At 43.8% G+C, this 60,948-nt stretch overlaps 2 protein-coding genes across 6 annotated transcripts; one reads left to right on the forward strand and one right to left on the reverse strand.

The window, feature by feature from the left end:
* The first annotated feature begins 1,717 nt into the window (after positions 1–1,717).
* jph3b (junctophilin 3b) lies at positions 1,718–41,067 on the forward strand. Of its 5 annotated transcripts, XM_028959008.1 has the most exons (6): positions 1,719–2,030; positions 2,414–3,312; positions 21,484–22,285; positions 31,963–32,087; positions 34,817–35,724; positions 39,348–41,067. In XM_028959008.1, exons 2-6 carry the CDS (start codon positions 2,931–2,933, stop codon positions 39,426–39,428), a joined length of 2,298 nt encoding a protein of 765 aa, XP_028814841.1. In that variant the 5' UTR covers positions 1,719–2,030; positions 2,414–2,930; the 3' UTR covers positions 39,429–41,067. The 5 variants fall into 5 exon arrangements, with proteins under 5 accessions (XP_028814842.1, XP_028814843.1, XP_028814844.1 ...); XM_028959006.1 differs by having other exon boundaries at positions 1,719–3,312; XM_028959009.1 differs by lacking the exons at positions 21,484–22,285; positions 31,963–32,087; positions 34,817–35,724; positions 39,348–41,067 and adding an exon at positions 14,172–15,520 and having other exon boundaries at positions 1,718–3,312.
* Positions 41,068–42,137: 1,070 nt separating this feature from the next.
* klhdc4 (kelch domain containing 4) lies at positions 42,138–56,008 on the reverse strand. Its single transcript, XM_028959012.1, has 13 exons — positions 55,677–56,008; positions 54,346–54,540; positions 54,047–54,138; positions 53,494–53,572; positions 52,899–52,997; positions 52,579–52,715; positions 51,837–51,929; positions 46,389–46,551; positions 46,235–46,313; positions 45,938–46,146; positions 44,608–45,025; positions 44,433–44,495; positions 42,138–44,340 (listed from the first exon to the last, which is right to left on the reverse strand). Exons 1-13 carry the CDS (start codon positions 55,683–55,685, stop codon positions 44,168–44,170), a joined length of 1,809 nt encoding a protein of 602 aa, XP_028814845.1. The 5' UTR covers positions 55,686–56,008; the 3' UTR covers positions 42,138–44,167.
* Between the last annotated feature and the right edge of the window lie 4,940 nt (positions 56,009–60,948).

The raw sequence follows: 60,948 nt of genomic DNA on the forward strand, positions 1-60,948 counted from the left end.
AAGTATAATTATTTAAAAAGTAAAGTATTATTATTTGGAGTAAAGCTACTCTAGCCACCACTGACTGTACTGTATGTGATATGTATGTGGTTATGTATTCTGATGGTTACAAATAGATGTTACCCCGTTCATGTGTGTCTGATTCATGTGTTAACGATTCAGGAAATGTAAGATAATAAAGAAGTAGAAGACTATAACCACACACCTTCTCTTGTGCCATGCTCCTTATTGTTTTATGTATCATTGTGTAACCGAGTGAGACAACATAATATTATGTAACAATTGTACTATAATGTATGCTGCTATATACTAGTAAACTACTGCACATTATTAGCATTTTGATTGGTTGAGAGGACCCTTGAGATCCACAGTATCTCATGATTATTGTCTTTAACAATGATATCACCTTATTACAATGCTATGACATTACTATGGTATTGTCATGTTTGTCATGACATCATACGGTGTACAGTATTGTTTAAAAGTCTTAAAAACCATTACAAACCAGTGAATCTAAGTTTTACTAAAACCAGTTTATCTAAGCAATTTTGTTAATGTGACAAAATATCCCATGTCAAACATTCATCAAATATACAGAGTGGGCCATTTATATGGATACACCTTAATAAAATGGGAATGGTTGGTGATATTAACGTCCTGTTTGTGGCACATTAGTTTATGTGAGGGGCAAACTTTTCAAGATGGGTGGTGACCATAGTGGCCATTTTGAAGTCGGCCATTAGATCCAATTTTTGTTTTTTCAATAGGAAGAGGGTCATGTGACACATCAAATTTATTGGTAATTTCACAAGAAAAACAATTATGCTTGGTTTTAATGTAACTTTATTCTTTCATGAGTTATTTACAAGTTTCTGACCACTTATAAAATGTGTTCAATGTCACCAACCATTCCCATTTTATTAAGGTGTATCCATATTAATGGCCCACCCTGTATATTTAGCTTAACTTCAGAATTTCCTTACTTTTATAAAATGATGACAGAATGTATGTAGAGAAACAGATCTTATACAATATTGTTCTCCATCTGCAGACTTACATGTAGGAGATTATTCATCAGTTTATAGAGTTGGGAGACACCAACCCTCATTTCCTGTAGCACATATCAACTACATATGAACATGAACATTATTGCCACTTTCATTTTTTAATCAGTATTATTAGTTGTCTTTACACCTGTACACACCTGTATACACTACTGACTCAAACTTTTGAACCGATCTGTATGTATATTTTCGCAGTAGTGACATTTTAATAATGAGTTAACTCATTATTAACCTTTAGTCCCTTACATGTTAATTGTAGCTCACCAGTGCCAATTTGTCATGTTCTCAAGTGTGTGGGGCTATTGGGGTAAAAGGTAAAAGTCTGATCATGCCACCTTTGAAGAGGGCACACCAGTGGACAGCAGTTTATTTATTGTGCATGTCATAATTTCAATTTAGCATTCAATTCTGATGATGTGATATAGGACCTTGCTAGTGTATCTCCCATAAATAATCCTTAAGAAAAATACAACATTACACGTTCTACAAATTAAATGATGATAAAAATGTGAGCTGACTGTTTCTCCCATTTGAGTTCCATGCTAGGGAGTAAAAGGGTTTATGGGAGGATGAAATGCGTCAATGTCTCTTTAAGGGCTGGGAGAAGCGATGTGCAGGAGGCAGGGGGAGGGGGAACTGTTAGAACAGTCCTTCTCTAATGAGCAGATTTGAGAGAGAGAGAGAGAGAGAGAGACACACACAGTCAAGCAGATTTAATAAGACTTCGTCCGATCAAACCACCCCAAAAATAAGACTACCCAACGACAGGGAGACAGACCTAAAATATGGGAAAGTAACATATTCAAGTGGAAGGAAAGATCTGGATATTTCACCATCAGGTGGACAACACCGAAGATCTTCACCGCCCTGCTAGAGCACTAAAGGGGAAGAAAACAGAGCAGGAGAGATGAGAAATTTATCAGTTCTGTTTTGTTGTCGAGGGTCTATGGGTTCTTCCCACTGCTGGTGAGTGTGTGTGTGTGTGCTCGCCTGATCGTTCGTGTGAAACAGACTGCACTGCTGCTAGCCAAAAGAAGGCGCCAAGATGCCTGAAATCCTATAATTTTTTCTTGCTATCACGCACAGATTGATTTCCTTTGTCTGTCAGTGTCCTCCGAGCTCCATGGCAGCAGCAGTATGACAGAGGATCTGTGCGTGCCAGAGATCCTGGGCCAGCTCAGACGGATGGATCTGTAGAAATAAAAATCTCACTTTATGCTTTACATTTACATCTTATCCAGAGCGACTTACATAAGTGCTTGAAGACGTATATCAATGTAATTCCTCATTTGGTTCACTAAGACTAGGATGCTGTTTGACTGTTCTGCCTGCTGGCTGCTGCTGTACAGGATTGCGGGTCTCTGAGGAGGAGGCAGTGGAGTTAAAGCCAGTGCTAGCAGGAGCAGACGCAGAAGCAGAGGCCAAGCAGGGGGCCGGGAGCTGCCTGCCAGGGAGGGGGTTGAGTAAGAAGGGAGGCGGAGGAATAGAAGAAGGAGGAGGGGCCTGGTGTGGGCATCAACGAGACGCATGGCCGCCAGAAGGTTCTTCCTGCCCCTGGGCTGCAGTCACAGGAGGTCTGTGGGGGAATAGCATAATATCAGGAAGATGGTCTAAGGAGGGAGGCCATTCTGAGCCTTCCTGGACCAACAGGAGGGAACTGCTGCCCCCACCCCTCATATCTTCACCTCCCAGGGGTGCCACGCTTCGAACTTTTACCTACCTGCACTTGCCAAAGAGCCATTATAGCGGAATTAACACTTTGTTCTCCATCCTTCAACAATCCTGCCTCACCCAAACTCCATTGGGATTTAATTTTTCTTTTGGTCTTAACTTGGTTTGGGGTAATTGCCAAAACCTATTTCATGCATGTCCACTGGGGGCAGGTTCAACTTTGATGATGGGGGGTCATACTGCGGAGGGTGGGAGCAGGGCAAAGCCCACGGACATGGGATCTGCACCGGACCGAAAGGCCAGGGCGAGTACTGCGGTTCCTGGGGCCATGGCTTCGAAGTGCTGGGCGTCTACACCTGGCCCAGTGGCAATACCTACCAGGGAACCTGGGCGCAGGGTAAGCGCCATGGTCTGGGAGTGGAGAACAAGGGCAAGTGGCTATACAAGGGCGAGTGGACACACGGTTTCAAGGGACGCTATGGGGTGCGAGAAAGCACAGGGACCAGCAGCAAGTATGAGGGCACCTGGAATAATGGCCTCCAAGATGGATATGGCACTGAGACCTACTCTGATGGAGGTAAGGACCACTAAGACACACATGCTCACGCTCTCTGTCACAGATGGGCCCGTGGCTAATACTAGTATCCAGTATCCAGGCTCATTCCTCTTTTTAGAAGAACCCTTCCTCAGTAAGTGGATGAGACTCGTTACGTGGGTGTGATGCTCCATCATGTCGCAATGTACATTTCAGTTCTTGCATCAGAATGCCAGAATGTAAGGCCACACTATAAATAGTGAACACTGGTTAAAGCTAAAAAAAGTAATCTATTTTGTTTACAATCTATTTTAACATTGACATAATGTAAATAAACCAATTAATCCTGCTGTAACCTGGTTTATTTAGTTTACATCAATGTTAAAATATTAGATGTGACAAATTACTTAAATATCCAGTGTTTACTTTTGACAGTGCATGTGCTTGCTGAATTCAGAGAGAAAAATTCCAGGTCACCTGTGTAACCTAGCGCTGAAAGGCTTAAAAGTGTCAGCATCAGCCTGCAAAGGCCAAAAGAGCAAATAAATCCATCAGCAGCACATGCTTTACCTTTACATAACAGGGGCAGGCAGAGCCTTACACAACAGAACCACGTCAGTGCTGCACAATGTGCACCACTTACCCACATCAGTGCAAATCTGGTAAAAAATGTGTATTAAGTTGGTGTCTGGGCTGATCGGTGTCCAAAAGTCAAGTCTCCCAATTCAGCAATGGATCTTTTACAGCAGAATGTTCCATAAAGTACACAAAACACTGAAAAAGAAAACACTGGCTCAACTTAAGCCTAGAACTGGGTTTATATTCTCAATTTAAGTAATCTGTCACAACTAATATTTTAGCATTGCCTTAATGTGAATAAATCAAAGAAACTTGCTATCAGCATCATTATATTAAACTTTTGCATAGGTAAAACAACAGGAGCAAACTAATGTTTGTAACAAATTAATTTTTAACTAATTCGTTTTTTAACAAAAAATTATTCAAACAACAGTTTGTTTCCTTTTTTCAGTGCACATGCATGCACACCAGGTCAGCATGTCACCAGGACTTCTCACTCTGATTGGCCAGCTGCCTCAGCTAATAGTCTTTACTTTGCTGGCTGCTAATCCAAGGATCTTAAAGATGATAACGGTGACCAGAAAAAGATTAAGTGGTGCAGGTGAAGCTGCAATGCAGAAATTTAATTTGTTTCATTACTAACATGAATAAAACCAATTCCATTAAATTACATTAAAAGATTAATGTAATGTATGCCGTGTGGGTAGCAAAACATTCATGAACTCTTGACCTTTTAAATATCTTATAAACCACGTGACTCCAAACTGTGGAACTGTGAGCAGTCCTCAGTCCTCACACATGCTAGCGGCACCATGGACAGTGGCAGTCTGTCGGAATGTGCACATCAGCATTGTTCACACTGCACACCTCACCTTCATATTAGTTTTTAAAAGTTTTTAAAAGATGCCAGTTCCAAACTGATCCACATGCAGTAACCTCAGCTTAATAATTTTTTGTGCAAGTTGAGGGCTCATGAGTATGTGATTTTCCAGACACCAAAGGCTGTTTGTTCTCTGTCAGCATGGTGAGGTACTATCTGTAGGTCAGCAGTATGGAACTGTAATGAATGCTACGTTACCTAAAAGTGATCATATGCCCATGTCTGATTCAGAAACAAATCTAGATCAAACTGGTAAGATCAGGTTTAGTGTGATTTCTTCCAAGAAAGTGTGCAGTGCTAAACATAGCCAAAGATAAAATCTGTACCAAACTAGGCTGCACTACAGCCTCCATGGCAGGAAAAAGTCAAAACAAAATCCCTTTAACCGGATGAGTCTTGTAGTCTGTGTAAGCTGACTGAGAGATTTAGCTTTTAACAGAGGCTTTATTTTGTGTTTTAGCGCAGTTAAATAAGTGCCACAAGGAATCCAACAGGAAGAATAAAACATGCACCACACTGTTGAACAACAAACTCCTACAAGAAATTAGATGAAATTCTGGTGATAAAACTATTGATTACTCTGAGTCAGCGGAAGATGATATTAAAGATATGTAAATAAGTAAATAAATATAGTAAATATTCAGAGAAATATTTCTGTAATACAGTTTCTAAATCTACACCTTCATCAATATTTTTATTATTGGTTATTTAGATGAGTTAAGGTGTGCTATGAAGGTTTTTTTAGTAGTAGGTTGCAGTTGCATTAAAATACATTTTAAGAGCTATTTTGTATTCATATAGTCACTGGTTAATAAACAAAACAATTAAGCTTGTGGGTCAACCTTGCTGGATCAAAAACACACTGTACTGGTAACAACATTTTCTGCCCTGGGTATGAATAATGGATTTGAAAATATAGCAGAAAATTATGACATCATACCACCTGTGCTAAAGCTGTCACATGAGCAATGGCTGAGGGCATGTGTGCAGAATATTTCCTGTGCTTTGTGGAAATGGTAAAGGACATGAGGGAGTAGATCAACACACACGAGAGGATTTGAATATGATCATAATCATGAGTATGCTACATTGTAAATATACGAATGAATCATGTGTAAATATGTAACACCTATGTGTATAATGCAGAACTGGGTTTATATTCTCAATTCTATTCATTCATGAATTCATATGATAGTTAAATAAATTTACTTCTCAATATATTTGTAGGTTTTTACTTTTTTATTTTTATCAAAAGAATTACATAATTTTAAATTATTATAGTGGTTGTCATAGTCTAAGGGAAAAATAACCTCACAGGTGGCAACAGTTTCCACCTCAGGACTTTTTTGTGTCACTAGTGTGGCAACAAACAAACAAAATGAAAAAGACCTAAAAATATTATCTTGAGAAAGGGTGGAGACATACGATTCAGAAATGTATGTGTGCCATGGTGGTGGGCAGGCTGAGCAATGAAATATGGATGAGGGGGTGGGGTGATTACACTACGCCCTGCTGCTCAAGTGCTTCATCCAATCCCTCTGCGTTTCTCTGACACAGAGATCAATACAGCCTCTGAGAATGGGGCACACATCATACGCTCTGTATGAGCTGAGAGCGATGCTGTTAACTGTGACAGTCCACTTACCAGTAGTATGTTCTAGAATCAGGAGAGTTTTACATGAAAACAGATGGAACATTCTCTTAAATAACACTTCAATATGCACATGCTAATGTGTGATCAAGCCACTTTCTACTGGGCACCACAGCCTCCTTTCTGTGTTTTACTGAAAGAGGCTGTCATGGGGAAAATTCCAGGGTCCTTATGAATAACACAAATGCACTGATAGGGGCCTGTCTCTTCCCTGACAGTACTAGTAAAGAGTAGGCAGGCTGAAGTTGGTGACTGATTTGTGTGCAGATTTAGAATGTATTGTTTCTTCATAATGTTGGGTGGTAGTGGCCTAGTGGGTAACAAACTCGCCTATGAAACAGAAAACCACAAAGTATTGTGTCCCTGACCAAGACACTTAATCCTGAGTGGCTCCAGGGGGACTGACTCTGTAACTACTGCATAAATGTGAATGTAAGTGACTTTATATGCACCTTCAGAAATAACCTAGGTAGCATGGAGATATAGAACATCAATAATTGTTTATTTTTTAGAACAAAAATTACATACAGTATGTCTCAAAGGCCTTTAACAGGTACTACAGTGAAAAAAGCTATGATGATTCTGGTTCATCTGAAGATTCTTCTAGGGTCAGTCATTATGGTGTTGGTGGATGAGCACCTCTGAGGGCTCAGTCAGCGGAGCCCAGGCAGAAACACAGGTGAAGATGGCGGGGAGAGTGGCAGCCACCACAGGGCTCTGGCACTGTGGGCACTGCAGGTCCTCCTCAGTTCTAGAGGACCTGGACCCTCTGGTTGGGCTCCAGATGACATCAAGCATGGCGGCAGCTCCAGCCCCTCAAGAAACCTGCACACAGAAACCAGGGTGATTCGACCTGGGCACGTGTAGACCCTGCCGCTACATGGACCTACTAGGTGGTCCCGGACAGCCCGGACATCAATCACCATACCACAGGCTGGTGCCGTTTGGGCATGTGCAACCCCCTTCAGCGGTCCCACCCTGCTGCCCACAGGGAGGTGGTCCTGGACCACCAGGAGACTATTCACCATTGCAGGACCCGTCTCAGCCTCTTTTGAGTATGTTGGGATGAGCAGGCCCTATTCCTAAAAAAAACTAAGGGCCCCCCCCTCCTGTGGCCCTGCTACCATGCCCTGGACTGGTGTCAGGGACCTCCCCCTTTGTGGTTCTGCTTGGCACTGGCATTGGCACCTGGTGGGAGAGAAGGTGGACCTGTTTTTGCAACCTGAAGTGAAGTGGTATTTGGGTGGTAGTAGCCCAGTGGGTAACACACTCACCTATGAACCAGAAGACCCAGGTTCAAATCCCGCTTACTACCATTGTGTCCCTGAGCATGACACTTAACCCTAAGTTGCTCCAGGGGGACTGTCCCCTGTAACTACTGATTGTAAGTCGCTCTGGATAAGGGTGTCTGATAAATGCCATAAATGTAAATGGGGGCAAAATACGGACACAAAACACAGACATACACACACTCACAAAGACAAAATGCTTGGTCCTCAGGCTTTAGCCTTGCTGTCTCCTCCTTGGGAGGCATGGTCAGGAGAGTGGGAATCATGATCCTTGGGCAACCGACCGCACCGCAATCCCCCCCAACACCATTGGCTTTTCTGCACTGGTATAGGGGGCTAGTGGTGATCTGGCATATGTCGTGGATCACTAGGGAGGCGTTACTCGGCGTTATTCTTCTCTGCTAAATATTCTGCTTATTGGTTGGGCTTCTGCATTCTGTCACGTCTCGGGGTTGGTGATGGAAGGAAGCACAGAAGTGGGACGTCATCATGAGGGGTTTATTAACATTCAACACAAAAACCAGCACCAGGGCTAAAAGGAAAGGTGAGGAGGGAACCCTGTTGTCAGGCTGATCGGTGAGGGCTGTGAGTCCAGCTGCACCCAGTGCAATCACATCATTTTACCTTCATGTAACCTTCATGTTACCTTCATGTACCTTGTTTGCTATTTTTTGTTGTTTTTATTACTTAACCTCACATGTATTATTTCATAGTCCTGTCATGGTTCCATAGTCCTTCAGTTGGAAGCGGACCTGTAATCATAAAGTTGCCAGTTTGAATCCGGAACCACCAAGGTGCCATTGATGTGTCACTGAGCAAAGCACCATCCCCACAAACTGCACCCCGAGAGCCTTTCATGGCTGCCCACTGATCACTAAGTGAATGGGTGAAATGCATGGGTGAAATGCAGAGGACACATTTCATTGTGTGCACCAAGTGCTGTGCTTCACAAAGACAATCCTTTCACTTTTACTTTCTTTTCAAACCACAATCCCTCCCTCTACCTACTGCCACTACTTTAGAGCAGTTGTAAAAGAGAAAGACACTACAAAGATGCACAAGCAATGTATTAAACACACTCAATCAGATGTTACCTGGCATGAAACAGGCATGTCACAATAGAGGTTACAAGAATGTTACAGTTACATGTAAATATTGCATGTACAAAAGGCACCAAATGTTAAAGAAAAATCCCAAATAAAAGATAGGAAAAGGGGATAGAGGAAGAGAGAGAAAAAGCCTTGAATCAGGCAAGAGAAAACTCTTTTATACAATTGACGCCTGTCAGGATTGCCTGCAGCTGGCCTCCACACCTGACTTTAATCCTGACGCCCCATAAATGCCGGAAGGTTCCGCCCGTTCGGGGTCGCTGGCATTTTCGTGAACTCTATGCACGAACTTGACCTTGTTTAGTGTTATGTGTTTTGAGTTCTGGCAATCGCCACACGCCTACGGGTTTGTTTATGTTCTTTATTTAAGTTTAAATCGTTTTCGGCCACCGCGCCAGTCTTTATTTGTATTTCTTTGTTTGTTAATAAAAACCCCTTCCCAGTATGTCAGACCTCTGCGCTTCCTTCCCCCGTAAGTCCGTAGTCGTGACAGAATGCCAGCGACCCACCCAAAAGCGCAGAGGTGGAAAACAGAGGAGAAGAAACGCCGCGAAGGACGCAGCCCGGCGCGGCGAACGCGGACGCCAGGGGAGAGACGCGCCGCCCGTTCTGGTGGAGCGTTTTCTCCCCGAGAAGCCGTGGTACGCGGCGCCGCGTGATGACGTCACCCCCGGGAAACTCCGCGAAACCCGGAAGCGACAACGTCGGCGGGTGAGTGGGCGGAGCGAGGACGTTGGCGTCGGCAGCAGCGAGGAAGTGACGTGGGCAGCGAGCGCAGAAGATGCGACCCCCACGATCTTCGGCATGTCGAGCCAAGAACTCTGCGCTCTGCTGGCAAGGCTCCCCGTGGACTGGGACGACACGGACGACGACGAGAGCACGGGAGACGAGAGTTGGGCTCCGCCCATCGCGCCAGTCTGCGATCGTCGCAAGGTCCGTGGGGACCCACGTCACTTCCAGGGGGGTGAGAAGCGGCAACAACAACGGCGGCGTTCCTCCAGCGAGGAGGTGGGCAGCCTCCAGCCCGAATGGCCAGAGTACTGCCCATGGGAGCTTATCGCGCCATGGGTCCAGGATGTCCGCAGGGTGGACGACCCTTGGAGTCACCGGTGGGAGGACACGGATGACGAAAGCGATGATGACGTGGATTTTCGGTGGGCGGTCGGTGCCGGGATGGCTCCGCCCAGCGTGCGCGTCCGAGATCATCGCGGCGTCCGTGATGACCCATGTGACTTCCGGGGGGTACGAGGTTGACACGGACGACGACCAGGATGACGCCGTTTGGGCAGTCGGTGCCGGGATGGCTCCGCCCATCGCGCCCATCCAGGAGCGTCACGAGGTCCGTGGAGACCCACGTCCCTCCCAGCAGTGTGAGGAAAGCTGGTGGAAGAGGGCGACGGGAGGTCGCCAGCCAGCAACTGCGCTGCCGGGACTGCCTCGCAGGGAATCCTCCATTCCTGCTCCAGTCGCCGACCCGCATTCCCTCTGCCCGGACGTTCCCCAGCAAAATGGCAGCGCAGCACCAGCGTCCACACCTGCTGGAGAAGACGTCCACCCCCCTCCACACCACACACCTACCACCATCTCCAGCGACGTGCCCAGCCCCGTGTGGGACCGCCCAATTGTCCCGGGACCCTTCAGTGGGGCAGCAGACACAGACGAGATCACTACCATCCTCACGTGTCTGACTGGATCAGCATGGGGCTGGAGCACAACCCTCTGGCAGCAGGGAGAGACAGACAGGAGTTTTCGGGACTTCCAACAGAGACTGAGGGCGGAGTTTGATCGGCCTGAGCCAGGGATCGAACTCTGCCCCTCCACCACATCCAGTGCCAGTCAGGATCCGGGGCAAGAAGACCCAGCACTGGTGGGCGACGAGAAGGTCGCTCCTCCCGAGATCCTGGCTGTGCCCCCTGAGGAGGTCCCAGAGAGCCCAGAGAGGGAGCCAGACGACCCTCTCTTCTGTCTGTCTCTGTCTGTGTGTGTCTGTGTGGCATATGTGTCCGTATGTCGCCCCCAGTTCCCCTCTTTGTGTCCACCAGATGGCGACCCAGCCGCGGAGCCGAACCCCAGGGAGGAGGTTCCTGACCCGAATGTGCTGGTCCAAGGCGAGGTGGACAAGCCCCAAGGTACCCCTAAGTCCAGCCGGGGGGGGTGCTCCCCCAAAGAATTTTTTGGGGGGGTGCAGTTCGGGTTGGGGACTCCTCCTGAGGGGAGGGGAGGTGGGGAAGCGATGGAGCTGGGTCCTCCGGTAGCCAGTGAGGAGGGCGGGGCAGGCATGGGCCTGCGTCTGCCTCCAGAGGGGTGGAGCGCCATAGAGCCCCCGGGTAGGCATGAGGACCCAGCTGGGACAGGCAGGAAGAGGGCCTGCTTGTCCCAACGGACGCAGAAGGGGCTAGCCGGATGGTCTGGCAATGCCCCCCCCTTGGCACCAGGGCCAGGCAGCGAGAGGGGCTGCATAGTCCCAGAAGGCACCAGCCTGGGGTGCCTGGAACAGTCGCCGGAGGCTCTGGGACAATCTCCCTGCGCGGTGCAGGGGGTGACACAAGATGTGTCAGAGGGGACATGTGGAGACAGGGCCCACACGTACCCAGATGGATCGGCCCTGATTATTGTGTGCAGGTACGGGAGTCCGGGGCCGTCATGCGGGACCACGCCGGGGAGCCAGGCCGAGGGTCCGGGGCCGCCATGCGGGACCACGCCGGGGAGCCAGGCCGAGGGTCCGGGGCCGCCATGCGGGACCACGCCGGGGAGCCAGGCCGAGGGTCCGGGGCCGCCAAGCAGGACCACGCCGGGGAGCCAGGCCGAGGGTCCGGGGCCGCCAAGCGGGACCACGCCGGGGAGCCAGGCCGAGGGTCCGGGGCCCGCCAAGCGGGACCACGCCGGAGAGCCAGGCCGAGGGTCCGGGGCCGCCAAGCGGGATCACGCCGGGGAGCCAGGCCGAGGGTCCGGGGCCGCCAAGCGGGACCACGCCGGGGAGCCAGGCCGAGGGTCCGGGGCCGCCAAGCGGGGACCACGCCGGGGAGCCAGGCCGAGGGTCCGGGGCCGCCACGCCTGACCACGCCGGGGAGCCAGCCCGAGGGACCGGGGCCGCCACGCCTGACCACGCCGGGGAGCCAGCCCGAGGGACCGGGGCCGCCACGCCTGACCACGCCGGGGAGCCAGCCCGAGGGACCGGGGCCGCCACGCCTGACCACGCCGGGGAGCCAGCCCGAGGGACCGGGTCCTCCAAGGGGAGGATACAGCAGGGCAGGAGCCCTGTGGTTGCCGCCGTCCGCCCCGCCGCCTCCACTGATGGTACTGTTGGGGCTCCGAGGACGTAGCCCTTGGAGGGGGGGGCTCTGTCAGGATTGCCTGCAGCTGGCCTCCACACCTGACTTTAATCCTGACGCCCCATAAATGCCGGAAGGTTCCGCCCGTTCGGGGTCGCTGGCATTTTCGTGAACTCTATGCACGAACTTGACCTTGTTTAGTGTTATGTGTTTTGAGTTCTGGCAATCGCCACACGCCTACGGGTTTGTTTATGTTCTTTATTTAAGTTTAAATCGTTTTCGGCCACCGCGCCAGTCTTTATTTGTATTTCTTTGTTTGTTAATAAAAACCCCTTCCCAGTATGTCAGACCTCTGCGCTTCCTTCCCCCGTAAGTCCGTAGTCGTGACAACGCCCAAAAAGTTGCCTAAGACCAATTAGGATTCTTGATGTCTCTGCCTTGTCTTGTTGTGACACCTCAAGCCATTTGCTGGCTTTTGATGCCTCTTGTTTGGGGGGTGTCGCAGCTTCACAAAGATACAGGTGGGGGACCTTCACGCAAGACAAAAGCACAAAATGCCATGGACCTTTTTTGCAACCTGAAGTGAAGTGAAGTGATTGTCACGTGTGATACACAGCAGCATAGCACACAGTAAAATTTGTCCTCTGCATTTACCCCATCACCCTGAGTGAGCAGTGGGCAGCCATGACAGGCGCACGGTGAGCAGTGTGTGGAGATGGTGCTTTGCTCAGTGGCACTTTGGTGGATCGGGATTCGAACCGGCAACCTTCTGATTATGGGGCCACCTCCTTAACCACTGGCTATTCCTCTCCGTGCTTCAATTCTCTGCGTGTATCCACATCAGAATTGCTGCTGATGTGAGTCACTACTACTGTCATTAACGGTGCATTGAAAAGTCGGGTCCCTCGACTTGACAACCCTCCACATCAGGAGGAAATAGGGAGAGAGGCCTTGTGTGTCAATTAATGATGCCAAAGGGCCAGGAGTGAGACCATTTTGCCCACAACCAACAAGACACCCCCCCACTATACACAGTCAAACCTCCTACACATACCCAGGTCCACCCTGAAGACTATTGGAGACAGGACTTTCTGTGTTTTTGCCCCATGCCTGGAATTCCCTCCTTGACGGCTCTACAACCCTCTAACTGTTTTAAAAAAACGTTGGTCTTCATGCTCAGATGTTTCATTAAATAGTTTTTTCTCATTTTTAAATGCCTGTCTTTTCTCTCTTTTTAGCCTGTAACTATTTGAGATCCTGTGCTGAAAAGGGCACTATAAATTAAAAGGCATCGTTGTTGCCTTCCTCCGCTTCTCTGGGTCGCGGGGGCAGTATCCCAAGTAGGGAACCCCAGACAGCCCTCCACCTCCACCGGCTCCTCCGGCAGGATCCCAAGTTGTTCCTAAACCAGGTTGAAGATATAATTTTGCCAGCATGTCCTGTGTTGACCCGGGGGCCTCCTGCCTGCAGGACATGCCCAAAACACCTCTCCAAGGAGGAGTCCCGGAGGCATCCTGACCAGATGCTCGAAACACCTCCTTTCAATGTGGAGAAGCAGCGGTTCTACGCTGAGTCCCTCCCGAATGTCCGAGGAGGAATGTCCGAGGAGGAAACTCATTTTGGCCGCTTGTATCCGCAATCTCGTTCTTTCAGTCATTACCCAAAGCTCATAAACATAGGTGAGGATTGGGCCTATGAACCACAAGACCCAGGTTCAAATCCTGCTTACTACCATTTTGTCCCTGAGCAAGACACTTAACCCTAAGGTGCTCCAGGGAGACTGTCCCTGTAACTACTGATTTAAGTCGCTCTGGATAAGGGCGTCTGATAAATGCCATACATGTAAATGTAAGATTGACCGGTAAATCGAGATCCTTGCTTCCTGGCTCAGCTCCCTCTTCACCAGATTGTTCACTGTAGACGCTGCCCCAATCCACCTGTCAATCTCCTGCTCCCTTCTTCCCTCACTCGTGAACGACACCCCAAACAAGACTACCACTATTAGTAGTAGTAGTATTGTTGTTATTATTATTATAGCATCTCTATTGGTTCTGGGTTCTGACTTGCCCACTTGATTTTTTGATACACTTGTGAATCCATCTTCCCTTCAATGATTGCAAGCTGGCCAGACCCTGATGCAGCAAAGCAGACCCAAATCATGATGGCTGGATGATGTTTTCATGGTGATATGCAGTGCCCTTTTTATGCTAGATGTAGTGCTGTAGTTCTATAAATATTTTGCCATAACAACTGTGCTTGCAGCAATGTTCTTTTTAGAAACGAGCAGCTTCCTAGGTGGCATGCTTCACTGTAGGGATAGTATTGAGCAGTGCTTGGTTTCCTCCAAACACCTGGCCTTCACACCAAGAGTTCAATCTTTGTCTCATCAACGAAGAGGAGAACAAAAACTACAGGTGTATGGCAATTGGCAGGAAAAAAATGTAAGTACATAAATGTAAGTCTTTGGTGTCCACAGCACACCTGTCCATGGTCAGAGCCCTGCCATCAAGCTGAGTGGTACCAGCTGTGGCCCCAGCTGCACCCAGCCATCACAACAATTTGCCTCCCAGTCCACAGGGAGGCTTCACAGAAGAGCACAGAGGTACTGGCTTGACATGGCGAAGATCGTGGAGGTCACATTTCTGAGCTCGATGCCCACATCAGCCGAGTGTGTGTCCCACTAGGCTATTACCACTCCACTGTGTGTGATGTTTTGTTTATGTAGGATTGTTGTGTTATTGTAAATGCCAAGAAACTGAATATTAGCACTGGTGGACTCAAGTGGGGGGAAATGATTGAGTGACCTCTTGGAGGACAAAACGTGGAGCTGTGTCATGTAATGTGCCATTCTTTTTTTTTTCTTTGAAAGGGGTCTAAAACCTGCTTGACACAATAGCAACCCTTAAAGGTCACAGCTCACATTAGAGAGTATACAGGTGACCTTCAGTACATTATGGTGTGATTATAAAATGACATCATGTATTCAAAAGAGGCAGAGACTCCTGTGGTTGTTATTTAATGATGATACATTGCAATGTTGGGATCTGTCATGTGCTTCAGTCAAAATTCAGCACCAACCTCATCCCAGTTCAGAATGGGTGGATTATGATATGAGTTTGATGCGAATGGAATTATTCTAATAAGTCCACACTTCTACACATTAACAGTTTATTGGATAGTTTATACAGATGTACTGAATTACGTATGTAGTGAACTTACAGGAAGACCAGGTACAGTTAGTTTCTTCTTCTTCTTCTTTTATTCCAACACCAAAACTATTAAAACACTGTATAGCAATGGTAAACAGGAATAAAACATTTGATTTCAGTTCATTTGTATTAGTAACTTGTCACGGGTGGGCTGGACATGGCATGAAGGAGGACGCATTCACACGATCACAGGACAGGGGTTTAATACAAACTTCACGAGACAAGGGAACATAAACACGCACAATGACCCGACGGCGAACAGACACGAACAGGATAGTTTTATTTTTGTTTTTTTTTTAGATTAGATTCAACTTTATTGTCATTACACATGTACAAGTACAGGGCAACGAAATGTAGTGTACAGGGCAACGAAAATTGTATTATACAATTTTTTTTTCTTTGAAAGGGGTCTAAAACCTGCTTGACACAATAGCAACCCTTAAAGGTCAAGGGTTGCTATTGTGTCAAGCAGGTTTTAGACCCCTTTCAAAGAAAAAAAAATTGTATAATACAATTATATAAATAGACAGCAGGTGAACACGATCAGGGAACATTACACAGGATGAACATGAAACTCCGGTCCAGACTCCGGATCCGGAGTAACCCCTGCCGGTCCGGATCATGACATAACTGTATATAATATGTATTTGTAACCAATTGCAGCAATAAGAAAGTTCAACACCTAATACAAATAATAACTACAGCCTAATAAACCATAAAAACAAAACAAAGACACATGTCAAAAGGTCCGATTCACTGAATTTCAAAAAATTTGGCACTCTAGAGGTCACTGTAGAAATATATAAGTTGGTCACTGTACTCCAGTGACCTCTACAGTGCCAAATTTTTTGAAGTTAACTTCCCACTGCCAGCCAATTTATAAAACAAACTCAAAACAAAACTTTATGTAACTATATCGACAAGCCACAGTACAGTCCATAGTCTAATTAAATGTCTTATTGAATGTGATGCCCAGCAGTGATCTGCGGCTGCAGCACTCACACACATACACACCTGCACCAAAGAAAATGCACTAATGGACTGAGCACCTCATTTCAGGGCACACCCACTACAAGCACCACACATTTACATTTGTATTTAAATTTACAGCATTTATCAGACGCCATTATCCAGAGCAACATACAATCAGTAGTTACAGGGACAGTCCCCCTGGAGCAACTTAGGGTTAAGCGTCTTGCTCAGGGACACAATGGTAGTAAGTGGGATTTAAACCTTGGTCTTCTGGTTCATAGGAGATTGTGTTACCCACTAGGCTTCTACCACCCTGTGCACCACAGGACGTTTTATGTCTATGTTATGTTGTGGTTGCATGTAAGTGTTCTTTTATTTTTGTTTTGGTTTGTTGTGTATAAACACTTTTTTTCTGAAAGTCCAACATTTTGGTCCAACACCTTCACTCCCTCCCCATGGCATGACAGAAGATTGGACCTCACAGATGGACCCAGCAGATATCCTGCTAGTAAATGGCAGCCTCACAGATTTGCAACTGGTTTTCGCAGCCCTCGCTGGCAAGACGACTGCCAATCAAAAAGACTATGCAGTTCCTGAACTGCCGCACCACTGCTGGAATTGGTCAGACTCAGAGCTTACTGATGGAGATGAAGTAGGAGGCTTCATGTACGAACCTCGGAGCGATTCTGAAATTGGTGAGGTGTTAGGGGAAGACGTATGCCTGTTTAGCTGCCTCCCCATCATGCTGACATCAAAACAGCTGGAGCTCACACCAAGAACCTCCAGAATGGTGACCGCACCACATCCCCTGTAGCTCCGGACGGCACATGCAGGCCAGCAGTCCCCCTTCCTGCATATTTCCTGACGTCTGCACTTTTCCCAACACCTACACACCCACCTCTGCCCACTCCATGAGGACCTTACAGCCATCAAGAGAGAGGGTTCAGCACAACACCAGCTGCAAGCGGCCGTTGCCGACTAAACTATTGTAGTCCAGAAACTGCCCGAAGGGATCAGTTGACTGAGGCCTTATTCACACCGTCTCCTCCCACAATAACCATCCCAGTCACAGAAGGAATAGGTGACCCAAGTCCTCTAGCCTCAGTCTCACCAACAGCAGGGGAATCCAGGACCATAGCCGACCATCTCTTTTTCTCTGTCTCCCTGTGTCCACCTTTGTCCCTTCCTCCCTCTTGTGTCTCAGCAGCACAGATGCAGTGAAACCGGACCCCAGTTAGCAGACACCTGATGCAGCTGCACCCATCAAAGGCCAAGGCGGCTGGACCAAGGGTTTCCCCTTATCCAGCCTTTGGGCTGCTCTCCTCAGTTTATTTATTTACTTATTTTTTTATTGGGAGGCGGCACAGTATGGACTCGGGGGGCTCCAGCTCTGGGGCTGGAGGATAGTGAGAGGGAGCCCCACCCAGCTGTTTGGGAGGGCCAGGTGGGCAGTTATCCTAATGGGACATGCAGGGGCCTGCAAGTGTCCAAGCATGCCTATTGTCAGGGGACACAAGAGGATATGGTTTGGTTGCATGTGACTGTTCTTTTGTTTCTATTTTGGTTTATTGTGAATAAACACTTTTTTCTGGAAGTTTTCTAGAAGTCTGTGCTTGGGTCCATCACCTTCACTCCCTCACCATGGCATGACATTGAACATCAGCAAATCACTGATTCTAACTCGATAAGAGTTTATAATTAATCAAAACAACCAGTTCCTGAAGTTTTTATAAAGACTTAAAAATGTTCTAATTCGATGGTCCATTGTACTTAAACAACCCTTTCCCTCTCTTGACTACTAAGAGCTCTGATGGAATAAATTGTGGCGGACTCTTTGCTTTTGTAAACAACATGAACAAACATGAACCTTCATCAATCTTATGTTTTAGATTAGACAAAGTACATCAAACGATATTCAAAACATTTTGTAAATGATGCCATCTCTCCTGTTCAAAATGTGTATGGAACAGTCTATGGTGTTCCATTGCATTTGTTGTTAGATACAGGAGCTTCACATTCCTTACTGAACATGTCCAGCATCAAGCAGTTGATTCTGTCATGCCCTACACCCTGACTGTGAGCTCCTGAGTGGCTATAAAAATTCCAAAACAGACATGGTGGGCACTGTTTCCCTACCTCTTCAGTATCAGAGCATGACTTTGACCTCCTTTACTTGTCATGTCCATTGTCATAGAGCTAACCTAAGGGGTGTGGACTTCTTCAGCAGTCTAGAATTTTTGTGGTGCCATGATTCTCAAACGGGTGGTAGTAGCCTAGTGGGCAATTGTGTCCCTGAGCAAGACACTGTGTTGCCTAAGTTGCTCCAGCCAGACTGTCCCTGTAACTACTGATTGCTCTGGATAAGTCGCTCTGGATAAGTGTCTCTTAAATGCTGTAACTGTAAATGTAATCATATTGGGCTCACCCAGGCAGCAGCTATGGCCCTCCGTGTTGACTGGACTGTGATGTCTCACTGCATTTAACCACCAGCCCCTCCTCAAACTGGACCTAAGCACCTCATTGCCTTTGCCTCCACATCCCTGACTCTGGCAGAGTAGAAGTATATTTTTGGAGTGGCACTGGCCTGTGTATGGTCATGTGAGTGGTGATATATGTAATTACAGTCCTTGACAAAAGTCTTGTTGCTTGTGTACAAATTGTGCTGCTGAAATATTTTTTACAAGAAATTGCTCATTTTATTCCCAACAGCTTTTGTACTAATGTTTCAAAGCAAAACGAAACTGTGAAAAAAGTATTCTAATATTCAAAGCTTGGTAAAGCCCATTGAGTCCATTTTTGCAAAGACATAAGTGTCACCCCAGTACACTAGACCTTCACATCAACTGCAACTAGACCTCTGCAAACATGCCCAAGATTCACCCAGAGATAAAGTGTTGATTATCAAGAGGCTGAAGACCAGATCCACTGCTGATGTGGCAGACACCGTCAATGTGTCTCAGATTTGAAGAGACTGGAGACATTTTTGACAAGCCCAGGTCAGGCAGACCCCGCAATACAACTGCTCTAGAGAGACCATTTTTCACTGCAGCAAAGCTCCACGAGACCTGGTCACCTGAAGTCCCTGTGTCAACCAGAACAATTTGTTGGATTCTGTCTCAGGAGACCTACTGGAGCCCACATGGATCTGAGATTCACCCAGAAAACAGTAAAGTTTGGTGCCGAAAAAATCCTGTTCTTGGGTTACATCCAGCATGGGGGTGTGCGAGAGATCTGCAGGGTGGAAGGCAAAATCAGTAGTCTGAAATACCAAGAAATCTTAGTTACCTTTTATATTCCCAACCATAAAAGAGGCTACATTCTGCAGCAGAATGGTAATCCATCACATACTTCCATCTCCATATCAAAGTTCCACAAGGTGAAGAAGATCAAGATGCTCCAGCATTGGCCAGCCCAGTCACCAGATCACCAGATAAATCTTTTTTCAGTGAAACAAATTCATTTTGATGCCTTAAACATCATTTGGTAGGGTTTTAGCTTTTAATATGAGCTATTTGTAACAGCAATTGAATAATTAAAAGTCAGGTTAATAGCAGGTGTTTCTACAAAATAGATAAGCAACAAGACTTTTGTCAGGGACTGTATATGGCTGACATTTACTCCTGACATCCCTCCAGGCCCAGGTCCATACACTGGTCCACACGGTCCATGTGGCTACACCAGAGTTTATCCACATGGACCACTCATGGTCCATGTGGATGCAAATTAGTTACCACAGGTGCAAATTAGTTACCACAGATTAATCAGCCAGTCCATTCTTCCTTGTCCAAACAGAACTAACTGTAACAGGAATACAGTAGACATTCAACCCCCCACCGATTATACATTAAAACCAAATGTACATTAAAACCAAATGAGAAAAAAAGACAATAACTATAAGACATTGCAAGCAAAGACATGTAAATATAAAAAGAAAATGATAAAGTGATATCAAGGAATTCACAGCTCTGTGAATTTGTATTGTTGAGTGTGATGAACAAACAGTTGGCAGATAATTAAAAATAAATCATTAATAAACAACTTTCCACTCTGCAGATTTGAAAGTGAACTGATCTGTCATTGTGACACACAGCAAGCACAGCACACGGTGCACACAACAAATAGTGTCCTCTGCATTTAACCCATCACCCTTAGTGATCAGTGGGCCATGAAAGGCGCCCGGGGAGCAGTGTGTGGGTACCTTGGCATCTCGGGATTCAAACCAGCAACCTTCCAATTATGGGTCCGCTTCCTAACCCACTAGGCTACCACTGCCCCACAAAGTGAGATTCGAACAGAGGTCTCATGCACCAAAAACGGTGGCCATAACTGCAAGGCCATTTACATATATTTAGATATACCTTGTCAGTGTCATTTAAAAATGCCTTGGTTTCTATGGTCCCAGGGTTTTTTGTTGATCCTTTTTATTCAAATGAATGCATGGAGATTCTAGCTATGCACTCACTGAAAAATCAAATAAAAAGACTTATGGTCACAGATTCACATCCGTACATGAGGTCACAATTTGTAGAATAGGAAGTAAAATGGATAAAATAGACATGAAGGGTAGACATCAGGGAATTTTGTTGACCTTGTTTATCTGTCTCTAATAATTAATAGCAATGAAATTAAACATTATCATATTGGCACAATAGAAGTTACAGGAATAAAAGTTTTAAATTTATTAACATGGGTAGATTATCATGGTAGTTATGTGGTATATTTTGTGTAAAAAATGGTACCAATGTTACAGAAAAACCCAAATGAAAGGAAAGGTAAAAGAGAGAGAGGTAGATCAAGGAGCCTGGAGAAGAAGGGGAGAGAGAGAGAAAGACCCAGAAGCTGGCAGAGAACCCTAACCCTAACCCTGGGGTTAACCCTAACCTCAGTGCACCCTGGTGGTACTTCTTGTTTGTGAGCAGAAGGACACAGCTTGGAGATTGTTTATATTGGTTATATGTTTTAATTACATTTTCATATTGTGCATTCCAACAAATAAAAATGTTAACCGTAAGAAAGAGAAGACATATTGTGAAATGAAAGCTTACCTGTGATCAGTTTGTTCACACAGGAGAAGCACACATCCAATACATTTTCACAATCAAAGTTGACATTAAATCATATGATCTGTGCAAAAATGACAAACAGGCTCGTTGCACAGGCATTTAAGTGTTTCAGTTGTACTTAATCTACCCAAATGAATGCTCTGTAATACCTATAATAGACCTCACTGAGTATTTCTGTCCCTGTTGCAGGTACTTACCAAGGCCAGTGGGTGGGTGGGATGCGACATGGATATGGTGTCAGACAGAGCGTTCCCTACGGCATGGCTGCAGTCATCCGCTCTCCTCTACGCACCTCCATTAACTCCTTACGCTCTGAACACAGCAATGGCACAGCACTACTGGCCGAGCGTGCAGGGATGGGTGGAGTCGGGGGTGTGGTAACAGGAGTGGCACTGTCACGCGGTGGTTTTGTGCTGACAACGCACAGTGAGGCAGAACTCCTGAAAGGCAAGAAGAAGGGCCTGTTCCGCCGTTCCATCCTCAGCAGTCTGAAGCTGCGCAAGTCTGACTCCAAAAGTTCATTAGCCAGTCAGCGTAGCAAGCAGAGTTCATTCCGCAGTGAAGCTGGCATGAGCACTGTCAGCTCAGCTGCCTCTGACATCAACTCCACCAGCAGCCTGGGTGAGGCAGAGGTGGAACTTAGTGTCACTGATGGGACTCTGGACGATGTGGATGCCACAGTAACCGAGACATATTCTGGAGATTGGAAGAATGACAAACGCACAGGCTGTGGTGTGAGCCGGCGCTCGGACGGTCTGTGCTATGAGGGCGAGTGGCTTAGCAACAAGCGTCATGGCTACGGCTGCACCACATTCCCCGATGGCACCAAGGAGGAGGGAAAGTACAAGCAGAACATGCTGGTGAGCGGCAAAAGGAAGAACCTGATCCCACTACGAGCCAGCAAGATCCGTGAGAAGGTGGACCGCGCCATTGAGGCGGCTAAGAAAGCTTCCGACGTGGCCAAGCAGAAAGCTGAGATAGCGCTGTCCAGGTAAGGCTACCTTTTGAACTCTGTCTCTATGTCGATTCTGCTTTATATTTGTCTGTAATGGTTGTTAAATGTGAAGGTAGTTTTTTAAAATTACTCACAGGATTATGTTTTTAACACCCAGCAGTCATTACACATTTATACACATTATATGCTGATCATAAGCAGTTAATACCTTAGGTCCAAACATAGTAAAATAAAGGTGTATCTGCATACGCATGTTATGATTTCAGCACTGAAATGCGCCAGAAATCAATAGCTAAGACACAGTCCTGAGTTTGTTGAATTTGGTGGTGACAGCAGATTGTGTTGTTTAACTCTAACATTCATCAATTTTCCATGAAAGGCGGCTAATTTTAAACCACTGTGATGGGATTCATGCAGTTGTTTCATTTTATGTCTGTGAGATTAAAGTATTTTATATTGCTGCCATCTGGGTCAGACAGGACAATGGGGTGAAAGGCAGAATGATGGGGAGAGAACAAGTGGGATTGAGATCTTTAACATGATGTGTAGCTACTCTATAACAACAATTTACACTACTGGTTTTAGGTGATTCAACTCTCTCCCGATTATCCCATGTTTTAAAAAATGTTGTCATGTGATTCTGTCTCTTACTATTGACAGGTGCCATTAATACTAGTACTGAATACAATTTCCACACAAAAAAAGGGAAAATTCTTTATGACATGTAAAATGATTGCACATGTGCAAATGAGTTGGAGGGGTGCAGTGAATGCTGCACATTGCACATTAACACATTGCAAAACAAATAAAAACTAATTTTACAATTTCAATTATTATTTATTCTCCAAAGCCACAGGGAGCCTGAGTGTACTTTAAAGTGTGTATAAACCAGGGAGTGGTCAAAACAGTGTGTCATCTTGTCTGTCAGCCCCAATCAACCTGTGCCCAGTGCCCTATACCCTTTGCCCCCTTACTGATGGCCAACCTCACAGCCTAGGTATAAACGCTACAAGTCTCACCTGCTCCGCAGACCACTCACTCTCCTCCCCCGGTGACATCTCTGTCTGGCAATATCAAGGTTGAGATTGTAAACGAGTGGCGATCGTCCCACGAGGGTGTTCCAGCCAACTCTTCCAAGGGAAACCCACTCGCCTCCTATTGTCAGCTTCTGCACAACATGCCTTCGATGACCTGAAATGTTGTTTCATTACTGCCTCCATCCTCAGGCACCCCATTTTGGAACTCCCATTTATCGCTGAGGTCGACGCCTCTAACCAGGAAGTGGGTGCAGTCCTGTCCCACTGACAACAGGACGCATCCCTGCACGACTGGTTAAGGCAGAACGCAACTATTATGTTAGCAAACAGGAAATGCTGGCAGTCAATCTTGCCTTGGACAAGTGGACACACTTGTTGGAGGGGTTCGTCTATTCCTTGACTTCACTGATCATAAAAAATCAGAGAGGCTTGACGGCTCAGCCCACAACAGGCCAGACGATCACTGTTTTTCATCCAACCTGGCACCAGGAATACCAAGGCCAACACCCTCTCGCATTTGCACTTGGATGATGAACACTCCCCCACCCAGGACACCATCATCCCATCGGTTCACATCCCAGTACAGTGGACCCTCCTCCAAGTGGTCACAGCAGAACACACAATGAACTCTCCCTTCTCCAGGTACCTCATCTGACTGTTTCCATGACCATCCGGCCACATTTACTTCAGTAGGGATATCATGACTCCCTCGCACCCAAGAAATAATTCAAAGAGTCTTCTGTCTTTACCTTTGCTACTGACCGCTGCCGTGCCACCCCCACCCCAAATGATAGATGGCGCCCTGACTTACACCATCTGCCATCTCCTAAACATCCACCACCAGGGCCGGGGTACTTGGTAGTACTTGGTAGATTGGGAGGGGTACAGCCCTGAGTAGCGATCCTGGGACCACCCGCAAAAACATGTTCTGTACCTGATCAAGCCTCCCGTGACACCTCTGACACTGAATCCAACCCCAAACTGACCCAAGCCAGCTGCCTTCCTCTTCCAATATCCTGAGGTTGGTTAAACTCACTTCCAATGCCAAGCCGAATGCAACTGCAGCCCCCGCCACTCTTCTGGCTCACTCCACAATCAGAGGCCTCAACAACAACCTTCAACATCAGCCACTTGTGCGCTCCATTTACATGACCCTGACACTACTGATATACAAGAATAAATTCTACTTTCAATCTACATAATTATTTTGTAGAAGCTAAAAGAGCTTCCAGGTTTTCTGGTGGTTGAACTATGCTGATGGATAGGGGACAAATTCCTCTGCCATTTCAGGATTGGGACTTAACTGCTATCAGTGGTGTAAGTGAACACTCGATGCATAACAGCACCCCCTAACTCTGTTATGAAGTATTTTTGGTTTTGTCACGGGTGTTCGCCGGTACTCCCCGCCTCTGGAATTGCCAGGGGGAACATGGACAGCGTGACAGATCCTCTCGACCCGACGGTAGCTTTCGTAGGCCGCCGAAAGTCTGTCATGCTTGGGGAAACTTTAAAAACATGGACTGGATCTTGGGCAGGGCACTGGCAATTACCGGAGCAGCGTCACTGGAATCCGGACGAGACGGTGGCGTCGGGGGACGTCCATACATGGAACCTTGAACATGGATCTGTGGTGCAGACGTCCTCTCAACCAACCACGGCTCCCTGGAACTCAGCGGGGCGTAGATCGGCTGCGTCCACATGGTCGGGTCATTCTGTCACGGGTGGGATGGACATGGCATGAAGGAGGACGCATTCGCACAATCACACGACAGGGGAACATCTACACGCACAATGACCCGACGGCGAACAGACACGAACAGGATAGTTTTATACAAATATATAAATAGACACCAGGTGAACACGATCAGGGAACATTACACAGGACGAACATGAAACTCCGGTCCGGACTCCGGATCCAGAGTAAACCCCTGCCGGTCCGGATCATGACAGGTTTTCATTCAAAGGCAGTCCATTTTGAATTGAAAAATAATATATTTATAAAGCTTTTTCTACTGATACATAATTTTAAAAGAGACCACACAAGTCACCATTATTATTGCCCCAGAGTCCATGTTGCATGTTCTGAATTTTGAATACTGTTATTTATGCACTGTTATTCAGCTTTAACACAAGTGTTAACACAGCTTTAACACAAGTATTTTGTTGCACAATAGAAATGCCCTCCCCATGAACCATTTAATCCATATTTTACCACAAATAGCACAAAGCAGCAGAATTTTTTATATACAAGGCAGCATTGTTAAATGAACAGTTTGCTGTTGCAGCTTGGAGGGGGTTGCGCTGAAATAACAATACAGCCAGCTTAAATCAACAACAACATTTATTTCTTATATTGCCCAAAATCACATACAGTATGTCTCAATGGGCTTTGACAAGCCCTACAGTTCACACCCCCCACACTTGACCCTTCTGCACACAAGGAAAAACTCTAGGAGAGAGAAAAATAAATAAATAAATAAATAAATAAATAAAGAAACCCCAGAGAGGGACCCCCTTCCAGCGTAGAGTGAACCTGCAAATGGTATCAGTGCAGGGCTGGTGGTGATTTGTACGAAAACATAGTAATAAGTCCTACAGTTGGAGTAGGGTTGGAGAAGTCCAGGATGTAGTCCAGTGTCATGGTCTAGATTACGTGTCCATAATGATGCTACTGGTCCACTTGAAGATCCCTGAAGCTGTAGTTGGAACGGTGGTGGTGGCTGTGGTGACCCTCTGGTTCGTTTCATGCTATGTCCTCGTTTAGCAGTTGTCATGAACCAGGATTTATCTGCTTGTCTCTTCACTGGAGCCTGCCAGTAGTCTGGGCGCTTGATTCCGTGTCTCGGAGGAAACAAACAGAAGCAGCGGCAGACGATGGCACTGTAAGACCAATACTGAAATATATGGTTATAGTAGTACATTGGTGCTACAGTGGCCCGGTACCCTAACTAGGACAGCCTAACTATAGTGAATTTAACTTTGTCTGTGTCTAACAGGGGGACTCTGTGATAAACTGGACTTTTTAATTGACACTGTGTCAAAGTGAAGTGAAATGAGTGTCTAAGACTTTAACAAAAAGCCAGAGAAAAGAGATTTTGAGATTGGATTTAAACACTGAGACTGTGTCTGAGTCCCGGACACTGACAGGCAAGCCATTCCACAACTGCGGAGCTCTATAGGAGAAGGATCTGCTTCCAGCTGTGACCTTCTGTACTTTTGGTACCAGTAGTGACCCCGCACCCATTGATCGAAGGGGGCGTGCAGGTCATAAAGAACTAAAAGTTCACTCAGGTATTGCGGGGTGAGACCATTTAGAGCTTTATAGGTCAAAAGTAGGATTTTGTTGTCAAGCCTAAATTTGATGGGTAACCAGTGCAGTGATTGTAAGACTGGGGTGATGTGGTCAAATTTCCTAGTTCTAGTTAGAACTCTGGCTGCATTCTGTACTAGCTGGAGTTTACTCATGCTCCTACTAGAGCATCCAGACAGTAATGCATTGCAGTAATCTAACTTTGATGTAATAAATGCATGGACCAACTTTTCTGCATCATGCATTGAATGATATTTCTTATTTTCGCAATATTTCTAAGGTGAAAGAATGCTATCCTAGTGACATTATCTATGTGCGAATTGAATGAGAGACCTGCATCAATGATGACACCTAGATCCTTTACTTGAATACTCGGTGATATAGAAAGGCTATCCAGGGTTATGATGTAGTCAGCCAGCTTATGTCTGGCTGCTTGAGACCCAAGTACAAGAGCTTCTGTCTTGTCAGGGTTTAACAGGAGAAAGTTGGTGAGCATCCACTGTCTAATGTCCTTCAGACAATTTTGTTCAGCTGCTGCCTTTGATCTGGCATTGCTGACAGATACAGCTGTGTGTCGTCAGCGTAGCAATGAAAGCTAATACAGTGTTTTTACCTAAAGGTAACATGTATAGGGAAAAAAGTAAAGGACCTTGGTCAGAACCTTGTGGAACACCAAACTCTACTTTACTATGTGAAGACGAAACACCATTGATATCCACAAACTGAAATCGGTTGGTCAGATATGATCTGAACCATTCAAGGGCTGTTCCCTTAATCCCAATAACATTCTCTAACCTGGCAAGGAGAATAGCGTGATCGATAGTGTCAAACGCTGCACTCAGATCAAGCAGGACAAGCAGCGAGATGCGTCCCTGATCAGAGGCCAACAGCAGGTCATTACATCAGTTCACAGTGACTACTGGCGATGCAACAGAAAAGAAATGACCCTAGGAGAAATTTTTCCTAGACTACTCAGAAAGAGCAACATAAGATTACTCAATAAAAAGCAACTCAGTTTTGGAGTTAAATCAGAGTGTCATCCACAGTTTCATGTAGTCAGACACTTAAATGGTGTCTGGGAAACAGGTCACACCTGATCAGCTACAGCACATTAGTCATTTCACAGATGTCCAATTGAACAGGTATATTGAATGAGCTTCATTCTGGAAAAAGAATGAGGTGGAACCTGGTTCTTAGTGACTTTGGGAAGCATGTGGACCAAATCAGCATTTGTGTTTTAGGTTTTTTGCTGTGGTATACTGTGGAGTGTGTCTAGGTCAGACCTTTCACTTCACAAAGTCACACTGCACAGTCACAGAACCAAGGGGGAAAACCAAGAATGTCTGTGGTTTGAGCTGAGGGTGGTAGTAGCCTAGTGGGTAACACACTCGCTTATGAACCAGAAGACCCGGGTTCGAATCCCACTTACTACCATTGTGTCCCTGAGCAAGACACTTAACCCTAAATTGCTCCAGGGAGACTGTCCCTGTAATACTGATTGTAAGTCGCTCTGGATAAGGGCGTCTGATAAATGCTGTAAATGAGTAGTCTGTCACTCATCCTCTAGGAAAGAGCAGATGTGGAGGATGTGATGAAACACACACTCACAAATAACAACAACATTTATTTCTTATGTAGCCCATAATCACATATAGTGTGTCTCAATGGGCTTTGACAAGTCCTACCCCCACACTTGACCCTTTTGCACACAAGGAAAAACTCCACAAAAAAGGAGAGGGACCCCCTTGCAGTCCTACAGTTGTAGTGGTGGAAAAGTCCAAAGTGTAGTATAGAGCATATGTCCATGTTTGGAGGTACTGGACAGTGCAGAGTAGGTTTTAGTCCAGTGTTGCAGAGTACATTGTGTGTTCTTTAGCTGTTACGGTGGTGGTGGCTGTGGTGACCCTCTGGTTTGTTTCTTTTTGTCTCATCAGCAGTTCATTGTTAGAGACAAGCAGATTTATCTGGTGGTTTCTTCATTGAACTCTGGGCACTTGATTCAATGCCTGGGAGAGAACAAACAGAAGCAGCGACAGACGGAGGCATTAAACAACTGGTACAGAAATATGTGGCTATAGTTGTATATTTGTGCAACAGTGGCCCAGTACCCTAACTAGGACAGCCTAACTTAGGTGAATTTAACACTGTCTGTTCAGGTGTGTTTCAGTTTAGATTTAAATGCTGAGACTCTGTCTGAGTCCCAAACACTGACCGGCAAGCCATTTCACAGCTGCGGAGCTGTATAGGAGAAGGATGTGCTCCCATCTGTGACCTTCTGTATTTGGGTACCAGTAGTGACCCCACACCCTTCAAACACAGGGGGTGTGGTGGATCGTAAATAACTAAAAGTTCTGCGGAGCGAGTAAAAGGTAGTCAGTAAAAGGTACTGCGGACCGAGACCATTTAGAGATTTATTGGTCAAAAGTAGGATTTTGTAGTCAATCCTAAATTTGATGTGTAGCCAGTGCAGTGATTGTAAGACCGGGCTGATGTGGTGGAATTTTCTGGTGCTAGTTGAAACACTGGCTGCAGCATTTTGAACTAACTGGTTTACCATGCAATACATTTAACTAAAGAATTTCCTGCATTATTTCTTAATTATTTCATTTGATTAATTTAAATGTAGATGCATGTTTTATTGGTGACTCCACACACCATTAACACAGTCAACAAAACACACACACAACAGCATAAACACACTCTTAAAGCCCCAATGCAGAAAGAGGTAAAGACGTTCTCACTAAATCATTAAGCTTATTACTACCTCAGGGTCATCTGGAAAGCAGGGTCATATCCTTAGCTCCACACACACATGTGCACACACACAGTCACACATTACCTTTATGGTTTTCATAATTTAAATTCCATTCATACTCTGCAATGCAGACCCACACACACACACACGCACACCAGCAGTGTTAAAACAGAAGTAGACGTGACCTGTCTGATTGTAGAAGTAAAGCTGGGGCCACCTGTGTGTCAATAAGAGAGATTATGTCTGTTGCTGGATCAGACTCGGCCTCCTGGTGACCTTTAGCAGAACATTACTGCTTTTACACACACTCACACATGCACACACATACTATTGCACCTGCTTTAAGTCTTAGTCTAATGCACACCAAATTTGGAAATTTAGGATGTGTGTTCACTATTTATATGTGGAGAATGGCCTCACATAGACAATAATGTGTGAAATGTCGTTCCTTGTTCACACTAGAGAAAATGTAAATAATTGTTGAAATGTATTGTTACCTTATGTGTGTATGTGTGTGTGTGTGTGTGTGTTTCTGGGGTATTAGCTTTGAATTGAAGATCCCTTCTCTTCCTCTCTGCTCCTGTCCTTTATCTAGCCACCTCTCACTCTCTGCTCTCTGTCTCTCTTTTCTGTGTTGCCAGGACAACAGCAGCTACTGTCATGTAGCAGGATGTTTCTCTAGCAAGCATCCCACCCAACTGACTTCACTCAGTGACACACACACTTTTCATCCATATATGTTTTATCTATGTATGGTCTGTGTATCTATTAGGGCCAGTGGTGGCCTAGGGGTAAATGAAGCAGCTCCAAAATCAGAAGGTTGCCGGTTCAAATCCAGAGCCGCCAAGGTGCCACAGGTGCAACTGAGCAAAGCACTGTCCACACACACTGCTCCCCGGGCGCCTGTCATGCCTGCCCACTGCTCACTCAGGGTGATGGGTTAAATGCAGAGGACAAATTTTGTGCATGTGTGTGCGTATTAGACTCATTTGAAATACTTTGTTTAAATATTTCTTAAAGGTGGTGGTAGTCTTGGCTAGTCGAATGGAGCAGGGCAAGTCGTTCCACCAGCCAGAGACAACAAAGGAGAATAGAGTTGATTGGAATCGGAGACCCTGTGAAGAGGGAATTTTTAATTTCATTTCGTTTGCAGATCTGAGAGGGCTTTCGGGAGTGTAGCTAACTAATAGATTGTTCATATAAGAGGGTGCACTTCCATTTACAGCCCTATACGCAAACATCAAGGATTTAAACTCAATGCGAGCAGCTACCAGGAGCCAGTGGAGAGAGGTTAGAAGAGACGTGACATGGGTGTATTTCGGCTGGTTGAAAATGAGGCGGGCTGCCACATTTTGGACCTTCTGGAGGGGTTTTATGGTGACTGCAGAAGCTCCAGCCAGGAGAGAGTTACAATAATCGAGTTTAGAGATGACCATGCCTGGATGAGGAGCTGCATAGCCTGTTGTGAAAGAAAAGGCCTAATCTTGCGAATGTTGTGGAGAGTGAACATGCAGGACCTGGAGATCGCAGCAACATGATGGTTCAGACTTTCGTCAGTCCAAACTCCAAGGCTTTTTGCAGACGCCGTGAGTGTTAGCAGTAGCGAGCCAATTTGAATGAGAAGTTTTGCTGAGGGGAGTTGTTGCCTGGAAAGATCAGAATCTCCGTTTTGGATAAGTCTGAGAGACAGGCAGAAATTTTTGTTGCAATAGTGGTATCTTCTGGTGGGAAAGACAAATAGAGCTGGATGTCATCAGCGTAGGAGTGATATATAAAGCCATGAGATTGGATGATGAGACCAATTGAGGGGGCCAAGAACAGAGCCTTGTGGAACCCCTGTGGTTACCCTGTTAGGAATGCTCCAATATAAAAAAAAAACATATTAGTGATTAAAAGAGTTACTGCCATGATTATTTGCTTCTAGCCACAGTCATTTACAAATGAAGCAGTAGAGCAGGTGATTTGTAACAGAACATTAATGATGATAGCTGCAAACAGTGTACTTATACTGGACTGCCCTAAGTTCTTTTAACTGCATTGTGAAGTTACAGCTTACTTAGATTTATTGAGCTGAGCTAAATTTGAACTAACTTAAACATTTTGTAGAGATAGTACTTACTTATTTTAAGTACTTAACATTTTTACATAGTTTTACATTTACATTGGTGGAATTTATAAGACACCCTTATCCAAATCGATTTAAAATAAGTAAGGACAGTCCGCCTGGAGACACTCAGGGTTAAGTGTCTTGGTTCATAAGCGAGTGTGTTAACCAGTAGGCTATTACCTAGTAGGTAACAGTGTATCGAGTACACTGCTTTATGGAAACATTCCTGATGTCAGCACCTTCTTTCAACAGGCAAATGTACCCTACCACACTCGAAAAGTTACTTCAGAATGGTTTGAGGAACACAAGTTTGAGGTGTTGAATCAGTCTTAACATTTTCCAGATAACTAGAGTGTCCTTACAGGTTCTCACATGGATCATGTTGACAGTTCAAGGCTTTATTCTAGTACAGATACATTGTATATGTCTGTATTGTTCATAACATGAGCACTCAGCATGCAGCTTTATGACAAGATTTGCCTATAAATGTTGTTTCTCTTTCAGGACAGCACATGCACGTGGGAAAGCAGAGGCGGCATTTACAGCAGCACAGAAGGCTCAGGAAGAATGTCGCCTGGCTCAGATTACAGCCAAAGAGTTTTCCCCTTCTTTTCAGCATCATGGAAATGGTGAGTTGCTCTGATAAGCCTGAAGCCATTTTAACTCAACCCAAACTCCTTTAAACCAACATGACTCTAATTTTAACTCAATGTTAATGGACTAATGCTACGGCTTCATGGTTAAACCTGGATGCAATCTGACTCCCCTTCAGCAGTTCTCTCCACCAGTTCCCTGCTTTCATTAATGAAAGGGTTTCCCTGGGTTTGAGCCTGGGCCCCCAAGGATGAAGGGCTCTAAAAATACTTATGATGGGATATTATATTCGTGAAATAGAAGTGACCAGAACTCTACATTCTACATACAATGTGTACATTACTGATTTTCTCCACATTACATTCAGCATCACTGTAAAGTATAATTGTTTTAAGGTGAATCACTTCTTATCGTTCTTATATACTTCTCATAAAGGTATTAAATACTTGGAACACATATTTGAAGGAAAAAAATACTTTATTCCCTTCAATATACTAGTTAAACAATATGGCATCAAGAAGAATACATTCTTAGAATATCAACAAGTTGAATATATAGTAAAAAGGAAATTCAAGTCTAATCAAATCTAATCTAACTAAATGGGAGGAGGAACTATCAGTCAGCTCAGACCACAATTTCTGGTGTCAGATTCAAAAACATTTCAATTGACTAGAAATGCCAATCTACAACTACAATTAAAAGGTCTGCATGGAATGCACTTTACAGGCCAAAGAACTGCTCACACTGTCAGGGTGACACACCTGACAATTACATCCACACTCTTTGGTTCTGTCCACCTTTTCAGACGTTTTGGTGCAGGACTTGTGAAGATTTATCAAAGTGTTTGAAATGTACCATTTCACTTCAGTCTACTTGTTGGGCATCCTAGACAGTGTTACCATGGAAATTAATACACTCCACATGGCTTTCACTGCCTTACGCATTGCTAAGAAATCTGTTCTCGTGAACAGGAGAAATAAAAATCTGAATATCAACCAGTATAGAGATCATTTGCTGGACTGTATAAGTCTTGATGCAGCCTCTGCCGGCACTTTAGGTCAATCTCTCTGGGATCCTTTGTTCAACTGCATCACATAGTGGGGGTTGTGGTTTCGTCATACTTTGGTCATTGTTATCCACTCTAAAGGCGAGGGGGATCCACCAGGGGTGGAGGATGGACCCAACCTGGGTGTCTATTGTCTTATGTAGTCTTGGAGTTGACTGAATTTTAGTGGTACTGCCGCCAAGCACCCCACTCTGGATGGGCACTGGATTTTTCCCTGGTTAGATTTCGGGGAGTGGGGGTGCCTATGGGGGTCAGCAGGGGAGCCTTGCCCCTGATCCTTTCCTCCTGTCGCTAAATGCCTTCCATCTCTCACTCTGTCATACCAACATACAGTCAGGTCCATAAATATTGGGACATCGACACAATGTTAACATTTTTGGCTCTATACACCACCACAATGGATATCACATGAAATGATGTGTTTTCTTCACCAGGGAAAGGATTCTTCTGTCATCCACCACAGTTGTGTTCCGTGGTCTTCCGGGTCTTTTAGTGTTGCTGAGCTCACCAGTGCATTCCTTCTTTTTGAGAATGTTCCATACTGTTGTTTTGGCCAGGCCTAATGTATGCTTGTGTTTGTGGGTGCCTGCAGGTCAGGTCCTGGACTATTCTTAAAACTAGTTGGTATTAATACTGTGAAAAAACAAAATAGCATAAATTAACCTGCTTAGCAAAGCCATCCGGACTTAACCATGTAGTAGTAGTACTAATAATGATATGTAACTTTCATATGAGGCCACCGTGGCACACACCCAACCCCATCTCCCCCCTCCCTTCAAATGTCTAAGATGCCACCTAAAATCTTGCCTAGTAATTGTTTAGGTCTGGCCCTGTTTGGACTCATAGAGAAGACCACAGAGGATGTGTTTGAAGAATATTAATCAGGAGGCACAAAAGGCATGTGGCAGTGGTGGCCTAGTGGTTAAGGAAGCGGCCCCGTATTCAGAAGGTTGCTGGTTCGAATCCCGATCTGCCAAGGTACCACTGAGGTGCCACTGATTTGATGCTCCCCAGGCGCCTGTCATGGCTGCCCACTGCTCACTCAGGGTGATGGGTTTAATGCAGAGGACAAATTTCACTGTGTGCACTGTGTGCTGTGCTGCTGTGTATCATGTGTGACAATCACTTCCTCTTGTATCATGTGTGACAATCACTTCACTTTCATAAGAGTTTTGAGTGTGAATAAAAGTCACTGTGTTTACCAGAGTCCTTGCAGTGCCTGGTTATGTTTGAATGACAGGAGCAGAAAAAAGAAGCTGCAGGGAGGTCACCAGTGACCTTTCACAATGTAATCACTGAGGGGACTGGTCTGAGACCAGCACACATGCACAACAGCATCTGACATCACATATTAGCATACCTGCTGGAGATTTGCACAATAGGGACTAACATTTGTTTTAGGTTATTGAGAGTCCGGCAGCTAAACTACTGTTTAGAGATGTGTGAAGGTGGAAGTTAAGCCTGAGGAGAAGTCGGTAGTCTCAACAAGGGGACTTGGCAAAACACTGCAATTAGATATAGAGGTATAGTGACAGTAGTGTAGAGAATGAGCTGAATGTATCAGACACATGACAGACAACACCATTATTCAACTGATCAATTTCATTCAAATATTGCATACGTTTTCATATTCTTTCCTCAGAAATAATTTTCTGTTTTGAGCAATTGTCCCCATCTAGAATGTGTTTCTCTGTGCAGGTGTTGAGTGCCAGAGACCCCAGCACCAGAACTCCAGCGAGAACGATGTGGAGGCTCTGTCCAGTGGAACAGCTGAAAGCCCAGAGCTTTACATGAAGGGCAACACACCACCTGACCTGACCCCTGATCTCAGCCCAGCACTTAGCCGGCCCTCATCCCCTCCTGCCAGCAGCAGCCCGGCCCGGTGTGTCCTGCACCATGGCAAGAGTGCCCGCTTCCTGCGGCAGTGTGCTGTGGACGACGAGCATGTGGGAGGAACATCTGAGATCCAGGTGCTTGTAGAAGGCAGAGGCGGGGGTGGGGCTGAATGCTGGAATGAAGAAAGGCGGGTGGGGCGCAGCACAGGGGGCAGCAGCTGCTCCACCACCCCATCCCTTCAGGATGATGTTCGGACCAATGGACATAGACATGTCTCCTCCAATCATAAATCATCCAAAGATCATGGCTCCTCCAATCACAAGTCCTCACAGGAGGGCAACCGATGGACGTCTTCAGAACGTGGTGACCAAATGGGCCATAAGCGCCTACTGGAACAGGATGAGGAGAAGCTCAGTAATTATGAGATGGAGATGAGACCACTGTTGCCAAGAGACACCACCTCCCACATGTCCTACAGAAATGAAGAACGACACCATGGTCGCCACAGCAACTCATGCTCACACCCTGGCCACAGACAGCGTGCAAAGGCTCGGGATATGACAGGAAGCCGTGCCCAGGGTGGGCGGGGTGTAATGAGGGAGGAGGTTGGTCCAGTGGATTCTGTGCAGAAATTGGACACTCTGCATGGAGCAGAGAAACTGGACATGGGCCCCCTCTGCAGGGACCTCACACTCTCTACTCCTCTCAAATCTTCACCCATTGCACCAGATCACAATGGTGAGAAGAAAACCCAGCTCAAATCCAACTCGGTGAGTAACCTCCCTCTCTTAATCTGTCTCTCTTTCTCAAAAGACAGTAAACAGGGGGTTGGTATTGAATTCACAGTCTCATGCTGAAGTAGCCTAGTGGGTTTTACACTCTACTCTTAACCAGAAGAGCATTAAATTCAAAGGTTCAAATCCCATTTACTACAATTGTGTCCCTGAACAAGACCCTGAGTCTCTCCAGGGGGACTGTACCAGTAACTACTGATTGTAAATCACTCCGGATAAGGGTGTCTGACAAATGCCATAAATGTAAATCCTGTGTCCTTGGTTGGGTACCCAACGTTTAACCCAGCATTTAGCAAGTAGTAATATTTTAAGGGTTCAACTGAAAGTAATAATTAATAATCCTGGATTATTTATTATTTTGTAGACAAAATTTAGTCAACTTTTAAATCATACTTCAACTCCCTCCAAGTGAGCTCTCATTTTTAGATTTCAAAGAGAATGAGGTTCTTCATAAGGAGTTTCCTCATCACAGAGAAAGTGAAGTGCTTTTTGCAGTACAGTTTGTGTGGTGAAGGGGTGGGGGCAGGGGGGTAGGGAGTCAGTTCAGCAGTCTGATGGGTTGAGGGGGAAAACTATTGAGATACCCTGATGCTGCAATAGTGTCTGCCAGATTGTCAGTGGTGGCCTAGCGGTTTAGGTAGGAACCCGTAATCAGAAGGTTGCCGGTTCGAATCCCGATCTGCCAAGGTGCCACTGAGGTGCCACTGAGCAAAGCACCGTTCCCCACACACTGCTCCCTGGGGCACCTGTCATGGCTGCCCACTGCTCACTAAGGGTGATGGTTAAAAGCAGAGGACACATTTTGTTCTGTGCACTGTGTGCTGTGCTGCAGTGTATCACAATGACAATAATCTCACTTTTCACTTTCAAAAGTCCATGTGACGGGTGTGAAGGGTCAAGCACAATACACAAGGCCCTCCTGGAGCAGTTCTTGTGGAAGATATCCTGTAAAACACAGGATGGGCAGAGGAGGGTTGGCCTGCTGTAGGCATTTCAGGTAGTGGAGAGGGGGGGTTACAGGCTACAGGATGGGAGGAAAAAAACTGAGAAAAAAAAAGCACATTTGTGATCTTTGTTTGGATTCATTGGATCTAACAGTCTGACCAAAACAGTCATTAATTCATCAAACATGTAAGTGACTTAATATTATTAACATGTTTGTTTGTCATATGAAATCAGTGTCACATTTTTAATGAGCAGCGGGTGCTGCCGTGAGCCCCTCTCCCATCCAAAAGCACTCACAGGCGGTCAGTCAGAGCACAGAAGAGACACACACCCCTCCGTGTCCAGGCTGCATCAATATCATGTTGTTCTCACTGCACCAGAACGGCATCTCTGTACACAGACTCGTTGTTGTTACTGATAAGCACCACCCTGGTCGGCATCTCTGTACACCGACTCGTTGTTGTTACTGATAAGCACCACCCTGGTCATGTCATCTGCAAACTTGCTGAAGTGGTTAGAGTTGTGCAGGGCGGTGCAGTCGTAGGTCAGGAGAGTGAACTGCAGTGGGCTGAGAACACAACCCTTTTGTTCTTATCCCTATTATTTAATATTGACACTGTGGAGCAAAAGTTACAGACACAAGGTTCAAGAGACAGAATGTACAGTGCATCACTTTTTCCACATGTTGTTATGTTGCAGCCTTATGACAAAATGGATTAAATATTTTTTTCCTCAGAATTCTAAACACAACACCCCATAATGACAATGAGAATACAAGGTTTACTTGAGTTTTTTGTCAAATTTATTTAAAAAATGAGAAGGCACATAGTACAGAAGTATTCATAGCCTTTGCCATGAAGCTCAAAATTTAGTTCAGGTGCATCCTGTTTCCCCTGATCATCCTTGAGATGTTTCTGCAGGTTAATTGGAGTCTACCTGTGAAAAACCAGTTGATTAAACCTGATTTGGAAAGGCACATACCTGTCTATATAAGGTCTCACAGCTGACAGTTCATGTCACAACACAAACCAAGCAAGTCAAGTCAAAGGAATTGTCTGTAGACATTCAGGACAGGATTATCTTGAGGGACAAATCTGGGGAAGGTTATAGCACAGTGGCCTACGTCATCCATAAGTGGAAGCATTTCAAAACCACCAGGCCTCCTCCTAGAGCTGGCCGAGTGATCAGGGAAGATGGGCCTTAGTCAGTGAGGTGACCAAGAACCTGATGGTCACTCTGTCAGAGCTCCAGAGGTCCTCTGTGATCAGAGGAGAACCTTCTAGAAAGACATCTCTTCAGCAATCCACCAATTGAGCCTGGTAGAGTGGCCAGAGCAAAAGCACTCCTTAGTAAAAGGCACATGGCAGCCCACCTGAAGTTTTCCAAAAGGCACCTGAAAAATTCCTCTGGTCTGATTCGACTCTTTGGTGTGAATGTCATACATCATGTTCGGAGGAAACCAGGCAACGCTCATCACCAGGCCAATACTATCCCAACAGTGAAGCATGGTGGTGGCAGCATCATGTTGTGGGGAAGTTTTGAGACATCCTGGGTGGACACCTGTCCAGATCACTCTTGAACACAGACTGGGGCGAAGGTTCATGATTCAGCAGGAGAACATAGCCAAGATATCAAAGGAGTGGCTTTAAAATAACTCCTTGAGTAGCCCAGCCAGAGCCCAGACTTGAACCTGATTGAACATCTCTGGAGAGATCTTAAAATGTCTCTGCACCGATGCTTCCCATCCAACCTTGCGGTGCTGCAAAGAAGAATGGGCGAAACTGACCAAGAATAGGTGTGCCAAGCTTGTGGCATCATAGTCAAAAAGACTTGAGTGTGTAATTGCTGCCAAAGATGCACAAATTATTGAGCAAAGGCTGTGTTTTTTTTTTTTTTTTTTCTTAAACCTTAAGTAAACGTTTTCAAAGCTTCTTCATCAAATACATCTGCACTGCACAAATGAATCTATATTGCATTCAGCAGCAGTCCTCTCACAGAGCTATGGTACTGGGCCAGTGTTCAAATGAATCTTGCTCCCAGGGTGCTCATGGAAGCGTACTGGCGGCCGCTGCCCTGGGCATGCCGGCTCTGCCATAGCTCCACCCCTCTGCACCTACCACCTTAGTAACAGTGCACTGGCACCGGGCTCCCTGCCTGAGCACAGAGCTCCATTGGCTGCTCTGTGCTCTGTTGCTAGAGAACCACTTATGCCTTACTCTGGTCTTGGCCAATCCAAGAAGACGTTGGGGGTGGGGGTAAGGGGGTGTTTGTAGCTGCAGAGCACAGGCAATGCAGCACTTATGTGAAAGGGGTTAGTACAGAGCATGCTTACACACAAGCACACACAGATGTGCAGCAGCATTGAAATCCCCACCAATAAGAGATACTACAGCTTCATACTCTTTTCAGCCTCCGTCGTACTCCCATATCCTGCTTTCAGTGCAGTATGCGGCGGTAGCCAAGTGGTGATAAAGCTGGCAATGAAGTGGCAGGTTCACATCCCACCTACTGTCCCTGAGCAGGTCACTTAACCCTGAACTGCTCCTCTAGTTAGTGACTGGGAGTGGCTCAGTGTCTACACACATTCATCAATAGTAATGAACCACCGCATCACAAAGTGTGATCTGATGCTTCTTTTTTTCTTTTTTCAACAGGGATCCAGCTCAATTTTGGTTGTTATGGTGATTTTGCTCAACATCGGAGTGGCAATTTTGTTTATTCACTTTTTTATTTAAATACTGGATTGATTACCTGTCCATTTTCATTTACTTACTCAAATCCTGAACCTTCATTCATTTTCCAAGAGGATAGAAATGAAACTGGGGGAGAAGCAAACCAGGCAACACTCTGCACTTCCGGGCCTGATGATCTGCAGTCTTGGATCCGCACATGGGCTTCAATCCAAAAACCGCTGAATGCATCTTTTTAAAATTGCATATGTTAACTTACATTACTGTAAATTACAGTCTAGTTTTCTATTCTTTATTTGCCTTGCTGGCTTTGGTTTTTTGGGTAAATTTTGGGGTGAGGAATTCAGATGGATTCTGTAACTGAAATGACAGGTCAAAAGGCAAAGTGATGGGAAACAGCCGACTGCCCCACCTATAATCCTCCTCCTACCCCTCCTATCCCTCCATCAACACAGCCATTCTTCTCACAGTTTTCACCACTCTGACCACTAATGATCATGGCAGCCCAGGTAATTTTACCACAATGTAGCCACAGTGATACCATGACAGTTCATGCATGTTCCTCTCCAAAACACCACGGTCTAATATATGCAAAAATGTACATATGTACCTGCCCTTGCTTAATGCAATCTCCATCAGTCATTGCGCCATCGATTGATGAAGCAGACAGTTAGGTGTCGTGGGCTGTTGGCCTGATTCTGGTCAACCACAGCTGAGGGTCACATGCACAGCCATCAAACCAAATATCTCACTCACACATGCCTGAAGCCAGTGACCAAGTGGAGGAAGTTCAGAGACTATTACGTTCCAACTGCTGCTTTCAAAACAACTATCTTATCTACAAAGGACATTCAAACTGGGAAAGAGAAATATATATTTACTTAACATTTTTAGCTGTTTGCAAGATGTCTGAAAATCGCTGAATGTCTTGTTTCTTTTAAGAATTAAAAATTAATAAAAGTTGCATGCTAATGTATGTTTTAGTTTTGTATAGATACAACAATCCAAGTAAAAGCCAAACCTCTCATTTTGGAAGCAGTAAGAGGTTCTGAATGGTTGAGTTCTTGTTCCCAGTTTATCCCAGTGCTTCCATGGAGCCTCAAATGGGCTAAACTGGGAATTCTGGAGGTGGAGAATGGTTTTACTTCCAGCTATGCCTCCAGCTTACAAGAAAAAAAACAACCCGTAGCTGAAACCATATGAGTTAGCCCATAAACAACAGAGGTTTATTTTCTTGTAGCTGGCATATGGATATATAGCAAGTGTGAATCCGACCCCACCCACTCTTCTGGCCCTCCTGTCAATCATACACTGTCTATGCCACTCCCTCCACATGCCCATATGAACCCGTTTCTTGATCCAGCAAAAAAGTAAATAAACAGACAAAACACACAATGCTAATGTCAATGGAATGAAAGCTGTGGGTTTATTGTGTTTGTGTTATTGTTTTTTTTCCTCTTCTTGTCATCTGCTATGAGTTCTGTACCCTGTATTCTGTTAACCAATGAACATGACTGGGATGTGGAGCTGGAACCAGCTACTGGGAGGAAATGGGGCCTGGCTAAAAACTGCTGACTGCAGAGTCCACCGCATGGCCAGCATGCCCATCTCTGCTCTCCTCTCCTCTTTGGTTTTCTTTACATTTTGGTTATGTAAAGAAAATAATGAAAGTATTTGAAAGTAAGCTGAAGTATTGTGGTTACTGGCTCCAGCTTCTGTTTTTTTTTTGGAAATCATAATGAGTTCGAAACACATGAGTGGTCTAAGCATGTTTACTATTGGAGAAACAGGTGTATTTTTTATAATAACAGAATTGCCAGGCTGTGAATGTGATGGCCTATTGTACACTGTCATTTTGAAAATCAAACAGAGTAAGAGAAGTGAATGCAATCCAAGGATAAGAATAAATAAATGTAATTTGCAGCGGCATGGTTGATCAACTAGCCAAAAAATTCACTGTAGTTTTCATAAAACTAACAAAAAAAATTTATTTATATAGCACTTTAATTGCCAATATTTACTGATATTTTGTAATTATGGGATGTAGGAGCTCTTTTGTCTCCCCAGCTACCAGCCATTTCACTAATGTAGTGTCATAAATATGATGCTTACAGTCTGCAACTCTGAATAGTTCTGAGTTTAAAGGTATTATTAAAAAGGTACAAATAGGATTGCAGCTGTTTCATTTCTCTACATAATAGATGCAATCCTTGTTTTTTTATCATTATAAAAATTATAATGATAAAATATAATGATGATAAAATATAATGATGAAAATGTAATGATTATAAGGTGCACACAACAATGAAAAAGCTGAGTGTGACACCCATACACTAATGCATGTCTAGGTATGGTTGTCAATGTGAATGCCCTTCACACATGATCACTTCATTGATGGTAACATGGAAGCACATTATAAGTCGCTCTGGATAAGGGCGTCTGCCAAATGCTGGAAATGTAAATGCTCTTAGAGTGGCGAGTGTCAAAGACAATGTTTACATCAACCTCATTTAAAAATTCATTTAAAAATTCTGAATGTTTCCAGTAACGACACTGTGTGAGTCAGACAGTCACAGTAAAACATAACACGCTGTTTGACAAAAAAATGTTCTAGTCATTTTACAGAAGAAGATCCTGTAGATCACAGTACAGCTAAACCCTTGCTGCATGTGACTGTAGAGCATCTGGATAAACCAGGACCAGGATATGGTGAGCTGAGACGGAATAGTATAATAGTAGACACACCTCTGACAATTCCTAAAAAACGTTTTTATTTATTAAACCAGGCTTTTTATAAGACATGAAACAGGAAAGCAGATGGTGAGTGAGGAGCAGCAGACAGCACCATCGTGAACTGATTCGTCACTACATCAATTATTTATCCCCTTTGAGCACATAAAAATGGGTCACTCACAGTCGGCTGAATGCAGTGCTGAGATACACTGATTGGTTTCTACTCCAGACCCTCCTACATGTTATTGAACCCTTCTGAGATTTACGAGAAGGTTCAATCATGCTCATCATGGAACCAAGATGTTAATGCACCTAAATGAGAGCTACGCCATGATTGCGCCACAGCCGCTACCCAGCAGGGGGCGGTGATTAAGGAAGTCAGATCACAGAGTTTCCAAAGGGCCGAATGTGACCTGGAGACATTGAAGCTGGTCCGAAGAAGATCTGACTCAGCTCAGTGCTGCAACATTGTTAAATGAATAATGTGAAACAATGAAACAACTGAATGAATAACTAAATTTAAAAAGAACAGTAATTATCATCAGGTAATGTTGCCGGCTATTTTTTCCGAAATGGATTTATTTATATATGGATATATTTACAGGATATATTTACAGAGCCGTCGTCAAACTGCCCTGCTCTCCGGGGGTCGCTACTGGTACCAGCTGACTGGGCTGGTGCACATCCGGGGCTAGAAATGAATCTAGTTAGACCGATTCCCTAATTAAATGTACATTTCAGATGCGCTCCTCTAGCTCAGCTATTTCTCCCTCATTTCGGGTAGTTTTCCACACTTTACACAGGTAAAATCCTCACTATTTTTGTTGAGTTTAGGTAATTCTTAATTTAGAGGAAAGTCCTTGAATGTAACACCAACTCATGCCAAACACACCAAACAGTGCTGTACATTCAACAGTACAGTGCATTCACCACATTGATAAAAATGAACTAATACCTGATTTAGCATTCTTAGTTTATAGCATTTTTTTCACACATGCCTAAAACCTTTCCAAATTAATGTATAAAAATCACTGAATTTTGAGAATCACTGCAAAACTGTTTAGTAACTAGATGTCAATGGCTGAGGTGTTGAAACTCTATGAAAGTCAGACATTTGGAGAAATGTTCTTGTTCTTGTTCTCCAATTGAACAAGAACAAAAGCATTCATCTCTCCTACCATGTTGAGGAGTGAATTTCACATCCTCATTGTCAGCATCCACAGAGAAAAGTCATTATTTATTAACATGAGTTAATAACTAGGACTGTGCGATATGGCATAAAATTCATATTGCGATATAAATTGAAAAATTGACTATAGATGTTTAGAATTTCATATGTAAATTTAAATGTAACTATTTTTTAAGGGGTAAAGGTATTTTACAATACAAAGGCATTACAGCAAGAAGTTGCATAAAAAACGTTTTACAAATAAATCAACAAATAAAATAACCATATACCAGATAAAACAATATCAGGGCAATTCTACTGAACATGGACTTTCGGGTACATTCATGAGGCCAGTGAAATATTTGTATGATGCAAGTGATCATAAAAGTGTAGGATTTTCTGTATTGAGCTGTAGACTTGTTCTTAGAAAACCTGGAAGTGGATTGAATCCTTTGTCCTTAACCATGAACTTCAATATGGAGTGTACGGGATGAACAGGTTGGATAAATACTGACAGGCTATTGGATTGAGGCATTTGTAAGTTAGGAATAGGATTTTGTAGGAGATACAAAACTTGACTATATAAATTCTATTTAAATAATTGTAAACGTTTTGTTCTCAAGACAATGAAAACTTGTTAAAGCACAGATGTTGTGTTATAGTACTACACCAGTGTGACCAGTATCACACAGCTAGAGATGGTTAGCAGGTCTGCAGGTAATGTCTGTATTCAGCGGAATATGAACAGATGTGAGTTTCAGCAGTGAGCTGAATATGAATATGAGCTCATATAATACACTATATTAAAAAGTGATTTTATTGGCAAATGGATATTACATTCAGACAAGCAGATTTGTCCTCAATTTACACACATTGTATATGCTCACTCCTGATCCTCAAAGAACACTTTGGCCATGGCCTGGCCAACCTTATGAACCTTTTTGTCTTTGGTGTCTGGGCCCATGTTAGCGCGTGCCAACACCGCCCAGTACTGCTCTGTCCGGCTCTGATATTCCACCAGCAACTCGCCTGCCTGCACTGCAGGGTGTTCCTCCTCTGTGACATGATCAGATGAACACACATTATTTACACAGAAACTATTAAAAATAATCCCCAAAGCAACCTTAAAACAGAAATGTAAGCACTACCTTCCTCACTGTCACTCTCATCCTCTGAATCCTCATCTTCAGACTCCAGCCACTCCTGTGTCTCTGTAGAAACAAAGTTCTTTCATCAACATACCACATTTTCCAAATACACCGGTTATGCAGCTCAGACCAGTGTAACATAGGAAAAAAAAAAAAAAAAAAAAAAAACACTCACTGGGATCCATCTCCACCAGAACCTCCCACTGGTCCATCTTGTGCAGGTCCAGGCCATACATGTCACTCAGGGTGAACTGCTTGTCACCCACTTCAAACATCCCTCCATAAAGGAACAGTTTCCCATGCTTTACCGTAGCCATGGCGTTAGAGCGTGGGCATGGCTCCACCTGTGTTGCTGCGGCACCACCTTCATCCTCTGACTCCTCCTCTGACTCCTCCTCACTCCCCTCTGTTTTAGTGTTGGGAATCACCTCCTTGATCATCATCACAGTGCCATCCTCTGTCACAATCTCCTTGACAACCTCCACAAACCCCTGCAAAGCCTCGCCCTGTGACTCTGCAACACTCAGGTCCTCCTTCCCAACTGGCCCCGCCTCCTTCTCTCTACGGCGACGTTTCCTTTTTGTCATTGTGCCCTGCAAAAACAGGACATAAAACAAGCTGTCTTACTAAACCTTCTCAAACTCCACCAAAGAGTACAACGAAGAGTACAAATGCTTAAAGATATTTACTTGAATTTTGCACAGTGAGAGAGAGAGAGAGAGAGAGAGAGAGAGAGATATCACACACACACACACACTACAGGCCAAAATTTTAGACACACCTTGTCATTCAATGTATTTTCTTTATTTCCGTGACCATTTACATCAAAACTATGAAAGAACACATGTGGAGTTATGTACTTATAAATGCAAAATAACATGTTTTATATTCTAGTTTCTTCAAAATAGCCACCCTCTGCTCTGATTACTGCTTTGCACACTCTTGCGTTCTCTCGATGAGCTTCAAGAGGTTGTCACCTGAAATGGTTTTCAGTTCCCAGAGGTGTTTAGCACTCGTTGGCCCCTTTGCATTCACTCTGCAGTAAAGCTCACCCCAAAGCATGTGTGTGTGTGTGTGTGTGTGTAAGATATATATATGGCTAGTAATTCTGACCTGGTTGGTTTAGTATAGTTTTACATATTTATAGTATATAGGTTTTCAACTTTTATTTACAATTACTTTAGCTCTTAGCACCTGTCTCTGTTTCTGTCCCTTGTTTCATGGAATAATGTGTTCCTTGTAAGGCCAAACTCTGATGAACAATGTCTGAAGATAGTAAGGTTGAAGAGTGAGGAGTGTGGGCCACCAAATGTAACATTTTGTTACAGAGAGACATGGGCCACCAAATGTAAAATCTTGGTGGAAATACCTTTATTCCTCTCAATAAAATCTACAAAGACAAGATCAGTTTGTATATAGTTAACTGTCCTGTGACCTATTCTCTTTTGGATATTCTCCATTGTTTAGACTAACCACCTGACCTTCAGCACTGATGTGTGTGGTACCTTCATTTGTCCTGGGAACCAGCGGTTCTTGCCAATATCATACAGGTAGAGGTCGTTGAAGAAGTCACCTTCCAGAGTCTCTTCCTCCTCCTCATCATAGACCCCGCCAAATAGAATTGCCCGACTCCCGGGACCAACCGCCATGGAAAAACCAGAGCGAGGTGGTGGTTTAACACCAGAGGAGCTCAAACGAGACCACACCCACCTCTCTATGGCAGGAAGAAAAATAACTGCTGATGAGGCCAAGCACCTCCTTTCTGTTTAAACATCCTGCAGTTTAGTATAACTTGTGTTTACCTTGCTCATCCTCGCCTTCTCTCTTAAGCAGGAACATGTCTGAATGGACCATCCCCTTGTCCAAGTCTTTCTTCGCTCTCTAGTCAAGTGAAATAATACGAGTTACACATCTATCAGTGTTGTCAGGAAAGCATACCTTCTCAGACACACTCACATTTTTGTAGTATCCTCCATAAATGATCACACCACTGCCATCAGGGGTGGGGGCCACCTGGCAGGCAGAACGTGGAGAAGGACAAGAGCCTAACGGAGACAGGCGGCTCCATGTGAATGTGTCCAAATTAAAAGTGTAGACATCGTTGTAATAGATATAATCCCTGAAGAAAAACACACACGTACCAGTCATCTACATAGTGTATTGATAAACACTGATCATATTCATGCAGACCAACATCACAGGTGAGCACAAATACAGCGCCGCATTCTGTGGTCGTGACGTACACTACTCACAATAAGTTAGGGATAGTGTTACTTACATGAGTGCTTTTCCTATTTGCTCTGAATTTTAATGAAATAAGTAAAAGTTCCCTTTGATATTACTAATAATGTATGAGAAGAAACACCATTTTCATTAGTTTACTATTTATTACCCCAAAATAACAGGGATAACCCCAGACATAATCATAATCACTTTGCCCTTACTGCTCTTTCTTTTATGGCTCTTTCTTCTTTCTTAAACATTGTAAAAAACTGTAACTCATTTGCACACCTTCACCCTACCAGTTACACATATTTTATGTTAAAGACGTAAAAGTGTAATACTTGGTTATGTTTGCAATATTTGCATATTGGTTCACTGTTTACTTGCAACATTTGCAATACTGTGGTCTGTAGCAGTTGCAGAAAGCATTTCACTGCACATCATACTGTGTATGACTGTGTATGTGACAAATAAAATTTGAATTTGAATTTGATAACAAAAATTGACAATGTCAGTAGTGGGTGTTTCCACCATTTGCCACAATGACAGCAATGTCTCATGCCCCTCACTAGCCCCATGATGTTGTTCTGAGGCAATGTGTTTCACTCTTCCACAAGTGCTACACGCAGTTCTGCCAGGTCAAATGGGGGTGGGCTACGATTATTCAGTCTCTGCTTCAACTGGTCCCAGACATGCTCTATGGGGTTCAGGACATTGATGGCCATACCATATGAGGCACTCCAACTTCCTGAAGTCAAGTTGTGACAATTCTGCCACGATATAGTGGAGTATTATCATCCATGAAGGCTAGTCCTGTCTTAGGATGCCCTCTGGACCCAGTGCAGGTGGTGAGTGACAGAAGAATGGTTGCTAGGCTATCATCCCTGCTGGACAACATCTCTCACCCCATGTAGGAGACCTGAATGCTGACAGGAGTGAGCAGCTTCTTCAGTGGCAGGATGTGGCACCCACAATGTGGGACAGACATTCAGGTCTTTCATGCAAACTGCTGTCAGGCGGTACAACAGCTGACCACACAAACAAACACATATATACAGTACACCATCTCCAAGCCGCCAAGGTGCCACTGAGCAAAGCAGCATCCCCACACAGTGCTCCCCGGGCAATATGTGTATATCTACAAACTCTGAACATATGAAAAATCTCACAAATCCTTTATGTGTATACAGACATATTTTTATTTTTACAACTCACATTGAACCTCTTCTACCAAAGCAAACCCTGGGGACCATGTTGATCTCAGCATATCGCTCACCTCGGCTTCTCCAGCAATGCTGACACAACACTCATCAGTGAACAGGATGGTAGACTACTGCTGCATTGTCCAGGTCCTATTGTCTTGTGCCTACTGCAAATGTTCATGCCGGTGTCTTGGTGTCAGTGGAGTCACCTGCAACGGTCGTCTGGTATTCAAACTAAAGCAGAGTTGGTTGTGACTAGTTTGACTGGAAACCCTAGTACCCCTCGCATCTCATAAACGGGCCTACAGCTGTGTGGCAGTTTCATAACAATATCTGAGTGCATAGGTGCTTAGGTGCTGGTCATCATTGCAGTCTGTCACTCATGGGGCTCCCCTCCTGGGTCTGTCATGAACTCTGCCAGTAGTTCTTTGTCTTGCTGATGACACTTTGAGACACACCAAGTTCACAAGCAACATCTGACTGAAGGCCACAGACCCAAAGGCGCACCATGGCCAGGTGACCCTACTCGTCTGTTAAGTGACGTTGTGTGTTCCTGGATGTTTGAATTTTGAACTCGGTTTGACTTACTGACAATACCAGCTTTTTCTACCCACAGAATGTTGAAATTGATGCCATATTAAGAAAGGTTTTCTTGGTATTTGCCCCAATATAAGGCACACTTGTACACAAAGAGACCAGTACATGGAAAACACAAAATGAGATTGCCTCCCTATTCCAAAATTGTCTGAAACAAACACCTTATGTATTACATCCACTAAGTCTCTCACAATATCCCTAACTTATTGTGAGCACTGTATTTTCGTGCAACAAATAAAATCCAAGCGGGCGACATTTCTTTCTGCCACTTTGAAACACACACACAAAGCAGGAAAGGAGTAAAAAACAATCTATCTCTTAGTGTCCGTACTTTTCACGCTGACCGCAGCACATTTGGTCTGAATGTGGTCTGAAACAGTCTAAGTTCGATCAGCGCTCACCTGACAAAATGAACCAGGCATTTTCTGAAGTTTGTGGCATAAGGATTCAGTCTTCAGACTGAACACAGTGTGGCTCAGACTTAACACAGATAATCAAAGCATCAAAGCATCCACACAGTGTACAGTTCTCACACATGTACAGTTTTCAATCTGTACGCAGTCTAAATAGTCCCATCAGGGTCATGTGAATTGGGATGTTTAGTTTAATTCAGTTGAATCTGTAAAAAATACTGATTTTTACTAAGATGCCACAATAACATCAGGGTTGGATTTTTTTCTTATTGCCTTACACGGTATACAGTCCCAGGCAAAAGTTTTGTCGCTTGTGTACAAATTGACCTCAAGTGCTGCTGAAATATATTTCTAATCAAGATTTTTTTTACAAGAAATGGCTCATTTTATTCCCATTAACATTTACATTTACAGCATTTATCAGACGCCCTTATCCAGAGCGACTTACAATAAGTAGTTACAGGGACAGTCCCCCTGGAGCAACTTAGGGTTAAGTGTCTTGCTCAGGGACACAATGGTAGTAAGGGGATTTGAACCTGAGTCTTCTGGTTCATAGGCGAGTGTGTTAACTACTAGGCTACTACCACCCTATGCTTCCCAACAGCTTTTGTAATAATGTTTCAGTGCAAAACGAAACTGTCAAAAAGTATTCTAAATATTCAAAGCTTGGTAAAGCCCATTGAGTCAATTTTTGCAAAGACATAAGTGTTGTGTCCTTGTCATATGAGCTTCACCTGTGACTAATAATAGATCAATTAGAACCCCAGAACACTAGACCTTCGCATCAACTGCAACCTCTGCAAACATGCCTAAGATTCACCCTGAGACTAAAGTGTTGATTATCAAGAAGCTGAAGACCAGATCCACTGCTGATGTGGCAGACTCGTTCAATGTGTCTCAGCGTCAAGTACAGAGGATAACAAAAAAAAAAACAGATTTGAAGAGACTGGAGACGTTTTTGACAAGCAGAGGTCAGGCAGAGCCCGCAAGAAGTTTGGTGGCAGAAAAATCATGGTCTGGGGTTACATCCAGTACAGGGGTGTGCAAGAGATCTGCAGGGTGGAAGGCAACATCAATTGTCTGAAATACCAAGAAATCTTAGCTACCTTTTATATTCCCAACCATACAATAGGTAAAATTCTGCAGCAGGATTATGCTCCATCACATGCTTCCATCTCCACATCAAAGTTCCTCAAGGCGAAGAAGATCAAGGTGCTCCAGGTTTAGCCAGCCCAGTCACCAGACATGAACATCATTGAGCATGTGTGGGGTAGGATGAAAGAGGAAGCGTGGAAGACGAAACCAAAGAATATTGATGAACTCTGGGAGGCATGCAAGACTGCTTTCTTTGCTTTTCCTGATGACTTCATCAATAAATTGTATGAAACCTTGCCAAACCGCATGGATGCAGTCCTTCATGGAAGTCATACAATATATTAAATTTGGATCTCACAGCACCACTACTTAATTCATAGTATTTTTGTATTTGCAGTAAATTTGTTCCAGTTCTGTATAGGCGACAAAACTTTTGTCTTGTTAAAATGTGACCTTTCTGTCTTGATTAAATGATAAATTACTTTCACTGAAAAAAGATTTATTTCAATGCATTAAACATCATTTGGTAGGGTTTTCATATGAGCTATTTCTAACACAAATTGATTAAAGTCAGGTTAATAGCAGGTTTCTACAAAATAGATAAGCAACAAGACTTTTGTCAGGGACTGTATATTTGAATAAAGTGCCTCTGAATAAAGTGTTTGTTTTTATGATTAATTCAGGTAAAAATTGATCATGTTAATAGAAAGGTATTAAACAATAAAATAAATTATTGTTCTATTAATTTCCAGTCTATAGTTACATCAAATTGTTTACAATTACAAATATTATTTAATTTAATCTTGACAATAGAGGCCATGAGTTGATAAAACACTGAAAACACTGGCATTTACTTATTCACTGATGATTTGTCTTACAGTAGAACAGTAAAGTCGGTTCAATTCTTTACCTTCTGTCACTGCACTGAAATTAAAATTTTTGCTTTAAGTTACTAGTGGTCTCTCTTGGAAGAGAACAATACAAACAATTCTGCTCATTGTAGCAAATCAAAGTGTCCACACATGCGTATGAGACCTTAAGCATGTAGAAAATGTATGTCATGCGTCGTGGATGCATCTATATCGAGGCACTGATAATTGTAATCGAATCAAATCATGAGACCAGTGAAGGTTCACACCTCTACTGCCCACTGCACACTGGGGCAGCCGTGTTTCACAATGACAATCACTTCACTTTCGTGGGACAATGGTGGCCTAGTGGTTAAGGAAGTGTCCCTGTTATCAAAAGATTGCCACTTCCGAATCCCGATCTGCCAAAGGTGCCACTGAGGTGCCACTGAGCAAAGCACTGTCTCCACACACTTCTCTCTGGGCGCCTTTCATGGCTGCCCACTGCTCACTAAGGGTGATGGGTTAAAAGCAGAGGGCACATTTTGTTATGCTGTGCTGCAGAGTATCACAATATCAATCCGTTCACTTCAATTTGAATCCAATAGCCAATAACTTTTTAATTTTTTTTTTTTTGTGACATCTATTCAAGCCCTAGTCTGTTTTCGGTCTTTGGTCTGTACAATGTTCTAATCTCTCAATGTCTCTTACTCACTTACAGTATTCAACCTCTTGCACGTTTACTCAAAGGGTCTCTTTCGCATTTTTCAAGCAATTCATTCTTACAGAACAATCAGTTACTCCTTTCTTGTGAAATTCACTCAGCTTCTGTCCTTACTAGAGCTGTAGATTCAGTTCCATATTGCAAACGCTCAGCCTCTTGGATCCTCAACGTAGGCAGTATCGTGGACTATCCACATATTTGGCAAGTTGGAAAACCAGAAAAGGTAATACGACTTGAGTCAAGACCACACTTTAGAAAAGGGCTAAGACAATTCTATATTTCCCCAAAAAGAGCCCCCATACCTGACAGTTTCATGGAAGCCACCAAACACCAGCAGCTGCTTCTTAAGGAGGATCATCCTATGGCCACTCCGTCCAGAAGGACCACCTGACACTCTAAACACACACAAGGAAAAAGAGACAGTGTTCATTATTCAAGCAAAACTGAACTTAAAACATACTTTCATCCCATTCAGCAGGTTTTACAGAAGTCAACACTGTAACTTGTTGAACCATAATCACAAAGCATTTTTTGTACTTTCCAGTGGCACTGCACATTACGTACAATTCAAAATACTCAGTGTTGTTTACTGTTACATCACACACACACTGCTTAACTATGTACATACAGTGCATCCGGAAAGTATGTGATTTCTCAGTTTTGTCAACTTTTGTCATATTGCCATATGGGGTGTTGTGAGTAGAATTCAGAGGAATTTAATCAATTCTGTGAATACCTTCCAGATGCACTGTATCTTATGATGCCTCACCAACATTCGCTTTAAAACCCCACCCAAAACCACTTGGTCCCCCTTAATAAACAACTTATATGATATCACAATGCTATGCTGGTATATTTGTACATTGAAAGTAATTGAAATAACGTCTGATTAGATGTTAACTGCATTTCAATGGCTTTGTGCCTGCATACAGCACAATGACAATAAGGTAGAATTTAATGCAATGGAACCTAATTTAATTTCATGTAGAAAAGCAGGGTGTGGTCACACAATGACAAAACTTAATGGCGAAATCTCTTCCTTACTTAATCTGCTCCCATCTGTGAGAGTTCAGATGCAGAACCCACAGATCTTTATAGTGATAGAACTGTTCCCCATCTGGAGATGCAAATTCCCCACCAAACAGCCAGAGCTGACCGCCTGCCTGAGGTACAACCACAGCCTGGTGAGAAAAGGATGCAGTCAATACCCTGCTTCCAATTAAGTTCCCAATACCTTGAGTTCCTCTCTGGACAGTGCATCATTGGTACACCACATGGACCAGTCTGTCAGGTGCTATTTTAACTCCACAATGAATACAGTCTTACTGCTTTAGTTTAAGATACAGGAGAAAGCTCTGTAGTACCTGGTGAGCACAACGTCGTGGAGGCGGGTTGGGAATCTCTGACTTCACCCAGGTGTTTTTCTTAATGTTGTAGAAGAAGAGGTCATTGTACAGGTAGGTCTGGGAATAAGAGACTGGATCAATAAACTAACCTGATAGCAAAAAGATTTTTAAAAATTCCATGTCCGGGTTGTGAGCCGGAGGGGGGGTGCTATGTATGCAACACACTTTTAACACATAACATGTTGGCCCCTGGGCACAGATATATAAAAAGCTTGTGTATAAACCTGATCATTATTAATGTCAGGTGGGGTCCATGGGTATGCTCCACAGTGAGAATTGTTATAAAGTTTGAAAATGTTCTTTAAACATGTGTAAATCCACTCACCAGACCCAATGCAAAAAAAACTATTTTTTTTAAATGAGCCCAAACCCAGTAAGATTTACAGTTCTAACATGAGCTGTGTTGCATTGGCTTCTGATTGCACCTCTTAAGATATACTGTCAGATCAACGGTCAAACCTGATTTTTATTTATTAATATTCATTAATAGTTTCTGAATGCTATCAGCCCTGAATAATGTTCAGCAAACACACACACACACACACACACCAACCTTCTTTCCATTAAAAAATTCCCCTCCAAACAGAATCAACTCGTCCTTCTCAGGATGTGCAGTCAGGGAGGCATTGAGTCTGGGAGTGAGAGCAAAAGTACAGGTCATCAGGCAAGAGTACAGGTTGTGGTGGGTTGAAGGCCAGCTTGGACATTTTCCACTAACTGGGTTGTACATCTTAATTAATTTAACACCAAAAATGCACATAATCAAAGCCCAAAACGGAACCATGAAAGGCCAGAAATTGAAACTAATCTAAAAAGTGAGGGAAGGACAAATACATCCAAATTGAATCCTATAAAGATAAATATTTTCATTAAAATTACAATGGAAAAATAACACACTGTTCATTGCTCAGTTGTACTGATCTCTGTGTATGAAGAAACTAAAATGGTTTGCTGCGGCAATTTCTTTTATGTAGGCTATACTCAGTCTAACATTACTTAAAATGTGATGGTGGTCTATATTATATTTTGGACAACTCTTGAACCTCTTTTGGGATGGACCACCAGTATCTGGAAACATTGGCTGCAGAAGCAAACAGGTCTCTCACCGGGGTGATGGAGCAGGACAGGCGGTCTCTACAACATGCGTTTTCTTCGCATCCAGGGACTGAAACTCAGCGATCAGCGCCTCTAGGTCCTCCTGACACACACACACACACACGATTAAACATTGATTGTGCGCACACATTTTACACATCATGACATAAGAAAACAGATATGCAAACACAAACTCATATATGTGTTTTTATTTAGTTACTAATTTTGTGTATATGTATATATAGTTGTTCACTGTGGACGCATGTGCATTCGATTTTGGTTCGATTTGTCATCAGCATCACCGCGGTACCTCGTCTCTTTTCGACCGCCTCGACACCTTCTTTTCCAATTTGGACGCCGTCTTCTCGGCGCCTTTAATTTTTTTCTCTTTCTTGCCCTTTTTGCCCATGTTTGTGTTGATGCGTCTGAACCCCAGAAACGCCTCCGAACCCAGACGCTTCCGCCGGCTGTTCTTCAGTCTCGCAGCTTTGGCACCTAGCGCCACCTGATGGCGGGGAAGAAGAACCGAAGGCAGCCACGCACAGATTTAAACTAAACGTTGTTATCGCCATTAAATTTCACAATATCAAGTGTTATAAGTTTTATGGTATTCACAGCATGCGGAAAAAATGAGCATGAAAAGAAAAAATCCGTAGGTCTGCCGATCTGACACCCTGCTGACAGTTACAGGGGTGGTAGTAGCCTAGTGGGTAACACACTCGCTTATGAACCAGAAGACCCAGGTTCAATTCCCACTTACTACCATTGTCTCCCTGAGCAAGGCACTTAACTCTAAATTGCTCCAGGGAGGGGGACTGTCCCTGTAATTACTGATTGTAAGTTGCTCTGGATAAGGGCGTCTGATAAATGCAGTAAATGTAAATGTTACAGTTCCCCAGAGACAGGAAATAAACGAGAACTCAAAACCTTAGAAAATAAGATTCTTTCCAGATGATGATTCATTCATGTACATCTTGACTCTGCAAGAAGTATGAAAAAGGCTTTAGTTGTGTCAGAGAAACATGTAGAACACAACAACATTTAATTCTTATTGAGCCCAAAATCACAGTATGTCTAAATGGGCTTTTTTTCACCCTCTGAGTGGAACAGAGAGGGAGCCTGCAATTGGTGTCAGTGCAGTGAAAGAACATTCTGGCTGAATGCTGAAATCACAACCTTGGGGCATGATCACTATTGTAACATCAACTTCTGTTTTTACAGAAGGTAATAACTGCCCATCTCCTTTCTCTGAATGTCATTATTTCTGTTACTTTATAACGTGGGAGGAGACCATAGTGATCATTCACACCATAATTTCCTATTCTGGATTATTAACACCATTTTGGATTATTAAAACCCTATTATGAAGTTGGAGGTCATCTCAGATTCTAATACCAGTGCAGGGTAAAACTGGGAGTCTGCAGAGCATGTGACTGTCTGTCTGCGGGCCATGCTGCGACCCTGCAGGAAACGGAAATTCTGTGTGCGTGTGTCTCTGTGTATAGATCTCATCTGGACCTTAGCTTCATTTCAGATCTCACTCATGCTAATCTCTGTTTGTTATTTTCAAAAAGTCAATTGGAGGGTAGATAATAGTGATAGTGTGTGTGTGCTCTTAAGGGCTCAAATGAGTCAGCTCACCTGCGTCATGCCCAGTTTGTTTACCCTGATACCAGGTTGCGACTGAAAGAATCAAGCACAAATAAAGGCTGAGAAAACACATATTGATAATATCTGTCAAACATCATGAATTCCACTGATCAAGAACCTTCTCATGCAGACAGACCCAAAACTCTCACAAAAAACATTATCCATCCTGCCTCAGTTAACATTTCTAATCATCTTCAATGCACTTCAATGCACTTGTTCCATGTTAAATGTTGAAGAGATGAAGAGAACACTATCAGGACATAGAGCTTCAACAACAATAAATCATTTTAAATGACAACCGTGCCCACTCACCCTCCATCAACCCGAGCCCTGAATGCCAGCCACTAGTGCACCCCATACATAGGTGAGTGATAATAAAGGGGTTCCATAAATGGACAAAAGTTCCTTCTTTCTTTAATTTATACAAGTTAGTTTCTCCAGAGCCAGAAAGCTGTCCACAGTGGGTGCTTCCATACTTCTCCATAGTAAAGCAATTGTTCTCCTGGATTACAAAAGTCCAAAGTCAATGAGTAATGTTGTTTTTTTATGAGACACAAAAAGGTCTGCAGGACATATTCCAAGTATATATAGCCTGGCTTGCAGAGGGACTTCCCATTCAACAATGATTTATGCATTCATCACATTCTCCCAAAACTATTGACTCTTTGTACATTCCCAGAGACAGTGGATTTGTGTACCCTTCTCCTCCCCACACTTAACACATACATCAGGGACATTGGGATAAATGTGAGGTTATTTGCTTGGTTTAAAATAGGTGTGCATCAACCTGTTTTGTCAGCTTTCCATGCCTCTAGTTTTTTTTAGAAGAGAACTCTTTCTTGAGAGAACTCTTAATGAGTAATGATAATTGGCCCCTCCCATCCATATGGAACACAATTAAATCTTCAATCTTTCATATCGGTGAAAGGATTCTGTTTCTGCTTGCATAAAGAAGTGCTTCAATTGTAAATACTTGTTTCCTTACATCAAATGTTTCCTTACATCATCATAATCTGCACATAAAAAAGTCATACGTATAAATATTCTTGATGCCCTTGTCAAACCAGATTTTAAATGCCCCATCTGATTGCTATGGATTTACAAAGAAGGGGTTCTTTGTTTAATTAGTGTTTTAAATTTCACAGAATATAAGAAGGAGCATGGCTTCTGAGAGTGAATATTGTGAGGAGGAGCAGGAATCAAGACATTTGGAACATTTTTATAGCCTAGCACACCCATGACACGCCATCCTCTATGCTTGTTCAACAAAAGAGAGCAGACGGAGCAGAACGGCATGTAAACATTGACACGTCTGATCTGTGTGTTTGCAGGAGCAGCAGAATGCTATTCTATACTTCCACACTTGCAACAATTGGGTTTCCTCCCAAAGAAGGTTGTGTTTACAGAGCCTCCTCTCTGATCTCCTAAAACCAAGAGTAAGATAAAGATAAGATGATTCTTTATTTCCCACAAGTGGGAAATTTACATTGTCATGGCAGAAAGCAGATTGTACCAGATAAGAGCAGCAAAAAATAAATATCATAAAGACTATGCTGAGAGTATAATATAAAAAGTCACTATACAAGTAAATCTTCTTGAAATAACTGTGGATAAGTGCATTTAAAATCTATGTATATGTATATAAAAATATGTATAGTGGATGTGTGTGTTTGTTAGTCTTTGTATATGTGGTCAGCTGCAGACTCTTTGTTGTAGAGCTTTTCCTAATGCAAATATTATAACTCCTGGTATGAATAAACCGGTGTCATTAGCACCAGGATAACTTAGTGCTAATGGTATCAATCTGTCTTCAACCAGCTCCCAGTGTGCAAAAGTCAATGAGTCCTTTTCACCTTCTTTCATTATTTCTCTTAGAAAATAAGAACACCTCTGAAGGATATTGGTGTAAAAACTCAATTGACTGTCCTTTCTTCTTGAAGAAGCCACAGCTTTGGTTAGCTATTCAGATGTCTGATAACTGCAGTCATGTCATTGTGCCCTGGATTCCTGCAGTGGTGGCCTAGCGGTTAAGGGAGCGGCCCTGTAATCAGAAGGTTGCTGGTTTGAATCCCGAGCCGCCAAGGTGCCACTGAGGTGTCACTGAGCAAAGCACCGTCCCCACACACTGCTCCCCGGGCGCTTGTCATGGCTGCCCACTGCTCACTCAGGGTGATGGGTTAAATGCAGAGGACAAATTTCACTGTTTATCACATGTGACAATCACTTCACTTTTTTTTTTTTTTTTGGATAATAGTGACAAAAACAGCCCCAGGCAAGGACAATTCCATCCAACTAGTTTTGTTGAAGAGTTGGGTCTCATGGTCCTTTACAATGTAAAGACAACAGTGTCAAGAAAAAGGAAGACATCTTGAGAAGAACCAAGGCAGGAACCCATTCTCCTCCTCAGCACTGGATTACCCTGGGATTTTCAGTGAGATTTATCCTGGAAATATGGCATAGAGGTTTTTATTTTTGATTTTAACAGACATTTTCAGTACAGTCTTCCCATCCAATTTCCCAGCTCTGTAGATGCCAATAAATATCAACATTGATGATGTCAGTGATTATTTTGTCAAAACAATTGATTATCAGATACTAATCTGAAAACAATTTTCAACAGGCAATGCAGCAGGCAACCCCTCCTCGGCTACCTAGAGGACCCAATGAGAGAAACTTTAAGCATAAATCTGCAGCACCAAAATGTAAAAAGCAAGAGCACTGTCTGGAAGTGTTTCAGATATCAGATGACAAGGGAAAAAAGTTTTAGCTATCAACGCCAAAATATAATCAAACATGAATTATGTAGATCCTCTGCCAGCTATGCATATAATAGTTGACTGTAGCTCATAATGGACATATTCTCTTCCAGTGCTCTCTGGCTCTCACTGTGACATGGTTGAGAAGCAGGGTAATAAAATGCATCCCTGCAATGCCCAGTCCTTGTCTGTCATCATTCATTTGACTCCTTCAAGAAAAAAAGCTGAAGCAATATGGAATGTCTTATGGCTTGATTGGAGGATTTTTACTCTCTTCATTATAAATACTGACCAGTTGAATTTCACAAGCATTGTTTCTCTAATGACACACAACTCTACATTTCAACCAGAAGTCAAACAGTCTCTGAAGTGTGATAAAGAAGCTTTAAAAATGTATGTTGATAAACAGTGATTTTCTCAAGTTAAATTTCTATGCCCATTCTTTGGTTGTACCAGAATTAAAATAAGAATGCAGGGCAAATTATGATGATTGTAATGTTAGGGTACCCCTGCCCACAAGATGGCACCATATCACTGTCATCTGTACTTTAATTAAAGTGAAGTGAAAGTTAAAAGTGAAGTGATTGTCACATGTGATACACAGCAGCACAGCACACAGTGCACACAGTGAAATTTGTCCTCTGCATTTAACCCACCACCCTGAGTGAGCAGTGGGCAGCCATGACAGGCACCCGGGGAGCAGTGTGTGGGGACGGTGCTTTGCTCAGTGGCACCTCAGTGGCACCTTGGCGAAACGGGATTCGAACCGGCAACCTTCTGATTACGGGTCCGCTTTCTTAACCGCTAGGTCACCACTGCCCCGGGCGCCTGTGTCCGTTATGTGTCTGTATTTATAGCCACTATATAGCCTACAAGCTACCTCACTGTCAGGTTGCACTCTTGGGTGACTTGTGTGCATCCTTGTTCCTTTATTAAAACTTCACTCTGTGAAATAACTGAAACATGTTTTATATTCTAGTTTCTTCATGAAAATAAAGAAAACACATTGAATGAAAAGGTGTGTCCAAACTTTTGGCCTGTACTGTATATCAAGCACCCATTCCCCAACCAGTTCATTAGTCAGAATGAGTAAGTTTATGGGTTTGTGCATGGTGTCCTTTGTCATGTTTTTGTGTTATTCCATAGTCTTTTTTCCGTAGTCTTTTATTCTGTAGTCTTTTTGTACACTGAGAATCCCTGAAGAGATCCCACAATCTCTTCTCTCTAAACTTGTATATGGCAAGATGACAATAAAATTAACTGACTGGATCAGTCACTGTAGTGACATGGCTGCTGGGATTTGGAGAACAGTTTGGAAGTGTTTAATCAGAAATAGACTTTAAATTTAGTTTATAAACTCAATTTATTTGAGCATTAAATCCTATATTGGACCAGTAACCAGTGAAGTTGGGAAAAATTGGTGGTATGACTCTTCGTACACCATGCGGCCTGCATGTTCAGAAGAGCCTCAGAAAGCATTTGACCTTTTGTAATGTGCTCTGACTTACTGAAAACAAGTTGGATGTTTGGGATTTTTGTGGGGGATCAGACGCCCCTTCAGGCCATTCATAGAGTCCTTGTAGGGAGTCAGTCTCTCACATGACCCACATAACCAACATCATGAGACTTCCTGCAGGCCAGCACAAAAAGATCAAAGTTTAGATGCAGCACACAGAGCACCCATTGAGCACCTATGCAGCAGCTATGTTTGCAAACTTTGTCAGGTCAGATGGTCATGGACTAAATGCACTAAAATTAAACACAATAAAGGTTTTATATCTTGACAACTGAACTACTTCCTGCTATAATATTCTGGTATATACTTAAAATGTTCAGGCCAGAAGGAAAAGCTGCAGCATTGCGGCCTCTTCTGTTCATGTTATTTCCTGTCCAACTTGGAAACACATCTCAAAAACCCATCAGTAAGAAGTGTATGTTCTCTCAGATCAAATGTATGCACATGTGCATATGAGTGGCCACAGAGAGAGAGACAGACAGAGTGCCTTGTACATACATTAAAGTAAATAAAGAAAGTTTTACAACAAGCCAGTCTCCAAGTGATCTGATTTTTCTTTTAATGGCTATTAAAAAAGATTAGCATTTGGAGATCGGAAGCAAACATTTTCATGTTTTATAACGTATTTGTAAAGAATAGAGTTACAAATAAAATGTGTCCCCTAGTCTCAAGAATGTGTGATTTAGATACTCAGTTTAAAACAATAAAAATTCAGTTCAAAAACTAACAAACTTTAGATGGAAGTACTACTGTAAAGGAAACTACTGCCACTCACACAAAAACATGACAAAGGACACCATGCACAAACCCATAAATTTACTCACAGAACAACCTCCTGGATCCTAGCCAGTCTGGCTTCAGAACCGCTCATTCTACAGAGACTGTCCTTCTGTACTTATTCTCCTCGACCTCTCTGCAGCATTTGACACCATTAACCACAAGACTCTCTTGTCAATCCTGAAGAGGCTTGGAATTCAGGGCTCAGCATGGC

The sequence above is a fragment of the Denticeps clupeoides genome, chromosome 17 (genome assembly GCF_900700375.1).
Source record: "Denticeps clupeoides chromosome 17, fDenClu1.1, whole genome shotgun sequence".
NCBI classification, from domain to species: domain Eukaryota; kingdom Metazoa; phylum Chordata; class Actinopteri; order Clupeiformes; family Denticipitidae; genus Denticeps; species Denticeps clupeoides.

What these genes read in the sequence shown, in the direction of transcription:
- jph3b (XM_028959006.1), top strand. Translation starts at nt 2,931, where the DNA reads ATGTCCACTGGGGGCAGGTTCAACTTTGATGATGGGGGGTCATACTGC. An exon ending in GCTGAGATAGCGCTGTCCAG is followed by an intron (nt 22,286 to 31,962) that starts GTAAGGCTACCT and finishes TTTCTCTTTCAG; the next exon opens with GACAGCACATGCACGTGGGA. An exon ending in TTTTCAGCATCATGGAAATG is followed by an intron (nt 32,088 to 34,816) that starts GTGAGTTGCTCT and finishes TTCTCTGTGCAG; the next exon opens with GTGTTGAGTGCCAGAGACCC.
- klhdc4 (XM_028959012.1), bottom strand. An exon ending in GGCGGTCGAAAAGAGACGAG is followed by an intron (nt 54,139 to 54,345) that starts GTACCGCGGTGA and finishes TGTGTGTGTCAG; the next exon opens with GAGGACCTAGAGGCGCTGAT. An exon ending in TGAGAGTGACAGTGAGGAAG is followed by an intron (nt 44,341 to 44,432) that starts GTAGTGCTTACA and finishes ATCATGTCACAG; the next exon opens with AGGAGGAACACCCTGCAGTG.